This window comes from Bos grunniens, chromosome 18, assembly GCF_055505025.1.
Source record: "Bos grunniens cultivar Pamir isolate PY7600 chromosome 18, Bosgru_T2T1.0, whole genome shotgun sequence".
NCBI classification, from domain to species: domain Eukaryota; kingdom Metazoa; phylum Chordata; class Mammalia; order Artiodactyla; family Bovidae; genus Bos; species Bos grunniens.
Genome location: NC_141182.1, coordinates 58,853,125 through 58,917,286, shown reverse-complemented (window position 1 = coordinate 58,917,286; position 64,162 = coordinate 58,853,125). Strand labels below are relative to the sequence as shown.

The following is a 64,162-nucleotide window of genomic DNA, read 5'->3' as shown; positions in this document are numbered from 1 at the left end:
GCTCCTCCAAGGAATTTAGGAAGTGACGGCCTCGCCTAGCAAGCCCACAAGACACATTTCACGCCTATGCACGTTGCACCTAAACACGCGCGTGCGCCCAAGAACTTGAGATAGCCCCGCCCTTCGTGGGACGAGACACCGCCCTCAAGAGTCATTTCTCAAGGTGTCTGCTCTGCTTTCCTGCCCAGATGGTACACGTCTGCCCAGAAGTCTTCTATCTCAGTGCCCCTTTAGAGCCCCTTTATCCAGGATCCAAACTTGCAGCAACAACTTGGTGCTTATATCGGTCTGGGGCTCTGATCAATCAACCAGAATTCAATCTGACACAAGCCCATAGGAAGAAGCTGCGGGGTTCAGCCCCCTGGGACATATTAAATCAGCTGCACAAACCAGTCCCACCACCATCCCGTTTGGCACTTTATCTTCCCCACCCTTCCCCTTTCCTGCCTAAACCCTCCGACCTACACACACAAGGGAAAGCCCGCAGCCCTCAGGGCCTGAATCCAGCACTAGGACCGCAGGGGGCTTGCCGGCCAGATTTACCGCATGCTGTATAAATAGAGAAGGGGCCCACAGGCCCTAACTAGAGCTGCTCTTCCAAATTTGTTAGGTTTCTACCTCACACTTCTGGCCAACAACAGTTGTGCACACAAAGCTCAGTTGTCTCCAAAGCTGCACCCTAGAGGCGATCTCTGCCTAGCTGGGGTCTCTGGGGTTCCATAGAACTCTCAGGTACCCTCTAAAATAACTTAGATGCGAATTTACCTCTTGAATCTCTCCGATCCTCTACGTGTCCTCAGATCCTCCCTTCTCATAACTACTTAGTGGGGAACTCAGTTTAGGTCGACTTCTGCTGCTAACCTGGAACTGGACTCAGAATTCCCAGTTTCTGGAAACCTGGACACACACAGAAGGGAGCAAAGAACTTAAAGTTTGGTAAGTTTATTTGCTTTTTTGTTTATAACTTGTATTTAGAGAATTCCTCGAAGCATCATGTCTCCGACTCTTAGGGGCCCATTGGTTGTTTCACAAGTTAAAAACAAAATATGTGAACACAAATGGACAAAGCCTCTGAAGATCACTCAGAATGACTAATCCCACCATTCTTTTTTTTTTTTTTTTAATGTATTTATTTATCTATCATGGGGTAGTGCTGGGTATTTGTTGCTTTTGCTCAGGCTTTCTCTAGTTATGGTGAGTAGGGGCTGCTCTTTGTTGTGGTGTGAAGACTTACCATTGTGGTGGCTTCTCTTGTTGTGGAGCACAGGCTCATAGCTGTGGTGAACTGAAGTGAAGTGAAGTCGCTCAGTCGTGTCCGACTCTGCGACCCCATGGACTGTAGCCTACTAGGCTCCTCCGTCCATGGGATTTTCCAGGCAAGAGTACTGGAGTGGGTTGCCATTTCCTTCTCCAGAGGATCTTCCTGACCCAGGGATCGAACCCAGGTCTCCCGTACTGTAGGCAGATGCTTTACCGTCTGAGCCACCAGGGAAGTTGTGGTACACAGGCTTAATTGCTCCAAGGCATGTGGGATCTTCCAGACCAGAGACGGAACGCACATTTCCTGCACTGGCCACCAGGGAAGCCCCCGCTGCATTGGTAGGCAGATTCTTATCCACTTCGCCACCAGAAAAGTCCTAATCCCACCATTCTTTTCTGCCTTCCTCTCTTCCATGTATACTGAGTGAGCTGCCATCACATGTAAGATCATTTTAATGATCAGTGTCGGAAACTGAAGAGGCATAGGAATCTCTATCCCTAAGAAAGGCGCAGCCCAGCACCCAAATCCTCCTAGGGAAGATAGACATATAACACCCAACTCCCACAGTATTATAAGGATTGAATCACATAATTCATGTGAGGTTCCCAGCACAGTCATGAGATAGAGGGCATGCTACCATTCTTGTGAACCTATAGTAGATGTTCAAAAATAATGCCTTAATGTATGAATGCATGCTGTTTCTGTAAGGACAAATACAAACTAAAAATAATAACAAAAAAACCTGGCTTAATTTTCTTTGTTGAGAATAAGAGAAGAGACTATTCCCCGCCGCCTCTTTTCTTAGAGCATTTCCTTTAGAAACTTGTAAGGTCTTTTCCTGGCTTCCTTGAAATGTATGCACAACCTTAAAGCTAAACAAGGCTCTTGTCAATTTTGCAACCCAGGAATATTTCCTCAAGGATCTGGAAGCCATCTCTTTGAAAGGTAAACATCAAAGGAGATAGCAAACTTATCTCCCAGTTTCTGCATAAGGGTAAGAATCTAACTTGGGCTTCTCAGGTAGCTCAGTGGTAAAGAATCTGCCTGCCAATGCAGGAGACTCCAGTTCGATCCCTGGGTGGGGAAGATCCCCTGGAGAAGGAAATGGCAACCCACTCCAGTATTCTTGCCTGGGAAATCCCATGGACAGAGGAGTCTGGTGGGCTACAGTCCATGGGGTCACAAAGAATTGGACACAAGTTAGCAACTGAAAAACAAGAACCTAACTTAGCAGGTGCCTTGTTCCATGCTGCAGAACTCTCTCCTGTCATAAAGATAGGATAAGTTTGTTTTTCCTCTGGATAAAGACAATTAGCTAACACAGTTGGTTAGTCCAATTACCTGGTGAAGTTAGGATGAACTTTTTGTGACAAATGATGCTATCACATCTTCTTATCTGAGAACGAGTTATTGTTTATCTTGAGAACAAGTATGTAAACACTTGTATCTGCTTATCTAATATTACAGGTTAGGACTTTCAGTCTGCAGTCTCTTAGCAGATTGCCTGTGATGGACATCACTTTCTGGTTTAATACTTATTTAATAGTAAAACTGTTTCCTTCTTCTACTACCTTTGTGGAGAGGACTTCTGGGTTGTAAGATGATGTCATTTTAAATTATATTACTCAACACTACCCACTAGCAAAAGAGCATTGACTTAAGCCATTTTCAACTTGAGAGGAAAACATCTCAGCTTGAAATTTAAGTGGCTGAAAGTGAAGTCACTCAGTCGTGTCCGACTCTTTGCGACCCCATGGACTGTAGCCTACCAGGTTCCTCCGTCCATGGGATTTTCCAGGCAAGAAAACTGGAGTGGGTTGCCATTTCCTTCTCCATCATTGATGACACATTAACTTAAAATAGCAAAGAAGCGGTAGGGTCCATGGGACACCAAAGGGACTTTCCTGATCCAGCAAGATCTCACTTGCCGCGGAGCAGCTAAACCCATGTGCACCACAACTTCTGAGCCCGAGTGCTGCAAATACTGAAGCCAGGCGCCTAGAGCCAGTGCTCCGCAACAAGAGAAACCACTGTAAGGAGAAGCCCTAGCCCAGCAAGGAACACCCAGAGCAGCAGAAAATACATTTTTAAAATTAAAAAGAAAATAAAGAAAATTCTGAAGAAGAGGATCATGCCCTGTTGGGCAGAAAAACAGTGGGACAGAAGCCAGATCCTGATTCCTCTAGGCCCCGCCCTGTCGGCCCCGCCCTCTTGCTTTCAGTTCAGTCCCTGATACCGCCTACGCCCCGCCCCTCGCCGGCCCCGCCCTCGCTCCGCCTGCGCAGGCGCAATTTCCCGCAAACCCGGAAGCGGAGGGAGGGGCGCAGCCCTTGGTTTTTCTGTCACGACTGGGTATTTTAGACGCCCCTCACGCCCCCGATCCGCCACATCCAAGGTTCAGGGGTCGTCAATTACGTTAAGATCCCCTTCATCCACTCGTCCGCCCTCGGTAAGTCTCGGCATTATCGCGATACTTTCAAGGCCTAACAGCTCCGCGGCGGATCGGAGGTCCTCGTCTATTTCGAGTTAAAATCGCTCTATAAAGCGGGTCTCCTCACTGGCCTTTCAGCCTTGGGTCCAGGTGACGCCTCTTGCCTGCTTGAAGTGCCTGCAGTGACCTCCACAGGCTCCGATCCTCCCTCTCTCTCTGTCTCTCTCAGCCGCGCTGTGCAAAGCTCTCACTTCCGGGGTGGATTCTCTTCTGCCGCTTGGCCATGTATACCCGGAGGCCACATCTTCTCCTCTGCCTCGGGGTCGTGCAGACATCACCCCTCTCCTGACAGCTTCCATATCTACGTAGCCTCAGGAGTCGGCCCCTTCCCTCCGTAGTCATCCTTTGCACTTTGCACTCACCGCGTTGGAGTTCTCTGCCCCACGCGCTGAAAGAGGTGACACGCACCCATTTGATTACATTCTTTGTGTTTCTTCTGCACAAAACGCATCCCACTGTCTGTGCTTGTCGCGGTGTGTTTACATTCCCGAAGCCCCACTGGAAAATGCATTTCGTGGGTAGGGGACATCTCCCTATCTCTTCCGTACCTGTGAATGTACAGGGTAGGGGATGAGAAAGACCGACAGAGAAAGGAAGAGTGAAAAAGAGAGGCTGAAATAGACGATGGACCAGGTGGATGTGGAGATACAGTCAGAGCAAAAGAGTGAGTCAGAAGAAACCTAGGTAGAAAGGCGCCTTCAAAAAGACAAAGGGAAGCAAACTGGGTGAGAGAGACCTTGATCAGGGTAGATGTGGGAACCGCAAGGGGCAGGTACCTGGAACTGAGAGAATGAGGGGAAAATAAAAGTATCGGTGCCCTGGACAACAGAGAGAGTGGTCCTGGGACAGAAAGAGGGGGAAAGAGGCGACAAGGAAAGCAGAGGGGGAAACAGAGCAGGGACGAATTCTCTGGTCTTAATCCCTTCCATGTCTTCCCTTTGCCCTCAGGAGGAGAATCCAGACTCCACTGTAGGACTTTACAAAAGGGGGCTCCGGAGGTGGGGTGACCCTCCACAACTGGTCCAATCTGAGGGAAGATACAGGCCTTCCCATCCGAGGCTGACCAGACATTGTCCTGTCCAGCGAGGTGCTGTGATGTTGTGGAGGCCACTCCCTGTGGTTGAGTCCCATTTTCAAGCGGAGACTGAGTTGTGAGCTATCGGCAGCCAAACTCCTGGCTGTGGAGGAGTTTGTGTCTGAATCCTGAGAGGCAGACTGAGGAAGTTTGTTCTATGTAGTAACCTCTATGGGGTCTCTAATGAGTGCGAGGACCATTGACCCATAAGAGGTTAAAAGGAAGAATTTCGCAGACCATTTTGGGGGTAATCTGCTTTGTTTTAAGTGGGTGGATCTCATTATTACTGCCCAAGTTTTACTGTCATGTGGGTTCTGCCGGATACAGATGACATCTTAGAAATGTTTCCAAGATGGAAGATATTAGAGTCTCCGTGGAAAACGTGGATTGTTGGAGACATCACTCTTGCATTAGGATGTTATGGCTGTGCCTGACTTTAGGGTGGGGTCTCCAAGAAGGAGGGCTTTCCTGATGGCTCGGACAGTAAAGAGTCTGCCTGCAGTGCGGGAGACCCAGGTTTGATCCCTGGGTCAGGAAGATCCCCTGGAGGACAGCATGGCAACCCACTCCAGGATTCTTGCCTGGAGAATCTCCATGGGCAGAGGAGCCTGGCAGACTCCAGTCTTTGGGGTCACAAAGAGTCCAACATGACTGAGCGACTAACACACACAGTCCAAGAAGGAATATACTGGATCCTGGGTTGGTGAGTGTCCTCCTGCCAGAACAAAAGCTATTGACATTTGGGATGTGCTGTGGGATCCTATGGCAGAGTGTGCACTCAGTAAGGGTTTCTGTCCTGTAATATTGTGGAGGGCCCACTGGGAGCTTATAGGAGTGTCTAGGGGACTGGGGTCAGGTGCTAGGGGTTTTCATTGGCAGGAAGGTGCTGGGGGCAGGTCTCTGGGCAGGAACCTGAAGGGGCTGTAAGTCAGGACAGGATGGCACTCTTCTGCCACTCCTCACCAGGAGGGTAGCATGATCTGAGGGAAAGTGTGGGAAAGCTCCCGTGCTGGGACTGTGTGCGGGAGTTGACTGTCCTGAGTCGCTCCTGAGACAGTGAACACAGAGGACTGTCTGTTCCACGAGGTCCTACCTGTGTGTGTGTTTGGGGCACAGGAAGGGGGTGTGTTGATCCCAAGCACTAAACGGCATATTCTTGACACTCAGGACTGTCTTCTCAAGATCAGTCTTTGCCTGAAGAAGAAACCTTGAAGAGGAGGAAGAAGAAAGAACAGGAGTCAGGCATGGCTCTTTCTCAGGTAAGGTCATATTCTCAGTGGATTCTCAGTCTGTCCTTCCTGAAATGCCCTTCTCTGGACTCACAAATCGTGTCTGACTCTGAAGTGTCCTGTCTGAGTCCTCTACGTGCACACTCACCTGGGGCCTTCCCTCAGGGCCTGTTGTCTCCACTTAGATCCCATCTCCCCATGACCTGGTGACCTGGCCCTTGTGAGCAGGCTCCCCTGGGCGCCATCCTGGGCAGGGCTTCTCACCCACGGGTTGTAGACGGGGTGTCTCAGTGCTGTAGGGAAGCAAAAATTGCTTAGGGCCCATCTGGATGTGCTGTCTGCTCTCTTGTCAACCAGGATGGAAGTCACGTTCTAATGTGTAGGAATGGTTGGAAAATTCTGGAAAAGGAAAGTAATAAGAGGAAACCAGCTCTGCCTGATTTAATAATGCATTCAAAGCTAAGCAAGTGAATCATGGTGTTTTTGGTTTCAAAATATTAATGATTCAGAATGCAGAAGAAAGTTCAGAAACAGACATCAGGGATTCAGGATGCTTCGTTCGATAATTGGCTTTAAAATGTGGAGTCAGTCTAAGTATCTAACAGGAGGTTTTAAAAAATTATTCTCAGTACATTCATCCCACAGGGATAATGGTATTCCTGTAAGGACTGCCTCCTAGCAGGTCTTTTAGGTAAAAAACAAAGACAGCGGAGCACAGAACTTTATCTTTGTCATCAGAGAGGCTATAGCCAAATTCTGGCTCCACCATTATTAATAAATTATTAAATTTTCTTTTAAGATCATGTGAGATATTTATTTATTTATATTTTTGTGGTCAAAATTCCAACAAAGCAGCGGCTTAACATCTTCTTCTCTGTCACCATGCCTCACGTCTCATTGAGGAACCACTGTTGTCAATTTTGTGGCAAGACTCAGCTCAAATTTTGTAACACTGCATTTCACATCATTATGAGATTTTTAGGAAAAATTCTTCAAGACATGTTTGTGGTAATCCTTTATTATGCACATTTTAAAAATGATCACGCATGTGGCTGGAAGTGGTTTTCACATTAGTAAACACAGATACACTTTGATCTTTACCAGGACATTCTCTTAATGAAGACACAAGGGACCTTTGCAGTTTTTTGTTGACGTAGAGAATGTGTCAGTGGGTACCTCTGAGCCTACTGACTTTTCAGCAGATGTCTGAGGATTTCTTGGGCATCTTAACATGTGACTGCTGGGACAAGAATGGCACATTTGGGACTGCCATGGTGGCCCAGTGGTAAAGAATCTGCCTGCTAATTCAGGATACATGGGACCTATCCCTGATCCAGGAAGGTCCCACATGCCTTGGAGCAACTAAGCCCATGCAACACAACTATTGAGCCTGTTCTCTGGAGCCTGGGAGCTGCTATTACTGAACCCATGAGCCCTAGAGCCTGTGCTTCTAAACAAAAGAAGCCATCACAATAAGACGCCTGTGCACTGCAACTGGAGAGTAGCCCCTACTCACCACAACTAGAGAAAAGCCTGTGCAGCAGTGAAAACCCAGCACAGCAAAAAAAAAAGAATGGCGCATTTCATATTTTGATAGATTTTGTCAGATGTCCTCCCCTAAAGCTGCAAAGGTTCCATCCCCACTGCCAACCTCTGAGATTGCCTTCAATGTAAGCAAAGCTTGATACTGTATTCTTTTCATCTTCTGAAAATTTGGGGGGAAATCACAATCCTTTGTATCTCTGTTTTCCAACTACTTGTGAGTCAGTTTCATGCTTTTGTGGAAATAAAACATGATTTTCATACTTTGTTCAGTTCTCTTTTGATATCTTTTTTTTAACATATCTTTTAAAAAGCTATGTTTTGTAGTTGAATTCTTTATACATGTCCTGGTGTCTTTCCTAGTTTAGCATGTCTTTGCTGCTGCTGCTGCTAAGTTGCTTCAGTTGTGTCTGACTCGGTGCTACCCCATAGACAGCAGCCCACCAGGCTCCCCCATCCCTAGGATTCTCCAGGCAAGAATACTGGACTGGGTTGCCATTTCCTTCTCCAGTGCATGAAAGTGAAAAGTGAAAGTGAAGTCGCTCAGTCGTGTCCGACTCTTCGAGACCCAATGGACTGTAGCCCACCAGGCTCCTCCATCCATGGGATTTTCCAGGCAACAGTACTGGAGTGGGTTGCTTGATCTTGCTTGAGAAGGCCTCACCTGGCATAATTTAAAAACACTGTCTTCTATACAGTTCTAATCTTTCCTGTTTAAAATTATCTCTGTATTTCTTTTCATATTTTTCCATTATGGTTTATCACAGGATACTGAGTAGAGTTCCCTGTGCTCTATAGTAGGACTTTGTTGCTTATCCCTAAATCATCCAGTATTTCTTCAAAGGTCTATTGCTGTGATAAGTTCTTTTTTTTTTTTTCATTGAATCTGCTAGATTAATGTACAACATTAGTACATTTCCTTAATGTTGAATCATTTTTTAAAATTAGTGGAGTAAACTCCAGCTGACTTTTGTTAATGACTTCCCTGGTGGCTCAGGTGATAAAGAATCTGCCTGCAATGCAGGAGAACCGGGTTCAATCCCTGGATCAGGAAGATCCCCTGGAGGAGGGAATGGCTACTTACTCCAGTATTCTTGCCTGGAAAATCCCATGGAGAGAGGCGCCTGGGGGGCTCCAGTCCATGAGGTCACAAAGAATAGGACATGACTGAGTAACACTTTTCAAATACCTGAGTTAAATGGACAGATTTATGTTTCTGCATATATGTGGCCCCTGATTCTGCATATATGTGGATCCTGTCATGCTTGAAGACACTGTTCATGCTCTGGCTCCTCCAGGTACTGAATATCATGTAGTGTGTAAAACATAACCTGTATCTCCTCCATATGAACAATCCTGTGTTGGAAAATTTTCATCTGTGTATTTCTTTTATTGTCCTCACAAATGGGAAATCTATAGTGATTCAGTGGATTTGATATCCTTTGCTGGAAAAATATAATAAAACTGAAAAAGTGAAAGTGTTAGTCACTCAGTCATGTCCGACTCTACAACCCCATGGACTATAGTCTGCCAGGCTCTTCTGTCCATGGAATTCTCCAGGCAAGAATACTGGAGTAGGTAGCCTTTTCCTTCTCCAGGGTATCTTCCTGACCCAGGGATCAAACCCAGGTCTCCCACATTGCAGGCAGATTCTTTACTGTCTGAGCCACCAGGGAAGCCCCATAAAATTAGGAACAAATAGTTACTCAAAATTACCTTACTCAAAACGATCCATCACCTCAACTGAATCAATCCTTACTGCCTCTTTCCTATTCACATCTTGTGTGAAGGTAAGAACTCTTCAGCTGTTCCCTCAGTGAAAATGTGTTTTTCATTTCAGGCACAGTTGACTTTCAAGGATTTGGCTATCGAATTCTCTCAGGAGGAGTGGGAATGCCTGGACCTTGCTCAGAGGGCCTTGTACAGGAACGTGATGGTGGAGATCTGTGGGTGAGGATCACTTCCCTCAAGGAGTCGGGATCTGCCCCAGTGAATCTCTGGGGAACCCCTGCCTTGCTTGGCTGAGACTAAAGCTGGGCTGACTCTGAAGTGAAACAGAGTTGAACCTTCCCCTTTCTTTAGATGATCACACACTCCATACTAGATTTTTTAAAAAAATATTTATATAATTTTTGGCTGTGCTGAGTCTTTGTTGCTGCATGTGCTTTTCTCTATTTGTAGTGCAAGGGCTTCTCACTCTGGTGGCTTCTCTCTTGTGGAGCACAGGCCCTAGGTCACAGGCTTCAGTAGTTGTGGCACGTGGGCTTAGTTGTTGTGGTTCCCCGGGTTCTGGAGTGCAGGCTCAGTAATTGTGGTGCACGGGCTTAGTTACTCCATAGCATGTGGAATCTTCCCAGACCAGGGATTGAACCCGTGTCTCTCACGTTGGCACGTGGATTCTTTACCACTGAGCCACTAGGGAAGCCCTCCATACTAGATTAGTAATGGCTCCGGAAGATGAGTAAAAACAAAATCTTATGGCAAACTTCTAAAAATAACTGATTCTGTACCCACTCTTACCCTGTACTTTTGATTTGGTAGTTCTTGGAAGACAGCTAGGTATCTTTTTAAAAAATACTCCTTAAACATTCAGAAAGAGACAGTCGGGAACAGATTTGTACAATATTTTTTTTTCCCTTTTCCTCTTAATATTTATTTGGCTGAGCTGGGTCTTGGTTGTAGCATGCGGGATTTTAGTTGTAGCATGTGGGATCTAGTTGCCCGACCAGAGATCAAACCCGGGTCCCCTGCATTGGGAGTGCAGAATTTTAGCCACTGGACCACCAGGGAAGTCCCAAAATATTTTTCTAGGCACGCTGATGTCCTCTCTCCTTAGAAGAAAAAAGGGCTGGTGGTGTACTAGAAAATCTACAGCCCATTAATGTTCCTCTCTTCTAAGCAGAAAACTCTCGTTTTGACCTGAATACTATTTCCATTTTGGAGTAAGCGAGAGAGCCCCAGAACGTGGAGAACAAGGTGAAAAAAGTGAATGCGTGGGGATGTATCATAGGCATGAACACCAGGAAGACCTCAGAAGGGCAGAGAGGAAGCCACACCATTAATAATGTTGGGGAAACTTCCCAGAAGTGGGGAAGTTCTATGGGAAAACAAATGTTTATCTCCTGTGAGCTCTCAAAGGAAAAATTTTTTTCCTTCCACTAAGTTCACCCTTCCAGTATCCAGCGGTGGTCCTCTTGTGCAAAGACCAAGGCAAAATCTTGATCATGGCCTATGACAGTCTTGTGTACTTTGATCTTGTGGGGTTCTGGGAGGGCTTTCTTCTTTGGTTTCTTCCTTTATGATTGCACTTGGTCTTCATTGCCACACAAGGGCTTTTCTCTAGTTGTGGTGGGCAGGGGCTACTCTTCCTTGTGGCGTGCAGCCTTGTCATTGCAGTGGCTTTTCTAGTTATGGAGCATAGGTTCTAGGGCACACGGGCTCAGTATTTGCAGCTCCTGGGCTCTAGAGCGTGGGCTCAGTAGTTGTTGGGCTTATTTGCTCCATGGCACATGGAATCTTAGTTCCCGGACCAGGGACTGAACCCATGTCCCCTACATTGTAAGGTGGATTCTTAACTGCTGGACCACCAGGGAAATCCCAGAGCTAGTGTCTTTATCCTTGTTGTTTAGTTGCTCAGTCATGTCCAATTCTTTGTGACCCCAAGGACTGCAGCACGCCAGGCTACCCTTTCTTCATTAACTCCTAGAATTTTCTCAAACTCATGTCCATTGAGTCGATGATGCCATCCAACCATCTCCTCCTCTGTTGTCCCCTTCTGCTGCCTTCTATCTTTCCCAGCATCAGGATCTTTTCCAATGAGTTGGCTGTTCCCATCAGGTGGCCTTAGTATTGGAGCTTCAGCTTCAACATCAGTCCTTCCAGTGAATATTCAGGGTTGATTTCCTTTAGGATTGACTGATTTGATCTTCTTGCTATAAAAGGGACTCTCAAGAGTCTTCTCCAGCACCACAGTTTGAAAGTATGAAAAGGCAAAAAGTGTCTTTATAGTCTTCCTCAAACTCTTTGTATCCTTATTGAACTGCTGCCTGGATGTATTCTCTATAATTAAAAGGGGGGAAATGGAAGTCTCCAGATATTATTCTAGAATTGTTTTCTATTTCTTCCTTAAATTCTGTCAATGTTTGCTTCATAGATTTTGGGGTTCTCTTGTTTAGGTGCCTATTTTCATAAGTGTTGTAATTTTTTGATGAGTTATTATCCTTTTTTAAACATATAATGGCCTTCTTTGTCCAGTAAAAAAAACTTTGACTTAGAGTCTATTTTGTCTGATATTAGCCTAGCACTCCAGGTCTCTCAGGTTACTGTTTTTGTGTGGAACTTGTATTAGCTTGCTTGGACTGCCCTAACAAAGTACCAAAGCTTGGGTGGCTTAAACACCAGGAATGTGTTTATTTATGGCTGTTTCACCTCCATAGGAAATTTAGGTGTAGCTTACCTTCATGAATTATCTCAGCTAGATCTTCTGGGTAACTTGCTGCAGCTCCTACATCAGCATTTGCAGCTTCACCTTGCACTTCTATGTCCTAGAGATGGCTTCTTTCTTTAAACCTCACAAGGCAACCTCAGCTAGCTTCAGACTTTTCTTCTGCAGCATCCGCTCTTCTTTCAGCCTTCTGAGAAGAGAGTCAGGGCCTTTGCTCTGGATTCAACTTTGGCCTAAGGGAATGTTGTGGCTGGTTTGTTCTTCTCTCCAGACCATTAATACTTTCTCCACATCAGCAACGTGACTTTTTCGCTTCCTTATCATTTGTGTGTTCACTGCAATAGCACTTTTAATTTCCTTCAAGAACTATTCCTCTGAGTTCACACCTTGGCTGTCTGGTGTGAGAGGCCTAGCTTTTAAGCCTGTCTCAGCTTTCAACATGTCTTTGTCACTGACTGTAATCATTTCTAGCTTTTGTTTTAAAGTTAAAGATGTGTGACTCTTCCTTTGGCTTGAAAGCTTAAAGGCCATTGTAGGGTTATTAGTTGACCCAATTTCAATATTTCTGTGTGTCAGAGAATAGAAATGTCCCAAGAGAGGGAGAGAGATGGTAGAACAGCCAGTCAGTGGAGCAATCCGAGCACAACACATTTATTAAGTTAGTTGTCTAGCTGTTGTTCAAGGGTCAACTGTATATATTTAGAAAAACCACTTTTATTTATTTATTTGTTTTTGGCTGTGCTGGGTCTTCATTGCTGTGTGGGTTTTCTTCTCTAGTTGCGGTGTGTGAGCTTCTCATTGTGCTTGCTTCTCTTGTTGCAAAGCACAGGCTCTAGGGCCTACAGGCTTTAATGGTTGCAGCACGTGGGCTCAGTATCAACTGTACATTTTCAAATTGTTTTGTTAGTAGTTGTCTTGGGAATTACAGATAAAAATCTTACTTTAAACAATGTAGTTAAATTAATACCAACTTAATTTCAATAGTATACAAGAACCGTGTTCCTTTTATATTGTCTCTCCCTCCTTGCTTGTTATTATCCCAAACTAGATCTCCATACATTGTCTGTCCATCAGCGTAGATGCAAAATTACTGTTGTATGTTGTCTTTTAAGTCAATAGGGGAAAAAGAGAAGTTACACACCAAAAGTATTTATTAATATTGACCTTATATTTGGCTATGTAAGTATCACTTATCATTTTTTTATAGTATGAGTCTGCTGGCAACAGACTCTCTGTTTTTGTTTCCTTGGCAATGTCCTAATTTTTCCTTTACTTATTTTTAGGTGTATATTTAACTTTTTTAAAACTTTATTTATTTTTAATTGAAGGATAATTGCTTTACAATTGTATTGGTTTCTGCCATACATCAACATGAATCAGCCATAGGTAATTTTTCCTTTATTTTTAAAGAATAGTTTAGACGTACATAGAATTCTTGATAGACAGTTACTTTTCTTAGCAGTTTTAAAATCTCTTCCCATTACCTTCTGAGTTCAAATATGAGACACCTATTTGTCTGTTGTCAATCTGTGTGTGCACTGGTGTGGTAGTCAAAGGATACAGTTGCAGGGATTATATAAGTTTACACAGTGTGAACAATCTGGTTATAGTGTGAGAGTAGGCTTCACTTGAAATAATTTGAAGTGCATGTATCTTTTATTAAAGAATTCTATTAGCTTTCTATTCTTAAACATTTATAGAGTTTGATAGAGAAGTTTTTATCTCTTCAATATTACTTTTAGTGTAACATTCACCTTCCAACTCTAGTTAATATGAAGGCTGTGGTTATCTTTCATATACCTCCATTAGGTTCATGACCAAGGAATTATTACAGAAGAAGTATATTAATAACAGAGAATTATACCAACCAGTGGTCTTGGGAAGATTCGGAAACCATGGTATTGAAGAATCTGACTTCAGTGAAGTCTGGGGAAATACCTTTGAATTTGAGAATAAGTGTGGATATGCAGGAAGAAATTCCAAAGGAACACTTATGGCAAATAACATAAATCTCACTGGTAGAAAAGGTGAACAAGATAGCAAACCTAGGATTGATTTGCCTTTAAAACCAAGTGTTTCTTTATCACATGAAAAGATGCTCAGTTTCTTTAAGAAAAAGTACATGTCAGTTTTTAAAAAACAGGAAGTCATTTGTAAAGAATTTGTTAAAAATAAAAAATGGCACAGTTTATGCAGGAAGCAAGTATACAAAATGTTTTGAAAATAGAATTGGATTAAGCTTTCAGTCACATCTGACGGAATGGTAGAGATTTCAAACTGAAGAGAAAATTTATGAGTGTAATTAAGTAGAAAAGTCTATCAAAACTTGTTCCTCAATTTTATCACTTCAAAGATTTCCTCCTAGTGTCAAAACCAACATTTCTAATAAATATGGAAAGGTCTTATGTATCCTTCATTACATACACAGCAGCAGAAAACCAACATTAGAGGAAAACTGTACAAATGTAATGACTGTGGAAAGACTTTTAGCCATCATTCAGATCCTTGTTAGCCATCAGAGAATTCATTCTGAGCAGAGACCTTACAAATGTAATGAGTGCAGTAAAGCATTTAAACAATTCTCAAACCTCACAAGACATCAGAGAATCCATATTGGAGAGAAACCATATAAATGTAATATATGTGACAAGGTCTTTAATTGAAATTCCCACCTTACAAATCACTGGAGAATTCATACGGAAGAGAAACCACACAAATGCAATGAATGTGGCAAGGCATTTACCAAATGTTCAGAACTTTGGCTTCATGAGCGAATTCACACTGGAGAGAAACCTTACAAATATAATGAGTATGGCAAGAGTTTTACCAAACGTTCATATCTTTGGGATCATGAGAGAATTCATACTGGAGAGAAACCATACAAATGTGTTGAATATGGTAAGGTTTTTAGGCAGTGGTCTACCCTCAGGATTCACCAAAGAATTCATACCGGTGAGAAACCTTATAAATGTAAGGAGAGTGGCAAAGCTTTTAAGCAGTGCTCACACTTGACTAAGCATCAGAACGTACATCCTGGAAAGAAGCCACACAAATGTACTGTGTGTGGCAAGGCTTTCATCCACATTTCAAGTCTGGTGAAACATCAGAAAATTCATACTGAAGAAAAACCATATAAATGTAACGAATGTGGTAAGGCTTTCATCCAATGTTCAAGTCTTACAGAACAGCAGAGCATCCACACTGGTGAGAAACCTTACAAGTGTAATGAGTGTGGCAAAACCTTCACCGTGTGTTCAAGCCTAATGAAACATAAAAGGAACCATGCCAGAGAGAAACCTTACAAATGTCATGAGTGTGACAAGGCCTATACAAAATTTGTACAACTTACTAGACATCAGAAAATAATTACCAAAAAGAAACACGTTGAATCTAATATACTTGATAATGCTTTTAGTCAGAGCTCAAGCTTGGAGGCTCATCAGAGAATTCATGGTAGAGAGGAACCTTACAAATGTAATGAATGTGGTAAATCCTTTAACTGGGGTTCGCATCTCACCAGACATCAGAGGATCTATATGGGAGAGAAACCTTATAAATGTAACATATGCAGCAAGGCCTTTAGTCAAAACTCAAACTTTAGAATTCATCAGAGAATTCATACTGGAGAGAAACCTTACAAATGTAATGAGTGTGGCAAAGCCTTTAAACAGTACTCAAGCCTCACTCGACATCAGAATATACATCCTGAAGAGAAGCCACACAAATGTAATGTGTGTGATAAGGCCTTTATCAAATGCTCAAACCTTTGGGGTCATGAGAGAACGCATACCAGAGAGAAGTCATACAAGTGTACTGAATGTGGCAAGGGCTTTGGACAATGGTCTGACTTTCAGTTCAGTTCAGTCGCTCAGTCATGTCCGATGCTGAGCGACCCCATGAATTGCAGCACGCCAGGCCTCCCTGTCCGTCACCAACTCCCAGAGCACACTCAAACTCATGTCCATCGAGTCAACAATGCCATCCAGCCATCTCATCCTCTGTCATCCCCTTCTCCTCCTGCCCCCAATCCCTCCTAACATCAGACTCTTTTCCAATGAGTCAACTCTTCTCATGAGGTAGCCAAAGTATTGGAGTTTCAGCTTTAGCATCAGTCCTTCCAAAGAACACCCAGGACTGATCTCGTTCAGAATGGAGTGGTTGGATCTCCTTGCAGTCCAAGGGACTCTCAAGAGTCTTATCCAACACCACAGTTCAAAAGCATCAATTCTTTGGCATGCAGCTTTCTTCACAGTCCAACTCTCACATCCATACATGACCACTGGAAAAACCATAGCCTTGACTAGACGAACCTTTGTTGGCAAAGTAATGTCTCTGCTTTTGAATATGCTATCTAGGTTGGTCATAACTTTCCTTCCAAGGAGTAAGCGTCTTTTAATTTCATGGCTGCAGTCACCATCTGCAGTGATTTTGGAGCCCAGAAAAATAAAGTCTGACACTGTTTCCTCTGTTTCCCTATCTATTTCCCATGGAGTGATGTGATCAGATGCCATGATCTTCGTTTTCTGAATGTTGAGCTTTAAGCCAACTTTTTCACTCTCCACTTTCACTTTCATCAAGAGGCTTTTTAGTTCCTCTTCACTTTCTGCCATAAGGGTGGTGTCATCTGCATCTGAGGTTACTGATATTTCTCCAGGCAATCTTGATTCCAGCTTGTGCTTCTTCCAGCCCAGCGTTTCTCATGATGTACTCTGCATAGACGTTAAATAAGGAGGGTGACAATATACAGCCTTGACACACTCCTTTTCCTATTTGAAACCAGTGTGTTGTTCCATGTCCAGTTCTAACTGTTGCCTCCTGACCTGCATACAGGTTTCTCAAGAGGCAGGTCAGGTGGTCTGATATTCCCATCTCTTTCAGAATTTCCCACAGTTTATTGTGATCCACACAGTCAAAGCTTTGGCATAGTCAATAAAGCAGAAATAGATGTTTTTCTGGAACTCTCTTGCTTCTTTGATGATCCAGCGCATGTTGGCAATTTGATCTCTGGTTCCTCTGCCTTTTCTAAAACCAGCTTGATCATCTGGAAGTTCATGGTTCACATATTGCTGAAGCCTGGCTTGGAGAATTTTGAGCATTACTTTACTAGCGTGTGAGATGAGTGCAATTGTGTGGTAATTTGAGCATTCTTTGGCATTGCCTTTCTTTGGGATTGGAATGAAAACTGACTTTTCCAGTCCTGTGGCCACTGCTGAGTTTTCCAAATATACTGGCATATTGAGTGCAGCACTTTCACAGCATCATCTTTCAGGATTTGGAATAGCTCAACTGGAATTCCATCACCTCCACTAGCTTTGTTCATAGTGATTCTTTCTAAAGTCCACTTGACTTCACATTCCAGGATGTCTGGCTCTAGGTGAGTGATCACACCATCGTGATTATCTGGGTCATGAAGATCTTTTTTGTACAGTTCTTCTGTGTATTCTTGCCACCTCTTCTTGATATCTTCTGCTTCTGTTAGGTCCATACCATTTCTGTCCTTTATCGAGCCCATCTTTGCATGAAATGTTCCCTTGGTATCTCTAATTTTCTTGAAGAGGTATCTAGTCTTTCCCATTCTGTTGTTTTCCTCTATTTCTTTGCATTGATCGCTGAGGAAGGCTTTCTTATCTCTCCTTGCTATTCTTTGGAACTCTGCATTCAGATGCTTATATCTTTCCTTTTCTCCTTTGCTTTCGCTTGCTGAGCGCCAAAGAATTGATGCTTTTGAACTGTGGTGTTAGAGAAGACTCTTGAGAGTCCCTTGGACTGCAAGGAGATCCAACCACTCCATTCTGAAGGAGATCAGCCCTGGGATTTCTTTGGAAGGAATGATGCTAAAGCTGAAACTCCAGTACTTTGGCCACCTCAGGCGATGAGTTGACTCACTGGAAAAGACTCTGATGCTGGGAGGGATTGGGGGCGGGAAGAGAAGGGGACGACAGAGGATGAGATGGCTGGATGGCATCACTGACTCGATGGACGTGAGTCTCAGTGAACTCTGGGAGTTGGTGATGGACAGGGAGGCCTGGTGTGCTGTGATTCATGGGGTCAAAAAGAGTTGGACACGACTGAGTAACTGATCTGATCTGATCTCTTCTTTTCACAGCTATTTGTAAGGCTCCCCAGATAACCATTTTGCTTTTTTGCACTTCTTTTCCATGGGGATGGTCTTGATCCCTGTCTCCTGTACAATGTCACGAACCTCCGTCCATAATTCATCAGGCACTCTATCTATCAGATCTAGTCCCTTATATCTATTTCTCACTTCCACTGTATAATCATAAGGGATTTGATTTAGGTCATACCTGAATGGTCTAGTGGTTTTCCCTACTTTCTTCAATTTCAGTCCGAATTTGGCAATAAGGAGTTCATGATCTGAGCCACAGTCAGCTCCTGGTCTTGTTTTTGCTGACTATATAGAGCTTCTCCATCTTTGGCTGCAAAGGATATAATCAATCTGATTTCGGTGTTGACCATCTGGTGATGTCCATGTGTAGAGTCTTCTCTTGTGTTGTTGGAAGAGGGTGTTTGCTGTGACCAGTGCGTTCTTTTGGCAAAACTCTATTAGCCTTTGCCCTGCTTCATTCCATATTCCAAGGCCAAATTTGCCTGTTACCCCAGGTGTTTCCTGACTTCCTACTTTTGCATTCCAGTCCCCTATAATGAAAAGGACATCTTTTTGGGGGTGTTAGTCTAAAAGGTCTTGTAGGTCTTCATAGAACCATTCAAATTCAGCTTCTTCAGCGTTACTGGTTGGGGCATAGGCTTGGATTACCATGATATTGAATGCTTTGCCTTGGAAACGAACAGATCATTCTGTCGTTTTTGAGATTGCATCCAAGTACTGCATTTCGGACTCTTTTGTTGACCATGATGGCTACTCCATTTCTTCTAAGGGATGCCTGCCCACAGTAATAGATATAATGGTCATCTGAGTTAAATTCACCCATTCTGATCCATTTTAGTTCCCTGATTCTTAGAATGTCGACGTTCACTCTTGCCATCTCCTGTTTGACCACTTCCAATTTGCCTTGATTCATGGACCTGACATTCCAGGTTCCTATATGGCATTGGACCTTGCTTCTATCACCAGTCACATCCACAACTGGGTATTGTTTTTGCTTTGGCTCCATCCCTTCATTCTTTCTGGAGTTATTTCTCCACTGATCTCCAGTAGCATACTGGGCACCTACCGACCTGGGGAGTTCCTCTTTCAGTATCCTTTCATTTTGCCTTTTTATACTGTTCATGGGGTTCTCAAAGCAAGAACACTGAAGTGGTTTGCCGTTCCCTTTCCACGGGAGCACATTCTGTCAGACCTCTCCACCATGACCCTCCCGTCTTGGGTGGCCCCACAGGGCATGACTTAGTTTCATTGAGTTAGACAAGGCTGTGGTCCGTGTGATTAGATTGACTAGTTTTCTGTGATTATGGTTTCAATGTGTCTGCCCTCTGATGTGCTCTCACAACACCTACTGTCTTACTTGGATTTCTCTTACCTTGGACATGGGCTATCTCTTCATGGCTGCTCCAGCAAAGCGCAGCCGATGCTCCTTACCTTGGACAAGGGGCCTGACTTTAGGATTCACCAGAGAATTCATACTGGAGAGAAAGCCTTAGAAATGTGTTGAATTGCGTAAATCACTTGATCCTTTTAAACAACAGACTTACAATTTATACTTGGGAGAACTAAGTGTCTAGTCCTAGATGAGTCAGCCTAAGATGTTAAATTCTTCACAATTATTAAAAGTCAAAATCATTTGAAATTTATAAAATGATGGGTGTTGGTAGAGCAAGGAGATCTTTGGAAATGTACCATTCATTCTTTTTAAAAATACTTTTATTATATGAAGTTTCTGGAAAAGGCTGTGTTACTATTGATGTCTTTCAACCCAAAGTTTAAAACTGATTGATACCCTCCTCCAGGGGATCTTCCCAACCTGGGATAAACCCAGGTCACATGCTTTGATTCCCTGGTGGCTCAGATAGTAAAGAGTCTGCCTGCACTGTGGGAGACCTGAGTTCGATCCCTGGGTCAGGAAGATCCCCTGGAGAAGGCAATGGCTACCCACTCCAGTATTCTTGCCTGAAAAATCCCAAGGATGGAGGAGCCTGGTGGGTTGCAGAAGAAGTGTGACATTCTTCACATTTAGGGTCATGAAGAGTCGGACAAGACTGAGCTACTTCTTTTTCACTTTTTTTTCATATGTTACCATCATGGGCTCTAGGAAGGGATCAGAAAGATAAAAAGGCCCACTTTTATCAGATGGAAGTGAAGTGTTGGTCGCTCAGTCATGTCTGACTTATTTGTGACCCTATGGACTGTAGTCTGCCAGGCTTTTCTGTCCATGGAACTCTCCAGGCAAGAATACTGGAGTGGGTAGCTATTCCCTTCTCCAGGGGATCTTCCTGACCCAGGGATTGAACCCAGGTCTCCTGCATTACAGGCAGATTCTTTACTGTCTGAGCCATCATGGGGATTGTTCATATTCATGTTTCTAGAAAGGACAAAGACACTGAATTTTAACATACAATATAGTGTTTCTGCGGAGAAGGCAATGGTACCCCACTCCAGTAATCCTGCCTGGAAAATCCCATGGATGGAGGAGCCTGGTAGGCTGCAGTCCATGGGGTCGCTGAGGGTTGGACACAACTGAGCGACTTCATTTTCACTTTTCACTTTCATGCATTGGAGAAGGAAATGGCAACCCACTCCAGTGTTCTTACCTGGAGAATCCCAGGGACGGGGGAGCCTGGTGGGCTGCTGTCTATGTGGTCACACAGAGTCGGACATGACTGAAGTGACTTAGCAGCAGCAGCAGCAGCAGCAGCAGCAGCAGCATAGTGTTTCTGAATGAGAGCACAGGGATGGGAGGAGAATATATATAAGACAATGATGTAAGTCATAATAATTCCAGATCCTCTTGTACAGGTTGCTATGACTGAGGACCCACTGGATTCTGAGAAACCAATGCTCTACCTGTCGAGTGTGAAACAGAGCAGCCATTAAGAGACTGAGATTTTCATGACAATAGGATGATATGTTAGTAGGGATTGCTTTATGTGGTAGAACTAATGGAGAGGAAATCACGGTCATCCTCTCTTTTCAAAGAAAATAACTGTTGTATGTCAAAGATGAGGGAAAAATTAGTCTTACTCTTAGAAACTAAAGAGAGCAGTTATCTGGGACATCCCTGGTGGTCCAGGGCTTCCCTGATGGCTCAGACTGTAAAGAATCCGCCTGCATTGCAGGAGACCTGGGTTCAGTCCCTGGGTTGGGAAGATCCCCTGGAGAATGGCATGGCAACCCACTGCAGTATTTTTGCTTGGGAATTCCATGGACAAGGAGCCTGGTGAGCTATAGTCCATGGAGTCACAAAGTGTCAGACATAACTGAGCAACTAACACCTCAAACTTCCCTGGTGGTCCAGTGGCTAAGACTCCTTGCTTCCAATGCAGGGGGCCCGGGTTTGATCCTTGGTCAGGGAACTAGATCCCACTTGCTGCAAAAACATCCCATAAATAAATTCAAAAAAGAGAGATCAGTTATCAGAGAGGAAAACTTAATCAAAACACCCAGAATGCTCTATGCATGTGTAAGATTCATGTATAACCACTATATCACTATGATACTATTTTATTCAGAATGTGTCATAGTTGTCAGGTTTTATTAATAAAATTTAATCATTGTAAAACTCTAAATGAAGTTTTTTCTACCTTATCAAGCCTATCCACTTCACTGTGGTACTTCATAACAAATACTAACAATACATCTGTAGACAGTCAAGATTGAAAGGCATCTGTAGCAATTTCTTTGCATGATGGAATCAAACAACATACAATCTTATGAATATATATTCATAACTTCCTTGAGTTTTTTTTTTCTTCCCTACACTCTACCCCTTGCATATTTATGTGGATATGAATAAATACCACAGCAGTACAACTTTAGACTATGGCTTCCCAGGTGGCGCTAGTGGTAAAGAACCCATCTGCCAATGCAGGAGATGTAAGAGATGTGGGTTTGATCCCTGGGTCAGGAAGATCCCCTGAAGAAGAAAATGGCAAGTATTCCTGCTTGGAGAATCCCATGGACAGAGGAGCCCAGTGGGCTACAGTCCATGGGGTCACAAAGAGTCAGATACAACTGAAGCGACTTAGCACGCACGCATTGCCCTCTTTAACGTTTGAAGTACTGTTTGTAAGTGTGCACCATATGATTGTACTTCAACATGGCCTTTTGTGTGTGTGTGTGTTCCTGTGTAAGACCCGTGGCTTGCACTGGCTTTGATTTGTGCTTAGACACTGAGTCATGTCCGGCTCTTTGTGACGCCATGGACTGTAGCCCACCAGGCTCCTCTGTCCATGGGATTCTCCAGGCAAGAATACTGGAGTGGGTTGCCATTTCCTTCTCCAAGGCCTTGATTTACCTGAGCGACTTCACTTTCACTTTTCACTTTCATGCATTGGAGAAGGAAATGGCAACCCACTACAGTGTTCTTGCCTGGATAATCCCAGGGGCAGAGGAGCCTAGTGGGCTGCCATCTATGGGGTCGCACAGAGTCAAAAATGACTGAAGCGACTTAGCAGCAGCAGCAACATTAATAGTGTAGCATACAGCTGAGGAATTGGGATGGGAAAACCCAACCTAGGGAACTTTCCTGGTGGTCCAGTGGTTAAGAATCCATCTGCCAATGCAGGGGAGGTGGGTTTGATCCCTCATCTGGGAAGATCCCACATGCCTTGGAGCAACTAAGCCATTCACCACAACTATTGAGCCTGCCCGCTGCAGCTACTGAGCCCTGTCCCGCAACTGCTGAAGCCTACGTGCCCTCGAGCCCTTGCACTGCAACAAGAGAAAAGCCTGCACAGCAACCAAGACCCAGCACAGCCATAAATAAATAATTGGTTTTTTTAAGGGAACTGAAAGCGAGCCTGCCTTACTATTTGCCCCAAAGGGAAACATCTTTATTTACCCGTAGAGCAAACAAATCTATCCACTGTCCCAGAGGGTGACTCTGTACCTTTTTCCCCAAAGCTGTTTTTCAGGGAAACAGGAAAAAAAACTATAAGGCCCATACATGAGAAATCCATAATTGTCTTCCAACAATGTCTGTGCCTTGTTTCTTTGCCATATTCACTGCTGGCAAATATTCCCACATGTACACCAGATGGTCGACTGTTCTTTTCTTCTGACACATAAGACCAGATCTATTCATTTGCCTCATTTGATTAAGTTTAATATCTACAGTATACTATGTTTCATGATGAGGCTTAATTCACCCCTACTCCAGCAATGTAGGGGGCTTCTCTGGTGGTTCAGACAATAAAGAATCTGTCTGCAATGCAGGAGACCTGTGTTTGATCCCTGGGTCAGGAAAATCCCATGGAGAATGGAATGGCAACCCACTCCAGTATTCTTGGAGAATTCCACATACAGAGGAGACTAATGGGCTACAGTCCATAGGGTCACAAAGAGTTGGACATGACTGAGCGACTGACACTTTCACATTTCATAGCAATGTAGGTTCCACATTCAACCAGCTGAAAAGCCCAAAACCCATTAGCATGGATTTTATTTTTTATTAAAAATCTTTTAAAGGGTGGCTTTTTTAAAAAGTTAATTCTCTATGGATTTTATTAATCCCAAATGGCCATTCACAAGTATAATCAACACATTGTGACTTTTTTTGGTCATGCCCTGCAGCTTGCAGGATCTTAGTTCCCCGACCAGGGATCAAACCTGCTGCCCGGCAGTGGAAGCGTGGAGTCTGAACTACTGGATTGCCAGGAAAGTTCCACTAGCATGTCGTTAGAAAGAGTTTTGATTTTCCCCTAAGTTTCTGCATTAACATTCTCAAGTGATGAATGCATAGACAATGGATTATTGTGCAAAAACTAACAATTTACATAATTCTGACTAAAAGTGACAGCTTTTGTATTCATTATCCACACAAAGTAGAGCCTGGGTGTCGTGGAGTCAAGGCTCATGAGCAGAAAGGGGCTGACAGTTGGAAAACACACAGAAATTAGGGCAGAAGTTTTCAGGAACAACTAAGTGGGATTATGAAAAACAAAATAAGGAACGTGAAGTACAGAGGAAAGGGTGTAAAAAGATACAATGGTGCTCACAAGAACAAGGAGGTTCTGGGTAGCTCTGGACTCAGCAGAGGATCTGGGAGACAGTTTCTTCCTAGGAATGTTTTGGACTCGTTGTGTCTGTGTAGGATGACAATGATGAAGCCACTGGTCCAGATTGTGAGCACAAAAAATACAACTTCAGGGACCGCTATCAGTGCTGCACACACTGAGCCTGTTTCTTTCTCATGATAATTAATAAAACAGTACCCTATGTCTCTGTGATGTTTGTCATGCTCCATCCGCTTAACATATACAACATATACATGGGAAAAATTAAATTTACAAATGTGTATTGGGTCCAGAAGAGGAAAATGCAAAAGCCAACATTTTGGGGGGCTTTAAGATCCTTTCAACAGGAGTTCATTGGGCTGATCGTAATGGCTTGGAAGACACTCAAGAGACACGGTGCTGATAGACATACCCCTGCCCACTGTATGAACATACAAAAGAAGCTTTCTTGCAAAATCACTGAAAACGTGTTTCAACCCAAAAGCTACTATTGCCTGAGAAACTCCTTTAGAGAAAATGACCAAGAAGTTGGCTATCGTCGGGTGTTTGCAAATCAAATCCATGGCCCTCATCCTGCATCCAGTGTGGTAAATGAATAGGTACTGATAAAGAAGGGAGAAATTGCCCAGAATTCCAATCATAGTCTGTGACAGGAAGATGATTCCTATTGCCACATCCCTGGGGGGAGATTCTGTCATTTGACATGTTTTCTTTGAAGTTATGGCAACAAACATTCCTCTAAGCAAAAAGACTCATTGAAGACTTTTGCCACCAAGTACTGAGTAATGGTACTTGTTGGCTCCTGATCAGTTGCCAAGACTTCGCAAGATGGAAAGAGATGGAGAGATAGCCTGTATATTTCAGTGGGAAAGTCATCAGTAAGGATGAAGTGAAGTTAACCTAGGGGAAACAGTGACAAGTGACAGCAAATGGAACCAAAGTGTAATACAACATAAAAAAACAGAATAGGCTGACATTTGCTAGACATGTTGCAGAAAAGAAAAGCCTCAGAGACTTCCCTGTGGTCCACTGGTTAAGACTTTGCCTTCTAGTGCAGGGGGTGCAGGTTCAATCCTTGGATGGGGACCTAATCCCACATGCCTCTAGGCCAAAAAACCAAAACATAAAACAGAAGCTATGTTGTATCAAATTCCATAAAGACTTTAAAAATGGTCCACATCCAAAAAAATCTTTTTAAGAAGTCTCTATCATTACCCACATCACATAACAAATGAATTCTGCATGGATTTCTCATCTCAGTTTTAAAGAGAAACAGTGTTTGTTTGTTTTTAGAAAAACAATATTTCCATGGTCTTGCAATTAAGATATATCCTAAACAGCTCAAAAAAATATTACCCATAGAGGTGAAATGACTATAGCTAATGTGAATAAAAACGATTTTTATCAAAACACACACACTGAGATACAACTTGTAACCAGAACAGAGAAGTCTTGCAGATGACACAATGAAAAACACAATAGGCAAATCTTTCCTACAGAAGTTTTGAAAACCAGATTAGTCATTGCATAATACCTGTGTAAAATAATTCAATGTCTTTAGTCATCAAAAATTAAAATATAACCACCACCTATCGTCAAACACCAGCAAGAAATCAGAAATAGAAATGACAGAGATAACAAGTTTTGGCTAAGATGTGGTCTACCGAGAATCTCGTGCACTGGTGGTAGTTGTTAAAGCTGGTACCAAAATATTGGAAAGTTGTGGTACCTATTTCAGCAGACAAGATGTAATCCTATATGCCGATAATTCCACTCCCATGAATATACTCAGAAACTTGTACATGTATCACAGATTGGTTATAGGATTTGTATGCCAGAATTATGAATTACTCATTCCTCATAATAGTCCCAGACTCAAAACTACCCACTTGCCCATTAACAGTAGAATGAATCAGTTAATTTACTCTTATTCACAATGGTATCCTAAACAGCAGTGTGAATGAATGCTAGCAGTAGGATGAAATGATACAGATAAATTCACAAAATTATCCAGAATGGAAACAAAGTCAATATGAAAGAGTTCCTGGGCTATAATTCCAATTAAGTAAATTATCAAATGAGCAAAAGTGATCTAATCTCTTAACCATTCAGATCAGATCAGTCGCTCAGTCGTGTCTTTTCGACCCCATGAATCGCAGCACGCCAGGCCTCCCTGTCCATCACCAACTCCCAGAGTTCACTGAGACTCACGTCCATCGAGTCAGTGATGCCATCCAGCCATCTCATCCTCTGTTGTCCCCTTCTCCTCCTGCTCCCAATCCCTCCCAGTATCAGAGTCTTTTCCAATGAGTCAACTCTTCGCATCAGGTGGCCAAAGTACTGGAGTTTCAACTTTAACATCATTCCTTCTAAAGAAATCCCAGGGCTGATCTCCTTCAGAGTGGACTGGTTAGATCTCCTTGTAGTCCAAGGGACTCTCAAGAGTCTTCTCCAACACCACAGTTCAAAAGCATCAATTCTTCGGCACTCAGCCTTCTTCACAGTCCAACTCTCACATCCATACATGACCACAGGAAAAACCATAGCCTTGACTAGACGGACCTTTGTTGGCAAAGTAATGTCTCTGCTTTTGAATATGCTATCTAGGTTGGTCATAACTTTCCTTCCAAGGAGTAAGCATCTTTTAATTTCATGGCTGCAGTCACCATCTGCAGTGATTTTGGAACCCCCAAAAATAAAGTCTGACACTGTTTCCACTGTTTCCCCATCTATTTCCCATGAAGTGATGGGACCAGATGCCATGATCTTTGTTTTCTGAATGTTGAGCTTTAAGCCAACTTTTTCACTCTCCACTTTCACTTTCATCAAGAGGCTTTTGAGTTCCTCTTCACTTTCTGCCATAAGGGTGGTGTCATCTGCATATCTGAGGTTATTGATATTTCTCCCGGCAATCTTGATTCCAGTTTGTTTCTTCCAGTCCAGCGTTTCTCATGATGTACTCTGCATATAAGTTAAATAAGCAGGGTGACAATATACAACTTTGATGTACTCCCTTTCCTATTTGGAACCAGTCTGTTGTTCCATGTCCAGTTCTAACTGTTGCTTCCTGACCTGCATGCAGATTTCTCAAGAGGCAGATCAGGTGGTCTGGTATTCCCATCTCTTTCAGAATTTTCCACAGTTTCTTGTGATCCACACAGTCAAAGGCTTTGGCATAGTCAATAAAGCAGAAATAGATGCTTTTCTGGAACTCTCTTGCTTTTTCTATGATCCAGCGGATGTTAGCAATTTGATCTCTGGTTCCTCTGCCTTTTCTAAAACCAGCTTGAACATCAGGAAGTTCACGGTTCATGTATTGCTGAAGCCTGGCTTGGAGAATTTTGAGCATTACTTTACTAGCGTGTGAGATGAGTGCAATTGTGCGGTAGTTTGAGCATTCTTTGGCATTGCCTTTCTTTGGCATTGGAATGAAAACTGACCTTTTCCAGTCCTGTGGCCACTGCTGAGTTTTCCAAATGTGCTGGCATATTGAGTGCAGCACTTTCACAGCATCATCTTTCAGGATTTGGAATAGCTCAACTGGAATTCCATCACCTCCACTAGCTTTTGTTCGTAGTGATGCTTTCTAAGGCCCACTTGACTTCACATTCCAGGATGTCTGGCTCTAGGTGAGTGATCACATCATCGTGATTATCTGGGTTGTGAAGATCTTTTTTGTACAGTTCTTCTGTGTATTCTTTCCACCTCTTCTTGATATCTTCTGCTTCTGTTAGGTCCATACCATTTCTGTCCTTTATCGAGCTCATCTTTGCATGAAATGTTCCTTTGGTATCTCTGATTTAGAATAAATCAAATCTACATTCCAACAATTCCACTTCTACCAATATACATGATAGAATTACATCCTTGGAGATAGTTACTCAAGGAGGCCTGGGAAGGGTTTTGGAGAGCTGAACATTCTGTTTCTTGATCTGGGTGTTGCCTATGGAAGTTTGGGTGCTGAGGAATTCCACTGAACTGTGCAATTATAATCTCATGTGTATATCTTGAGTTTTAAAAAAATTCTTATCATACACACAAAAAACTTGGAAGTTGCCGGGAAGAACTTGTCCCGTGAATGTGTTTGATCTGCTGATTGTTCCTGTGCAGGATGAAGCTTGCTGCTGCTGCTGCTGCTGCTAAGTCGCTTCAGTTGTGTCTGACTCTATGCGACCCCATAGACGGTAGCCCACCAGGCTCCCCTGTCCCTGGGATTCTCCAGGCAAGAATTCTGGAGTGGGTTGCCATTTCCTCCTCCAATGCATGAAAGTGGAAAGTGAAACTGAAGTCGCTCAGTCGTGTCTGACTCTTAGCGACCCCTTGGACTGCAGCCCACCAGGCTCCTCTGTCCATGGGATTTTCCAGGCAAGAGTACTGGAGTGGGGTGCCATTGCCTTCTCCGAGGATGAAGCTTACAGATCTGCAACTCAGATGGTGAAGCATCAGACAATAATAACCCTGCTCCAAGTAGTGAGTCACTGACATTGTTAATGGAATTCAGCAGAGCAGTATCCCAATTTTTTGTTCTTTGTGATGGTTTTGTCACTGTATTTGGCAATCATATACACAGCAATAAAATGATATTTACCAGCATATACAGCGTCCAGCAGAGCAAAGTGGGAGCTTTACTTAAAGTTCCACCCACCTGGGTTTCCTAGGGCTGATCCATGATGACTGGAGACACTTAAGGGGCAGGTGGTGCCCATGGACATGATCTGCCAGCTCTGTAAGGAGAGAAAACAAAATCTGAATGGATAAGTCACAGAATGCATGCTTCAACTACAGGCTGCCCTCGTCTCTGGGGCACCTTCAAAGGTAATGGCCAAGAAGTGACTCTAGTCAGGTGTTTCAGAATCGAATCTGTGGGTCTCAACCTGCATTCACTGTAGTAAAGGAAGAGGTAAAGGTAAAGAAGAGAGAAAATGCCCAGGATTCCAGCAATAGTCTGAGATAAATAAACCTTTCTTAATTGCCCAAAATCTGGAGGCCATTCCGCTAGTTCCCAGTGGCTGACATTTGTCTTCAGAGCAGCGTATCCTCTGTGGGAATGTATGGTATGGGCTATATTTATCATATCAACTGATAGCCAATATACCCTCTGAGAAATATTTACTTCAAGTTTGGTTTTGTAAAGAGGCTTCCCAATGTGAATATATTTATACAGCTTACTTAGCACTTACATGAAATTATTGCTATTCTGCCATATATTTGGTTGTTGTTTTTTAGTTGCTAAGTCATGTCTGGCTCTTGGCTACCCCCATGGACTGTAGCCCACCAAGCTTTTTTGTCCATGGGACTCTCCAGGCAAGAATACTGGAGTAAGTTGCCATTTCCTTCTCTAGGGGATCTTCTAGACCTAAGGATCGAACCCCTGTCTCCTGTGTTGGCAGGCGGATTCTTTACCACCAGGGAAGCCCCGTATATAGAGTACCTTCTTTGATTTTCATAACTGTGTGAGATAGGCACTGGCATTATTCTCATTAAAAAGATGAGGAAACCTAAGTTACATAGAGGTTAAACAGTTTGTCTAAACTCACCCCAACACTGGTTTGGGTCTAATGGTTTAAATATGGCTAGGCTGGTTACTAAGACTATGCTGCAACCAGTGTGATACACTAACTGATCACGTCAGCTGGTTATCTAGTAATCTAGACCTATATTTTAGTTTTGTAGTTATACTTTTATTTCATATCACCTTCATTTTTTTATAATTTTGGTTGTAAAAAATTTCCTTTTTATTTAGGGATTTATTCTATAGGTCATTATCAATATGAATGACATTTTAGAGATAATAATATAGAGCTGGAATTAGAGACTAATTCTACAGAAACTTCCCCAAGTCCAAGTTGCAATGAATGAATATAAAATTTGTTCAATATTAATTTGGCAGCAGCAGGACTCATTTGCTGTCATGCCAGGGACAAAAACACAATGCATCTTCCACATTAATTGTCAGATAATACTACCTTGTTTCCTAAACTGTGATACATGAAATACTAATAGGTGATAAAACAAGGGAGGCTTGAAATGAAGTTATTAATAATTTTAGTCTCAGTGCTCAGTATTTATTAATATTTACATTAAGTGAAACTATTAACCATAAGGCAAGATTTGTGAAAGATATTAAAGTACAAGAGATGTACAAAGGAGCCTGGAGAATATGGAATCTTGTATATCATATAAATTGAAATAATAAAATGAGTTGTGAGCTTAGATAGATGTTAGAATACTGTTAAACTTTATGTTTTTTTCAGGTGAACATTTTTTTAAAATTTATTTATTTTAATTGGAGGCTAATTATTTTATGTCAAGGCTGTATATTGTCACCTTGCTTATTTAACTTATATGCAGAGTACATCATGAGCTGGAAGAAGCTGGGCTGGAAGAAGCACAAGCTGGAATCAAGATTGCTGGGAGAAATATCAATAACCTCAGATATGCAGATGACACCACCCTTATGGCAGAAAGTGAAGAGGAACTCAAAAGCCTCTTGATGAAAGTGAAAGAGGAGAGTGAAAAAGGTGGCTTAAAGCTCAACATTCAGAAAAAGAAGATCATGGCATCTGGTCCCACCACTTCATGGGAAATAGATGGGGAAACAGTGGAAACAGTGTCAGACTTTATTTTTGGGGGTTCCAAAATCACTGCAGATGGTGACTACAGCCATGAAATTAAAAGACGCTTACTCCTTGGAAAGAAAGTTATGACCAACTAGATAGCATATTCAAAAGCAGAGACATTACTTTGCCAACAAAGGTCCGTCTAGTCAAGGCTATGGATTTTCCTGTGGTCATGTATGGATGTGAGAGTTGGACTGTGAAGAAACCTGATCACTGAAGAACTGATGCTTTTGAACTGTGGTGTTGGAGAAGACTCTTGAGAGTCCCTTGGACTGCAAGGAGATCCAACCAGTCCATTCTAAAGGAGATCAGTCCTGGGTGTTCTTTGGAAGGACTAATGCTAAAGCTGAAACTCCAATACTTTGGCCACCTCATGCGAAGAGTTGACTCATTGGAAAAGACTGATTCTGGGAGGGATTGGGGGCAGGAAGAGAAGGGGATGACAGAGGATGAGATGGCTGGATGGCATCACTGACTCGATGGACGTGAGTCTGAGTGAGCTCTGGGAGTTGGTGATGGACAGGGAGGCCTGGCGTGCTGCAATTCTTGGGGTCACAAAGAGTCGGACTCAACTGAGCAACTGAACTGAACTGAATTACTTAACAATATTGTAGTGGTTTTGCCATACATTGACGTGAATCAGCCATGAATGTACACGTGTTCCCCATCCCGAATCCCCCTCTCACCTCCCTCCCCATCCCATCCCTCAGGGTCATCCCAGTGCACCAGCCCTGAGCACCCTGTCTCATGCCTTGAGCCTGGACTGGCAATCTGTTTCACATATGATAATGTACATGTTTCAATGCTATTCTCTCAAATTATCCCACCCTTGCCTTCTCCCACAGAGACCAAAAGACTGTTCTATACAGCTGTGTCTCTTTTGCTGTCTTGCATATAAGGTCATCATTACCATCTTTCTAAATTCCATATATATGCATTAGTATACTGTATTAGTGTTTCTGACTTAGAACTCATTCAAATGAGAGTATTGTTAAACTTTAGATAAAATATGTTAGACAAGATATGTTAGGTCATGACAACTGTTTTATGAAACCCATAATTATAAAGGGCTTTCCTAGTGGTTCAGTGGTAAAGAATCCACCTGCCAATGCAGGAGACAGGGGTTCCATCCCTGATCCGGGAAGATCCCACATGCCATGGAGTAACTAAGCCGTGCACCACAACTACTGAGTCTGTGTTCTAGTTCAGTTCAGTCCAGTCGCTCAGTCGTGTCTGACTCTTTGCGACCCCATGGACTGCAGCACGCCAGGCCTCCCTGTCCATCACCAACTCCTGAAGTTTACTCAAACTCATGTCCATTGAGTCGGTGATGCCATCCAACCATCTCATCCTCTGTCGTCCCCTTCTCCTCTCACCTTCAATCTTTCCTAGCAGCAAGGTCTTTTCTAATGAGTCAGTTCTTTGCATCAGGTGGACAAAATATTGGAGTTTCCACTGCAGCATCAGTCCTTCCAATGAATATTCAGGACTGATTTCCTTTAGAATGGACTGGTTGGATCTCCTTGCAGTCCAAGGGACTCTCAAGAGTCTTCTCCAGCACCATGGTCCAAAACATCAATTCTTTGGTGCTCAGCTTTCTTTATAGTCCAATTCTCACATCCATACGTGACTACTGGAAAAACCGTAGCGTTGACTAGACAGACCTTTGTTGGCAAAATAATGTGTTCTAGAGCCTGGGAGCTACAATTACTGAGCCTGTCCTCTGCATCAAGAGAAGACACAACAATGAGAAACACGTGCACTGCAACTAGAGAAAAGCCTGCATAGCAACGAAGACCCAGGACAGCCAAATAAGTAAATATAAAATAAATAAAAATTTAAAAACCCTACAGCCCTTAAATACCTAATAAATGATCCTTCTTTATCACTGGGATTATTTATGATTGATCATCCACAGTGAGGATTTAATTAGGTTATAATTAATTTAATTAGGTTATATTAGGAGCCATCAGGTTTGATGCAGGGGCTAATACCCTAGTTTCTTTTTGAAAGCTCAGTTCACAACTAAGAAATTATTCTGCCTCCCTGTCCTGCTTTGCCACTGGATCTGATCCTTCTCTAGCCACCAGAATTCCTTTTCCAGACATGAACACTTGCTCAGATTACCTCCCTTCCTGACTCTGCCTCTCAGACTGAAGCAGAAAATACCATACCTGACTCCTTCCTATTGCCAGCAGGGTGGGCTCAGTGTGAAGGTCATGGAAGCCAGGAGGTGTGTGAGAATGAAGCGGCCAGACCCTGAGATAATGGGTTTGTGATCTGTGACCTCATCCCCTTGAGAACTGCGATTCCATTTCTCTTGTAGTGGCAATGACAGGGCAGTCTTGGGGAGCTGAGAATGTTTATGATAAAATGTTTTCCCAGTTACTAATTATGAAAAACAATCCCAATTTTCTTATAAGTGTCTCCAAAGAGACTGTTGATGTGCTTGGAGAGGCCCTTAACTTTTTCATGATTCACAATGGAGACAGGATCTCAGATGGAAGGAGCAGTAGAAATCAGAGTGTTGACTTGGGAGCAACACGCAGCAAAATGTATGTGTCTCCCAGGATTCCCTGAGAAGTTCTTCCACTTAGTATCCATTGTATTCTTCTTAAGCTTCAGAGTATTTAGCTTCATCGTTAACTTAAGTACTCAGCAGATACATGGAATCAGAGAGAGTCCAAGATGAATTTTTAATGAGATAAGTGTAAAGGAAGAATATGTCGATAAGTTTACATTAGAAATCACTGTCCTGGGAGAATGGAGACAGATATATGTATGGCTGAGTTCCTTCCCTGTTCATCTGAAACTATCACAATACTGTTAATTGGTTATGTGTGTGCTAAGTTGCTTCGGTCGTGTCCGACTCTTTGCAATATGGACTATAGCCTGCCAGGCTCCTCTGTGCATGGGATTCTGCAGGCAACAATACTGAAGTGGGTAGCCATGCCCTCCTCCAGGGGATCTTCCTGATTCAGGGATTGAACTCTAGTCTCCTGCAGGTTCTTTACTACTAGTGCCACCTGGGAAGCCCCATTAATTGGCTATACTCCAAGGAGGAAGAGGAGTTCAGGATGGGGAACACGTGTATACCTGTGGTGGATTCGTGTTGATGTATGGCAAAACAAATACAATATTGTAAAGTAATTAACCTCCAACTAACATAAATAAATTTATATTTTAAAAAGTAAAATAAATAGTTAAAAAATAGAAAAGAAATTATTGACCTAATTTGTACAAATTTGTATAAATGAAAATTAATTTGGAAATGGTGATAATAGACATTTCTAGAATATTGTATTTTATCAATACAGATCTCAACACTGATATGAAGTGCAAAAAGAGAAATATCCACAGAAGACAGAGAGGTATTTATAAAAGTGCCTGTCACAGATGAAAACACCAGAATCAGATGGTTTAGCAGACAGTATCAACTATTTTTTTAAATGTATTTTTGGTTTGCTGGCTCTTCATTGATGCATATGGCCTTTCTCTAGTTGCAGTGAGCAGGGGCTACTCTCTAATTGTGGTGTGTGGGCTTCTCATTGTAGTGGCTTCTATTCTCCCAGAGCACAGGCTCTAGACCCATGGTCTTGAGTAGTTGTGGTGCACAGGCTTAGTTGTCCCGTGGCATGTGGAATCTTCCTGGACCAGGGATTGAGCCCATGTCCTCTGCATTGACAGGTGGATTCTAAACCACTGGACACCACTAGCACCAGGGATTCTAAACCACTTCCCTGGTGCTATTCTTTTAACTATAGCCAGGGCTGCTTTCTCCACTCAGCAGTACTGAATGGTTACCAGAGGTCTTTGTACATACTTTTGCTGAATTTCATTAAGGAGCACTCATTGGTTATATGATGAATAACAAGACATGAACTTTAAGGGGCAAAATCACTCCTTTTCATTTTCCAACAGGCAAGCACACAATCTGAACAAAGCCCACTATCCATTTCCCCTGTGAGAGTTTTCAGTCCAACTGAGAAGTTTAACAGTGAAACATCAGTCAGGCCACGCCTGTTTTTGACACTAACTGCAAGTGTGGGGGTTCCCAAAATCACACTCAGTTTCAGTAATTCTCTAGAAGAACTCAGCACTCACTGAGATCTGGTCCACTCAATGTAATGCTTGATTACAGGGTAAAGATACATTCCCTGGTGGATCAGATGGTAAGGAATTCACCTACACTGCAGGAGACCTGGGTTAGATCCCTGGGTTGGGAAAATCTCCTGGAGAAGGGAATGGCATTCCCACTCCAGTATTCTTTATGGAGAATTCCATTCACAGAGGAGCCTGGTGGGGTATAGTCCGTGGGGTCACAAAGAGTTGGACATGACAAAGCAACTTAAAAAATGACATATGTCAATGGAAGAGATGCATGGGTCAGAGTTCAGAAAAAATAGTCAAATTGGAGCTCCAGTCTTCCTCTCCCCATAAAGTGACGATATGTTATTTTCCTGGCATGGATACCTGATGACACAGGGAGTACTGCCACCAGGGAGGTTCACCTAAGCCCAGATGCCCAGAGTGTTTTACTTGAGCTCCATCAGGATCTGACTGTGTGGCTGAGCTTTAGTCTCCAGTTCTTCTGAGAGTCAGGCTAATCCTGTCATCTTCAATTCCTCCAGAAGCCAACCTAATACTACATAGCCTAAAGCCCCAACAAACTTACCCTGTGAGAGAGACTGGTGGCCATGCCATCAAAGCAAAAAATACTCCTGCTATCAGAAAGACAACCTACAGAATGGGAGAAAATATTTGTAAATGATGCAACTGACAAAGGCTTAATCTCCAAAATATACAAACAGCTCATACAACTCAATATCAGAAATTCAAGCAATTCAATCAAAAAGTGGGCAGAAGATCCAAATAGACATTTCTTCAAAGAAAGTACACAGGTGGCCAACAGGCTCATGAAAAAATTCCCAACATTGGTAATTATCAGAGAAATGCAAATCAGGACTAGTAAGATTACACCTTACACTGGTCAGAATGGCCATCATCAAAAAGTCCACAAATAATCAGTGGTAGAGAGGGTGTGGAGAAAAGTGAATCCTCCTTCATTGTTGATGGGAATGTAAACTGGTTCAGCCACTATTCAGAACAAGATGCAGTTTCTTTAAGAAAACTAAAAACAGAGCAATTAATATCATATGATCCTACCATCCCACTCCTGGGAATATACTGAGAGAAAATTATAATTCGGAAAGATACACACATCCCAATCTTGACAGCAGCACTATTTACAGTAGCTAAGATATGGAAACAACCTAAATGTGCATCACCTGAGGAGTGGATAAAGAAGATATGGTATATAAACACAATGGAATATCACTCAGCCATTAAAAAGAATGAAATAATGCCATTTGAAGCACCATGGATGGACATAGAGATTATCATACTAAATGAAGTAAGCCGAACAGAGAAAAGCAAATAGCATATAATATCCCTTATATGTGGAATCTTTTATTAAGAAAAGATACAAGTAAACATTTACAAAACCGAAAGAGACTCACAGACATAGAAAGCAAAATTCTGATTATCAAAAGGGAAAAGGGGGAGAGGGATAAATTAGAAAGTTGGAATTAATGCACACACTACCATATATAAAACAGGTAATCAACAGCACAGGGAATTGCACTCAGTATTTTGAAAAAACATATAAGGGAAAAGAATCTGAAAAAGAAAAAATATATATATAACTGAATCACTTTGGTGTCTACACCTGAAATTAAAATAACATATACTTCAATGTTTTTTAATATCTTAATTAAAAAACAAAACAAAAAACAGCAATGAAAAAGCCCTCATTTAAACTGGAGTAAGAACTTGCTCATGGATTGTTTCTACATTTGAGCCTATGGTGCAAATATCTTAGGCATATAAAATATGCCTGGAAAACCTTTACCCTTTATACACTAAAGGATCAGAAGTGGAATTTTATTTATTTATTTATTTAGGCTGTGCTGGGTCTTCTTTGTTGCGTGCAGACTTTCTCTAGTTGTGGTGAGCGTGGGCTCCTCACTGCAATAGCCTCCCTTGCAGAGCACAGGCTCTAGGCACACAGGCTCAGTACTTGTGGTGCATGGGCTTAGTTGCCCTGTGGCATGTGGGATCTTCCTGACCCAGGAATCGAACTGGAGTCTCCTGCATTGGCAGCCAGATTCTTCATCACCAAGTCACCAAGGAAGCCCTAAACATACACTACTAAATATAAAATAGGTAACTAATAAGGGCTTCCCAGGTGGCTCAGATCATAAACTGTCTGCCTGCAATGTGGGAGACCCAGGTTTGATCCCTGGGTCAGGAAGATCCCCTGGAGAAGGAAATGACAACCCACTCCAGTACTCTTGCCTGGAAAATTCCATGGACGGAGTAGCCTAGTCAACTTCAGTCCATGGGGTGGCAAAAAGTCGGACATGACTGAGCGATTTCACTTTAATAAGGACCTAGTGGGGACTTCTTAGATGGTCCAGTGGTTAAAATGAAGTCCTATCTAGGTAGGGAGAAGGGGTTCAATCCCTGGTCGGGGAACCAAGTTCCATATGCCCCGAGGCCTGGTTTACAACAAAAAAGAAGGGACCTACTTTATAGCACAGGGAACTCTACTCAATCCTCTAAATGGCCTATATGGGAAAAGAATCTAAAAAGAGTAGAAAAACATATCTGTGTATAACTGATTCACCTCGCTATACACCTGGAACTAACACATGAGAAATCAAGTATAACTTGATAAAATTTTAAAAACATACAATTTATGTTTTTCTGATAAGATTAGGTGATACTGAGTTCTTCATGTACAGAAAGCAGAGACTGGATACAATGGAGTCACGGCTCATGAGCAGAAAGGGACTGATAAAGGGAAAACACACAGAAATCAGGCCAGTTGTATACACCAACCACCAACTGGGATTATGAAAAAGAGCAAGAGTAATGTTAAAGATGCAGGACAGGGTGTGGAAACACATGAAGGTGCTCACCAAGAGTAGGATGCTTTGGGTGGCTCTGGACTCAGCGGAGGGTCTGGGAGACACACTAGCCTTGTGAATATACTGGACTCGCTGACTGTGTCTGTACAGGGTGAGAATCATGGAGCCACTGGCCCAGAAGATGAGCACAGAAAATGAAACTTCAGGGAACACTATCAAAGCTACATATATTGAGCCTGAGATGTTCTCAAGATCTGTGGCAACACAGTACCCTGAATCTCTTGTATTTGTCATGTTTGTGCTGCGCCATTTGTCAGAAACATATAATGCATACAGAGGAAAAACGAGATGTACAAACAGGCACTGGATCCAGCAGAAGGAAATGGAGAAGGCAATGTACTTTGGGGCTTTCACTTTAAGATTCTTCCAACAGCAGTACTTGGGGTTGATCGTGATGGTTTGAAACACACTCAAGAGGCAGGTGGTACTGATGGACATACTCCTGCCCACTCTCTCAACATACAGAATAAGTTTGCAGGCAAAATCACTGGCAAAATATTTCAGCCTCAAAGTTGTAATTGTCTGAGGGACTCCTTTCGAGAGAATGAGCAATATGTTGGCTATAATCAGGTGCTTGCCAATCAAGTCTGTGACCCTCAACCTACACTGAGTGTGGTAAAGAAAGAGGTAATGGTACAGAAGGGAGAAATTGCCCCAGATTCCAAGCACAGTCTGTAAGAAGAAGATTATTCCTATGGCCAGTTGGCTGGAGGCTGTTGTGTCATTCAAGAAAATCCACTTTAAATGATGACAACAGTGATTCCTCAGAATAGAATGGCTCATATAAATTTGTGACATCAACAGCCAAGTTTCCTTGTGTGCTTTTGTGAAATTACCAAGGATTCAGGATACAAGAAAAGATGATGAGAGAATCAGTATATTTTATGAAAAATTCATCAGGAAGGATGAAGTGGTGGTAACCTGGAGGAAGCAATGACAAATGAGAGTAAATTGAAAGAAAGCATAAAACAACTTTTTAATAAGAAGCTTACTGTAGGAAAAAAAAATCTCCATCACTTCCCTCATCTTAAAACAAGTCAATTCTAAATGCATTGCCTTCTAAATTTTAAAGAAGATGATGTATTATTGTAGGGACTTCCTTGATGGCTCAGTTGGTAAAAACATCTGCCTGCAATGCAGGAGACACCAGTTTGATTCCTGGGTAGGGAAGATCCGCTGGAGAAGGAAATGACAACCCACTCCAGAATTCTTGGGCTTCCCATGTAGCTCAGCTGGTATTTTTAAGAAGATAATGTATTATTTTAGAAAAAAAGACAGGAGTTATTCTAGGGTCTTACAATTTAAAATATATGCTAAAGGTACTTCCCAGGTTGTCTGGTAGTTAAGAATCTGTCTCACAATGCCTGGGACGCAGGTTTGATCCCTGGTTGGGAAACTAAGATCCTATATGCCACAGGGTAACTAAGCCAGGGATCTCCAACTAGAGAGTCTTTGCACCACAACAAAAGATCCTCTGTGATACAACAAAGCTTCCACTTAATGCAACTAAGACCCAGTGCAGCTAAATAAATAAATAAATATTTTAAAATATATATATACACTAAAGAGCACAGGCTATATAAACCATATGGTGAAACAACTTTTGCACACATAAAAATTATGGTTCTCATCACACACACACACACACACACACACACAGATACAACTTAGAATCACACAAGCCTGTCCTAAAAACCATAAAATAGAATAAACAGGGTACAGAGTCTTCAAACAGAAACTTCGAGAAGGAAGTTATTCAGTGGATAAGACATGTGGAAAAATATTCCACATCCTTGGTAATCAGGACAATTAAAATATAACCACTACTTATATGTCATCAAATACCATCAAGAACTGAAATAGAAATGACCAAAATATCAAGTTTTGGCATAGCTGTGGATCAACCAAGAATCTCATACACTGATGGTGGGTGTTCAAATTGGTACAAACATTTTGGAAAACTGTGATATCTACCTAGCAGATCAGACATAATCCTGTTCTAAGAAATCCTCTCCTATGAGTATACTTAACAGGATTTTGTACATGTATCACCCAAAGAGTAGTTATATTAATAGAATTTATATGCAGGCCCTAATCATTGCTTGTAGTAGCCTCTAACTCTTAATACCCAGCTACCCATTAACAATTGAATAATCAAGTAATCCTTTGATAGTCATACAGTGAAGTCCTATATAGCAATGATAATGGAAAAACAAAAATAATAGAAAACAATACAGAAAAAGTCACAAAGATGGAATGGAGGGGAAAAGTCCAAAAGAAAGATGCGGTATGATTCTTTTCATGTGAAGGCCAAGAGATGCAATGTGATCTAATATTAAATGTCATAATAGTTATATACCCAATAATCCAGGGCTACAAGTATACCCAACAAAGCTATAGCCTTGGAAACAGTGAGTTAGAAAGGGCACAAGAGAGTTTCATGGGAACTGAGAACATTCTGTTTCTTGATCTAGTTGTGGTCTCTAGAGGTGCAATCATTCCTGAAATTTCACTGAGCTACCCACTTATAAACTGCTAACATGTCTTTAATTTTTAAAAACATATGTGTTATCAAAAAGTGTGGAAGGAACTTTGGAACGGCTGTTTCTGTGAATGTGTCTCATTTGCTGCCAGTGTCTGTGAAGGAGGGGAGCTGTAAGCCCCGATCGTAACTCCAACAATGAAACATCAGAGAATAGTAACACTGCTGCATACAGTGAATCGCTGATTTTGTCATAAAATTCAGCAGAGCAGTATCCTAAGTCTTCATGCTTTATGTTGATGTGTTGCTCCATTTGGCATCATATCCATGGGGAAAATAATGTTTACACAGAGATTTGACTTCTGACCACACAATCTTCTCCTAAAGACCAGGAAATATAATGAACAGTAGACATAGTCTTCATATAGAAACTTCGAGAAAGTAGTTACATACTGTCCAGTAGTGTAAAGTGGAGACCCCGATTAGCTCAGGAGCTGTTTTTTAAAGAAGATTTTATTTATTTCATCTTATTTATTTATTTGGCTACACCATGTCTTAGTTAATGGCATGTAAACTCTTAGTTATGGTATGTAAATACTCAGTAATCGCACGCGGCTTCTAGTTCCCTGACCAGGGACCTAGATCCCATGGATTGGGAGCACAGTCTTAACCTCTGGACCACATGGAAGCTTTTGCTTTAAGTTCCACCCGCCTGGATTTCCTGGGGCTGATCCTGGTGGCTGGAGACACTTAAGGGGCCAGGAGGGCCAATGGACACACCCTGCCAGCTCTGGGGGCATAGAGAACACATTTGCATGGCTAAATCCCTGAAGACAAGCTTCAGTTAAAGGCTGCCATTGTCACGGAGATGCCTTTAAAGGGAATGATCAAAAAGCGACTACAGTCCTGTGCCTGAAGGTCAAATCTGTGAACCTCAACTCACATTCAATGTAGTATAGGAAGAAATTAAGGTAAAAAGAAGCACCCAGGATTCCAACTATAGACTGAGAGGAGCACACCATTCTTATTGCCAACTCCCTGGAGGCCCATTCTGCCAGTTGTTTGATGTACATAACTGCATGGGGTAGGCACTGGCACTGATTTATTGCAAAGATAAGGACATCCTAGGTACAGAGAGGTCAGGTGATCTGTGTAAATTCACACACTGATCACAAGTTGGGTGGTGGTAAGAACCTGATAGGCTGATGTCCAAGGAGCGGTGGCTGCGGGGGCACAGGAGGGCCTAGAAGAGCTATCCCACGTTGAAGGTCAGGAAGGGCGGCGGTGAGGAGATACCCCTCGTCCAAGGTAAGGAGCAGTGGCTGTGCTTTGCTGGAGCAGCCGTGAAGAGATACCCCAAGCCCAAGGTAAGAGAAACCCAAGTAAGAAGGTAGGTGTTGCAAGAGGGCATCAGAGGGCAGACACACTGAAAACATACTCACAGAAAACTAGTCAATCTAATCATACTAGGACCACAGCCTTTTCTAACTCAATGAAACTAAGCCATGCCTGTGGGGCAACCCAAGATGGGCGGGTCATGGTGGAGAGATGTGACAGAATGTGGCCCACTGGAGAAGGGAATGGCAAACCACTTCAGTATTCTTGCCTTGAGAACCCCATGAACAGTATGAAAAGGCAAAATGATAGGATACTGAAAGAGGAACTCCCCAGGTCAGTAGGTGGCCAGCATGCTACTGGAGATCAGTGGAGAAATAACTCCAGAAAGAAGGAAGGGATGGAGCCAAAGCAAAAACAATACCCAGCTGTGGATGTGACTGGTGATAGAAGCAAGGTCCGATGCTGTAAAGAGCAATAGTGCATAGGAACCTGGAATGTCAGGTCCATGAATCAAGGCAAATTGGAAGTGGTCAAATAACAGATGGCAAGAGTGAATGTCGATATTCTAGGAATCAGTGAACTCAAATGGACTGGAATGGGTGAATTTAACTCAGATGACCATTATATCTACTACTGCAGGCAGGAATCCCTCAGAAGAAATGGAGTAGCCATCATGGTCAACAGAAGAGTCCAAAATGCAGTACTTGGATGCAATCTCAAAAACGACAGAATGATCTCTGTTCGTTTCCAAGACAAACCATTCAATATCACAGTAATCCAAGTCTATGCCCCAACCAGTAATGCTGAAGAAGCTGAAGTTGAACGGTTCTATGAAGACCTACAAGATGTTTTAGAACTAACACCCAAAAAAGATGTCCTTTTCATTATAGGGGACTGGAATGCAAAAGTAGGAAGTCAAGAAACACCTGGAGTAACAGGCAAATTTGGCCTTGGAATATGGAATGAAGCAAGGCAAAGACTAGTAGAGTTTTGCCAAGAAAATGCACTGGTCATAGCAAACACCGTCTTCCAACAACACAAGAGAAGACTCTACACATGGACATTACCAGATGGTCAACACTGAAATCAGATTGGTTATATTCTTTGCAGCCAAAGATGGAGAAGCTCTATACAGTCAGCAAAAACAAGACCAGGAGCTGACTGTGGCTCAGATCATGAACTCCTTATTACCAAATTCAGACTTAAATTGAAGAAAGTAGGGAAAACCACTAGACCATTCAGGTATGATCTAATCAAATCCCTTATGATTATACAGTGAAAGTGAGAAATAGATATAAGGGACTACATCTGATAGAGTGCCTGATGAACTATGGACTGAGGTTTGTGACATTGTACAGGACACAGGGATCAAGACCATCCCCATGGAAAAGAAATGCAAAAAAGCAAAATGGCAGTCTGGGGAGGCCTTAAAAATAGCTGTGAAAAGAAGAGAAGCAAAAAGCACAGGAGAAAAGGAAAGATATAAGCATCTGAATGCAGAGTTCCAAAGAATAGCAAGAAGAGATAAGAAAGCCTTCCTCAGTGATCAATGCAAAGAAATAGAGGAAAACAACAAAATGGGAAAGACTAGAAATCTCTTCAAGAAAATTAGAGATACCAAGGGAACATTTCATGCAAAGATGGGCTCGATAAAGGACAGAAATTATATGGACCTAACAGAAGCAGAAGATATTAAGAAGAGGTGGCAAGAATACACAGAAGAACTGTACAAAAAAGATCTTCATGACCCAGATAATTATGATGGTGTGATCACTGACTTAGAGCCAGACATCCTGGAATGTGAAGTCAAGTGGACCTTAGAAAGCATCACTATGAACAAAGCTAGTGGAGGTGATGGAATTTCAGTTGAGCCATTTGAAATCCTGAAAGATGATGCTGTGAAAGTGCTGCGCTCAATATGCCAGCAAATTTGGAAAACTCAGCAGTGGCCACAGGACTGGAAAAGGTCAGTTTTCATTCCAATGCCAAAGAAAGGCAATGCCAAAGAATGCTCAAACTACCGCACAATTGCACTCATCTCACATGCTAGTAAAGTAATGCTCAAAATTCTCCAAGCCAGGCTTCAGCAATATGTGAACCGTGAACTTCCTGATGTTCAAGCTGGTTTTAGAAAAGGCAGAAGAACCAGAGATCAAATTGCCAACATCCGCTGGATCATGGAAAAAGCAAAAGAGTTCCAGAAAAGCATCTATTTCTGCTTTATTGACTATGCCAAAGCCTTTGACTGTGTGGATCACAATAAACTGTGGAAAATTCTGAAAGAGATGGGAATACCAGACCACCTGACCTGCCTCTTGAGAAATCTGTATGCAGGTCAGGAAGCAACAGTTAGAACTGGACATGGAACAACAGACTGGTTTCAAATAGGAAAAGGAGTATGTCAAGAGTGTATATTGTCACCCTGCTTATTTATCTTATATGCAGAGTACATCATGAGAAACGCTGGGCTGGAAGAAACACAAGCTAGACTCAAGACTGCCGGGAGAAATATCAGTAACCTCAGATATGCAGATGACACCACTCTTATGGCAGAAAGTGAAGAGGAACTAAAAAGCCTCTCGAAAGTGAAAGCGGAGAGTGAAAAAGTTGGCTTAAAACTCAACATTCAGAAAATGAAGATCATGGCATCCGGTCCCATCACTTCCTGGGAAATAGATGGGGAAACAGTGGAAACAGTGTCAGACTTTATTTTTGGGGGGTCCAAAATCACTGCAGATGGTGACTGCAGCTATGAAATTAAATGACGCTTACTCCTTGGAAGGAAAGTTATGACCAACCTAGATAGCATATTCAAAAGCAGAGACATTACTTTGCCAACAAAGGTCCGTCTAGTCAAGGCTATGGTTTTTCCAGTGGTCATGTATGGATGTGAGAGTTGGACTGTGAAGAAAGCTGCATGCCAAAGAATTGATGCTTTTGAACTGTGGTGTTGGAGAAGACTCTTGAGAGTCCGTTGGACTGCAAGGAGTTCCAACCAGTCCATTCTAAAGGAGATCAGTCCTGGATGTTCTTTGGAAGGACGGATGCTAAAGCTGAAACTCCAATACTTTGGCCACCTCAAGCGAAGAGTTGACTCATTGGAAAAGACTCTGATGCTGGGAGGGATTGGGGGCAGGAGGAAAAGGGGACGACAGAGGATGAGATGGCTGGATGGCATCACTGACTCGATGGATGTAAATCTGGGTGAACTCTGGGAGATGGTGATGGACAGGGAGGCCTGGCATGCTGCAATTCATGGGGTCCCAAGAGTCGGACACGACTGAGCGACTGAACTGAACTGAGGCTGATTCCAAGACAGTGCCCTAACCACTGTGATGCACCAGCCAAACACATCAGCTGTGTTTTTGAATAATCCAGTCTGAAATTTACTTTTGTTTTTATATCATATAGTTTATTCTATCAGTTCGGTCCAGTCACTCAGTTGTGTCTAACTCTTTGCAACCCCATGGATGGCAGCACACCAGGCTTCCCTGTCTATCACCAACTCCCGGAACTTGCTCAAACTCATGTCCATTGAGCTGGTGATGCCATCCAAACATCTCATCCTCTGTCATCCCCTTCTCCTCCTGCCTTCAGTATTTCCCAGCATCAGGGTCTTTTCCAGTGAGTCAGTTCTTCACATCAGATGGCCAAAGTATTGGAGTTTATTCCATACTGTTTCTATATTATAATTTTGGTTGTAAAATGTTTCCATATCTGCATTAGTATTTATTCTATAGGTCAATAACATATCAAAAAGATTCCCTGGATTCAGAAATGGCAACCCACTTTAGTATTCTTGCCTGGGAAATCCTATGAACAGAGGAGCCTGGCAAGCTACAGTCCATGGGTCACAAACTGAGCCATTAACATGTATACACACACACACACACATACACACACACAGAATCCTATAAGAAAGTACCTCCTGTCCATATGGATTTAACAAATGCAAGATTTCCTCAATATAAGTTTTGCAACAGAAATGCATTCCTATCATGCCAGGTACAAATTCACTATGGTATCTATCAAAAAAAGACTTGGACAATATTACTTTATTTTAAAAACTATGAACCATTAATTATTACTATACGATAAATTAGTATAGGATAGAAATGAAATAATTATTTTGATAAATCCTTAGGTATTTATAAAACCTAGGTTAAGTGAGACTACAATATAACAAGATTTGTGAAGAATATTAACATACTACTGCTGCTTCAGTCGTGTCTAACTTTGTGTGACCCCATAGACGGCAGCCAGGCAAGAACACTGGAGTGGGCTGCTATTTCCTTCTCCAATGCATGAAAGTGAAAAGTGAAAGTGAAGTCACTCAGTCGTGTCTGACTCTTAGCGACCCCATGGACTGCAGGCTCCTCCATCCATGGGATTTTCCAGGCAAGAGTACTGGAGTGGGATGCCATCACCTTCTCCATTAACATACTGCTGCTGCTACTGCTAAGTCGCTTCAGTCGTGTCTGACTCTGTGTGACCCCATAGACGGCCACCCACCAGGTTCCGCCATTCCTGGGATTCTCCAGGCAAGAACACTTGAGTGGGTTGCCATTTCCTTCTCCAATGCATGAAAGTGAAAAGTGAAAGTGAAGTCGCTCATTCGTGTCCAATACTCAGGGACCCCATGGACTGCAGCCTTCCAGGCTCCTCCATCCATGGGATTTTCCAGGCAAGAGTACTGGAGTAGGATGCCATCACCTTCTCCATTAACATACTAGAGACATGTAAAAGTATAATCTGGAGAATATTGACTCCTGTGTGTTGCAAAAGTGAAACCATAAAGAAATAAATGTGTTCTTGGAATTGATGTTAGAATATTATGAGATTAGACAACATATGAGAAGATATATTTGGTCCTAACAACTATATTCCAAACCTCACCACTATAAAGCTGCCTTTTCCTTAAATGCTGCTTCTCTATCTTGAAGAGGGATGGCAATCTCACTATCATCATCAGACCTCAAATGTTTCAGAAAAGACACCATTGCTATGTCTAGTAAGCACGTTATATGCCTAGAGTTTTATTCCTTTCTGTTCTTCAAACAAATTCATATTCATGCTTTCTGTAGAGGATTAGAAAATCATTATTTTTCTATCCTAGTCTTTATGGAAAGCATAAAGGTATTTTGATAACACTTCTAATACAAATTTAAAATTCATCTAGAATTTTTGAAACGTTACATTATAGCAGATTGATCTTAAAAATACAACACTTAAGCTCCTTGAAGATGATATTTTGGCATTTCCCTGGTGGTCCAGTGGCTAAGACTCTGCACTCCCAGTGCAGGGAGCCTGGGTTTGATTCCTGGTCAGGAAAATAGATCCCACATGCTGCAACTAACAGTTCACATGCTGCAACTAAGCTAAGTACTTTAAAAATGATTCCACATTGTTATCACTAGAATTATTCCTGTGAGTCCTCCCCAGTAAGAATGTCAAAAAATAGCTTTAGGAGCCATCAAGTTTGGAGTTGCCTGATGCTGGGAAAGATTGAAGGCAGGAGGAAAGAAGGATGACAGAAGATGAGATGGGTGGGTGTCATCACCAACTCCAATGGACATGAGTCTGAGAAACTCTGGGAGATAGTGAAGGACAGGGAAACTTGGCATGCTGCAATCCATGGGGTTGCAAAGAGTTGGACACAACTGAGTGACTGAACAACAAAGATCTTGATCTCGCTTTACCTAAGCTCTCTCCTAAGGAAAGTTCTGCTTTCCTGACTTGCTTTGCCACTGGACCTGTTCCCACTTTACCCACCACCCTGCAGAAAGATCCCTTTTCCAAACACGAACACTTACTCAGACCTCCTTCCTTACAGACTCTGTTTCCTCTTAGACTGAAATACAAAGTACTCGACTCCTCACTCCTTCTCATGAGAAGGATGGTGGGCTGAGGGTGAAGGTCATGGCAGCCAGGATGTGAGTGGGAGGGAGGCAGTCAGACCCTGAGATATAGGTTTAGGAGCTGTGATCTCATCCTCCTTCAGAACTGCAATTATCACTTCACTTGAAGTGGCAATGACAGGGCCAGCTTGAGGAGCTAATGATCTTTCTGAAAAACTTTTTTTGAGTTGGTAATTACCAAAGCCAACGGTGAGTCTCCTGTGAGTATCTCCAAAGAGACCACTGATGTGTTTGAGAGAAGCTCATAATTTTTCATGATGAAGGTTATTTTGAAATGATTAGAATTTCTACACAACTCTGAAATCTTTTGCCTTTGTAAACAGGTTGTTTGATCTTAGGGATTCAAACAGGTTGTTTGATCTTAGGGAAAGCAGAACTTTCCTTAGGCGAGAGCTTAGGTAAAGCAAGATCAAGTTAAGTGTTAACCCACTTAACAAAGTCAATTGTGAGTCTACCAGGCTTTGTTCTGGAAACAAACAAAAAAACACCGAATTAAACTTGAGCATGACATAAAAGTTTTTTGTGTGTCTGTTCATTTATTTATATACTTGGCTGTGCTGGGTCTTAGTTGTGGCATGGGAACTATTAGTTTCAGCATGTGGGTTCTAGTTCCCTGATCAGGGATCAAACTTGCACACCCCCTGCAATGTGAGCTTGGAGTTTTAGCCACCAGACCACCAGGGAAATCCCTGTATGAGACCTTCTTTCTTGTACTCAAAACAGCTCTACCTCTTCTTCTCTTTCCTGCATTTCTGATCCTACACCGGACTACACAGTTTTAGATCCTGGGTAAGGATTTAAATTGACCTTAGAGCTAGACTAACAGAAATGACAGTGAAGGAATATCTTTGGGTCTTGGAGGTGGCTTTTCAGTGTTGGCTGTAGCACTCATCTGTCTTTGCAGCAGTTTTATGGCCTTTGTTCATGGTACGCGAAAGACTTCTAGTCACTCACATATCCACCAAGCCTCCCTTTGAGCCTGGAGCCAAATCCTTGAGTCGACCTTTCTCCAGCATTTACGGTTCACAGCCAACTCCATTTTCTCCCCTGGAAATAGGCCAATGATTGCCTTCAGTTCAGTCACTCAGTCATGTCCTCCTCTTTGTGACCCTTGGACTGCAGCATGCCAGGCTTCCCTGTCCATCACCATCTCTTGAACCTTGCTCAAACTCATGTCCATCAAGTCAGTGATGCCATCCAACCATGTCATCCACTGTCATCCCCTTCTTCTCCTGCCTTCAATCTCTCCCAGCATCTGAGTCTTTTCCAGTGACTCAGTTCTTAACATCAGGTGGCCAAAGTATTGGAGCTTCAGCTTCAGCATCAGTCCTTCCAAAGAATATTCAGAAATGATTTCCTTTGGAATTGACTAGTTTGATCTTCTTGCAGTCCAAGGGACTCTCAAGAGTCTTCTCCAACACTATGGTTCAAAACATCAATTCTTCAGTGCTCAGCTTTCTTTATGGTCCAGTTTTCACTTGCATATATGACTACTGGAAAAATGATAACTTTGACTAGATGGACCTTTGTCAGGAAAGTAATGTCTCTGCTTTTTAATATGCTGTCCTGGTTGATTATAGCTTTACTTCCAAGGACCAAGTGTCTTAATTTCAGAGCTGCAGTCACCATCTGCAGTGATTTTGGAGCCCAAGAAAATAAAGTCTGTCAGTGTTTCCACTGTTTCCCCATCTGTTTGTCATGAAGTGATGGGACCGGATGCCGTGATCTTCTTTTTTTTGAATGTGGAGTTTTAAGCCAGATTTTTCACTCTCCTCTTTCACTTTCACCTAGAGACTCTTTAGTTTCTTGTTGCTTTCTGCCATAAGGGTGGTATCATCTGCATATCTGAAGTTATTGATATTTCTCTCATCAATCTTAATTCCCGCTTGTGCTTCATCCAACCCAGGATTTCACATAACATACTCTGCATAGAAGTTAAATTAGCAGGGTGACAATATACAGGCTTGACATATTCCTCTCCCAATTTGGAACCAGTCCGTTGTTCCATGTCTGGTTCTAACTGTTGCTTCTTGACCTGCATACAGATTTCTCAGGAGGCAGGTAAGGTGTTCTGGTATTCCCATGTCTTGAGGAGTTTTCCACAGTTTGTTGTGATCCACACAGTCAAATGTTTATGCTCCTGACTTCTGAGTTTCAGTGTCTCTACTGTGCATGAAGAAAGCTCTGGTTTTAAAGGATTTCAAATTAGTCAGAGACAAACTGTGTCATATCTTTTTACAAAGGAATTTCTACTCATTTCTTTATTGGGGTTAAAGCACTGAAATATATGCCTAACCCTGTTGAAGGAGCTTGCCATTTTGGTGGCAGAAATGGATGATTGTGTTCACATTTTTTATTGTCTGAATAGGGCAGGAAAGCTATCTTCTGGAATGGGAGATCCCAGTTCTGCATTCTGTCCTTAATGTTTTCCTGATGTCAGTCTTGTAGGGTCATCGCTTCTTTCAGGGATGAAGCTTTGGGCTTTGGGCTCTAGGGATCCAAGGGCACTTGGCTGTCCCTTCTGCCCTCCACATGGCTTTAAGAACCCCTGGGAAGCTACCATTTTCTCCCAAGGACAGTCTGTGGATGGGACATGAGTTAGTCATTAAAAGCAAAGTTTTCTGATACAAGGGTGCTGTGACGGCAACTGTGATGGCAAAGCTGGCTCTGGAGCTACCTCCAGTTTTATACTCTACTCACCAGCAAGATGGGTTTTTTTTTTTTTTTTTAATGGGAAATTCTATTTTTAAAAAAATTAATTAATTTACTTTAATTGGAAGCTAATTAGTTTGCAATATTGTAGTGGTTTTTGGAATACATTGACATGAATCAGCCACGGGTGTACATGTGTCATCCATCATGAATCCCCCTCCCACCTCACTCCCCATCCCATCCCTCAGGGTTGTCCCAGTGCACCAGCCCTGAGCGCCCTGTCTCATGCATTGAACCTGGACTGGCGATCTGTTTTACATATGGTAATAAACATGTTTCAGTGCTATTCTCTCAAATCATCCCACTCTCGCCTTCTCCCACACAGTCCAAACATCTGTTCTTTACCTCTGTGTCTCCCATGCTATCTTGCATATAGGGTCATCGTTACTATCTTTCTACATTCCACATATATGCATTAATATACTGTATTGGTGTTTTTCTTTCTGATTTACTTCTTTCTGTATAATAGGCTCCACTTTCATCCACTTCATTAGAACTGAATCAAATGCACTAATATTCCATTGTGTATATGTACCACAGCTTTCTTATCCATTCGTCTTCTGATGGACATTGGGTTGCTTCCATGTCCTAGATATTGTAAACAGTGCTGGGATGAACATTGGGGTACACGTGTCTCTTTCAATTCTGGTTTCCTCAGTGTATATGCCCAGCAGTGGGATTGCTGGGTCGTATGGCAGTTCTATTTCCAGTTTTTTAAGGAATCTCCTCACTGTTCTCCATAGTGGCTATACTAGTTTGCATTCTCATGAACAGTATAAGAGGGTTCCCTTTTCTCCTCACCCTCTCTAGCACTTATTGTGTGTAGACTTTTTGATAGCAGCCATTCTGACCAGCGTGAGATGGTACCTCATTGGGGTGTTGATTTGCATTTCTCTGATAATGAGAGATGTTGAGCATCTTTTCACGTGTTTGTTAGCCATCTGTATGTCTTCTTTGGAGAAATGTCTGTTTAGTTCGTTGGCCCATTTTTTGATTGGTTGTTTATTTTTCTGGAATTGAGCTGCATGAGCTGCTTGTATATTTTTGAGATGAATTATTTGTCCATTGCTTTGTTTGCTATTATTTTCTCCCATTCTGAAGGCTTTCTTTTCACTTTGCTTATAGTTTCCTTCATTGTGCAAAAGTTTTTACATTTAATTTGATCCCATTTGTTTATTTTTGCTTTTATTTCCATTACTCTGGGAGGTGGGTCATAGTGGATCCTTCTGTGATTTATGAGAGTGTTTTGCCTGTTTTCCTCTGGGAGTTTTATAGTTTCTGGTCTTACATTTAGATATTTTATCCATTTCCTGTTTATTTTTGTGTGTGGTGTTAGAATGTGTTCTAGTTTCATTCTTTTACAAGTGGTTGACCAGTTTTCCCAACATCACTTGTTAAAGAGATTGTCTTTTTTCAATTGTATATTCTTGCCTCCTTTGTCAAAGATAAGCTGTCCATAGGTGTGTGGATTTATCTCTGAGCTTTCTATTTTGTTCCATTGATCTCTATTTCTGTCTTTGTGCCAGGGCCATACTGTCTTAATGACTGTAGCCTTGTAGTATAGTCTGAAGTCTGGTAGTTTGATTCCTCCAGTTCCATTCTTCTTTCTCAAGATCACTTTGGCTATTCAAGGTTTTTGTATTTCCATACAAATTGTGAAATTATTTGTTCTTGTTGTCTGAAAAATACCGTTGGTAGCTTGGTAGGGATTGCATTGAATCTATAGATGGCTTTGGGTAGTATACTCATTTTCACTGTATTGATTCTCCCGATCCATGAACATGGTATATTTCTCCATCTATTTGTATCATCTTTGATTTCTTTCATCAGTGTTTTATAGTTTTTTATATGGAGAAGACTCTTGAGAGTCCCTTGGATTGCAAGGAAATCCAGCCAGTCCATCCTAAAGGAGATCAGTCCTGGGTGTTCATTGGAAGGACTGATGTTGAGGCTGAAACTCCAATACTTGGGTCATCTGATGCAAAGAAGTGACTCATTAGAAGAGACCCTGATGCTGGGAAAGGTTGAGGGCAGGAGGAGAAGGGGTGACAGAGGATGAGATGGTTGGATGGCATTATTGACTTGATGGACATGGGTTTGGGTGGACTTTGGGAGTTGGTGGTGGACAGGGAGGCCTGGCGTGCTGTGTTTCATAGGATCGCAAAGAGTTGGACATGACTGAATGACTGAACTGAACTGATACATAGGTCTTTGTTTCTTTAGGTTGATATATTCCTAAGTATTTTATTCTTTTCGTCGCAATGGTGAATGGAATTGTTTCCTTAATTTCTCTTTCTATATTCTCATGTTAGTGTATAGGAATGCAAGGGATTTCTCTGTGTTAATTTTATATCCTTCAACTACACTATATTCATTGATTGGATCTAGGAATTCTCTGGTGGTGTCTTTCGGGTTTTCTCTATAGAGGATCATATCATCTGCAAACAGTGAGAGTTTTACTTCTTCTTTTCCAATCTGGATTCCTTTTATTTCTTTTTTTTTTCTTCTGATTGCTGTGGCTAAAACTTTCAAAACTATGTTGAATAGTAGTGGTGAGAGTGGGTACCCTTGTCTTGTTCTGTAGAACAGTCTTTTGGACTCTGTGGGAGAGGGAGAGAGTGGGATGATTTGGGAGAATGGCATTGAAACATGTATAATATCATATATGAAACGAGTCGCCAGTCCAGGTTCAATGCACGATACTAGATGCTTGGGGCTGATGCACTAGGACAACCCAGAGGGATGGTACGGGGAGGGAGGAGGGAGGAGGGTTCAGGATGGGGAACACGTGTATACCTGTGGTGGATGCATGTTGATATATGGCAAAACCAATACAATATTGTAAAGTTAAAAAATAAAATAAAATTAAAAAGTTAAAAAAAGAAAAGACTTTAGGGGAAATGCTTTCAATTTTTCCCCATTAGGATAATGTTTGCTGTAGGTTTATCATACATAGCTTTTATTATGTTGATGTATGTTCCTTCTGTGCCTGCTTTATGGAGGGTTTTTTAATCATAAATGGATGTTGAATTTTGTCAAAGGCTTTCTCTGCATTTATTGAGATAATCCTATGGTTTTTATCTTTCAATTTGTTTATGTGGTAGGTCACATTGATTGATTTGTGAATATTGAAGAATCCTTGCATCCCTGGAATAAAGCCAACTTGGTCATGATGTATGATCTTTTTAACATGTTGTTGGATTCTGTTCGCTAGACTTTTGTTAAGGATTTTTGCATCTATGTTCATCAGTGATAATGGCCTGTAGTTTTCTTTTTTTGTGTGGCATCTTTGTCTGGTTTTGGTGTTAGGGCGATGGTGGCCTCATAGAATGAGTTTGCCAGTTTACCTTCCTCTACAATTTTCTGGAAAAGTTTGAGTAGGATAGGTGTTGCTGCTGCTGTGTCGCTTCAGTCGTGTCCGACTCTGTGCAACCCCATAGACGGCAGCCCACCGGGCTCCCCCGTCCCTGGGATTCTCCAAGAACACTGGAGTGGGTTGCCATTTCCTTCTCCAATGCATGAAAGTGAAAAGGGAAAGTGAAGTCACTCAGTCATGTCCGACTCTTAGCAACCCCGTGGACTGCAGCCTACCAGGCTCCTCCGTCCATGGGATTTTCCAGGCAAGAGTACTGGAGTGAGGTGCCATTGCCTTCTCCAAGGATAGGTGTTAGCTCTTTAAGTTTTTGGTAGAATTCACCTTTGAAGCCATCTGGCCCTGGCCTATTGTTTGTTGGAAGATTTTTTTAATCACAGTTTCAATTTCCATGCTTGTGATGGGTCTGTTAAGATTTTCTATTTCTTCCTGGTTCAGTTTTTAAAGGTTAAACTTTTCTAAGAATTCGCCCATTTCTTCCAAGTTGTCCATTTTATTGGCACACAGTTGCTGATAGTAGTCTTTTATGATCCTTTGTATTTCTGTATTGTATGTTGTGATTTCTCCACTTTCATGTCTAATTTTGTTGATTTGATTCTTCTCCCTTTTTTTCTTGATGAGTCTGGCTAATGGTTTGTCTATTTTATGTATCTGCTCAAAAAACCAGCTTTTAGTTTTGTTGATTTTTGCTATAGTCTCCTTTGTTGCTTTTTCATGTATTTCTCCCCTAATTTTTATTATTTCTTTCTTCTACGAACCCTGGGGTTCTTTATTTCTTATTTTTCTTGTTGCTTTAGGTGTAAAGTTAGGTTATTTATTTGATTTTTCTCTGGTTTCTTGAGGTAAGCTTGTATTGCAAGATAGGTTTTAAGGAATGGCATCAACATACAGGGTAGAGGAGAGCTTGGCATGCTTACTGGCGCCCTCAGTTGATTTTTCCTAATGTAAATTTTGGACTGTTTTCCACTATATCTCAGGACACTTCTCCTAATATTGGTTGAGGACCAGAGAATTTCTCAGGCTTAACTTTCATTCTGAATCTATGAAATTTCTCTCCCCAGCTAGTCTTCTCTGGAGCTGCTAATTTTCCTGTATACCAAAGAAACAGCTGTCTGTGGACTTCCCTGGTGGTCCAGTGGTTAAGACTCTGCACTCCCAATGCAGGGAGTCTAGGTTCGATCCCCTGGTTGGGGAACTAGACCCCAAGTCACAGGCTAAGAATTAGCCTGCAGAGTTGGACTATAAAGAAAGTTGAGCGCCAAAGAATTGACGCTTTTGAATTGTGATGTTGGAGAAGAGTCTTGAAAGTCCCTTGGACTGCAAGAAGATTCAACCAGTCCATCCTAAAGGAAATCAGTCCTGAATATTCATTGGAAGGACTGATGCTGAAGTTGAAACTCCAATACGTTGGCCACCTGATGTGAAGAACTGACTCATTTGAAAAGACCCTGATGCTAGGAAAGATTGAAGGTGGGAGGAAAGGGGATGACAACGGATGAGATGGTTAGATGGCATCACCAACTCAATGGACATGAGTTGGATAAACTCCGGGGGTTGGTGATGGACAGGGAGGCCTGACGTGCTGCAGTCAATGGGGTTGCAAAGTATTGGACATTACTGAGCACTGAACTAAACTGAAATGTAAAAGGAAGAACATGTCAATAGTTTACATTAGAAGTCACTCTTCTGTTAGATTGGACACATGCATATGTATGGCTGAGTCCCTTCACTGTTCATCTGAATCGAACACTGTTAATTGGTTATGTGTGTGCTAAGTCGCTTCAGTTGTGTCTGATTCTTTACAACCCTATGGACTTTACCCTGTCAGGCTCCTTGGTCCATGGGATTCTCCAGTCAAGAATACTGAAGTGGGTTGCCATGCCCTCCTCCATGGAATCTTCCTGACTTAGGGATTGAACCCAAATCTCCTGCATTGGCAGGTAGGTTCTTTACCACCAGTGCCACTTGGGAAGCCCCATTAATTGGCTATACTCCAATATAAAATAAAAAGTTAAAAAAAGAAATTATTGAACTAATTTGTACAAATTTGTGTAAATGAATATTAATTTGGAAATGGTGATAATAGACATTTTCTAGGATATTGTATTTATCCATACAGATTCCCAACACTGATATGAAGTGCAAACAGAGAATTATCCACAGAAGACAGAGTGATATTTATAAAAGTGCCCATCACAAATGAAATCAGCAGGATCAGATAGTTTAGCAGACAGTATCAACTATTCATTTTTTTAAAATGTATTTTTGGTTGCACTGGGTCTTCATTGATGCACATGGCCTTTCTCTAGTTGTGGTGAATGGAGGCTACTCTCTAGTTCTGGTGTGTGTGCTTCTCCTTGTGGTAGTTTCTATTCTTCCAGAGCATAGGCTCTAGGCCCATGGTCTTGAGTGGGGTGGCACACAGGCTTACTTGTTCCATGGCATGTGGAATCTTTCTGGACCAGGGATCAAACCCTGCATTGACAGATGGAGTCTAAACCACTGGACACCAGGAAAGTCCTCTGCTATTCTTTTAACTATAGCCAGGGCTGCTTTCTCCATTCAGCAGTAATGAATGGTTACCAGAGGTCTTTGTACATACTTTCGCTGAATTTCATTAAGGAGCACTCATTGGTTATACAGTGAATGATGAGACATGAACTTTAGGGGGCAAAATCACTGCTTTTCATTTTCCAACAGGCAAACACATAATCTTAACAAAGCCCACTATCCATTTCCCCTGTAAGAGTTTTCAGTGCAACTGAGAAGTTTAACAGTGAAACATCAGTCAGGCCACGCCTGTTTTTGACACTAACTGCAAGTGTGGGGGTTCCCAAAATCACACTCAGTTTCAGTAATTCTCTAGAAGGACTCAGCACTCACTGAGATCTGGTCCACTCAGTGTAATGCTTGATTACACCATTCCCTGGTGGATCAGGTGGTAAGGGATTTGCCTGCAATGCAGGAGACCTGGGTTTGATCCCTGTTTTTGGAAGATGTCCTGGAGAAGGGAATGGCAACCCACTCCAGTATTCTTGCTTAGAGAACAAGGACAGAGGAGCCTGCTGGGGTGTAGTCCTTGGGGTCACAAAGAGTTGGACATGACAAAGCGACTAAAAAAAATAACATCAGTCAATGGAAGTTGCATGGGTCAGAGTTCAGGAAAAAAATAGTCAAATTGGAGCTCCAGTTTTCCTTTCCCCATAAAATGATGGTATGTCATTTTCTTGACATTGATACCTGACAACTCTAGGAGTACTGCCATCAAGGAGGTTCACCCAAGCCCTAGTGCCCAGAGTGTTTTACTTGAGGTCCTTTAGGATCTGTCTGTGTGGCTGAGCTTTAGTCTCCAGTTCTTCTGAGAGTCAGGCTAATCCTGTCATCTCCATTTCCTCCAGAAGCCAGCCTGATACTACATAGCCTAAAGCCCCAACAAACTTACACTGTGAGAGGGGCTTGTGGCCATGCCATTAAACAAAAATATTTCTTCTATACGAAGGACAACCTACAGAATGGGAGAAAATATTTGGCAAGTGATGCAACTAACAAAGAATTAATCTCCAAAATATACAAACAGCTCATACAACTCAATACCAGAAGTTCAAGCAACCCAATCAAAAATTATGCAGAAGATTCAAATAGACATTTCTTCAAAGAAAGTATACAGGTGGCCAACAGGCTCAGGAAAAACTGCTCAACATCACTAATTATCAGAGAAATGCAAATCAAGACTAGTGAGATATCACCTTACCCTGGTCAGAGTGGCCATTATCAAAAATTCTACAAATAATCAATGGTAGAGAGGGTGTGGAGAAAAGGGAATCCTCCTTCATTGTTTATGGGAATGTAAACTGGTTCAGCCGCTATTCAGAACAGGATGCAGTTCCCTTAAGAAAACTAAAAACAGAGCAATTAATACCATATGATCCTACAATGCCACTCCGGGGCACATATCCAGAGAAAACTACAATTTGGAAAGATACATGCATCCCAGTGTTCACAGCAGCACTATTTACAGTAGCTAAGATATGGAAACAACCTAAATGTGCATTACCTGATGAGTGGATAAAGAAAATAGGGTGTATAAACACAAAGGAATATCACTCAGCCATTAAAAAGAATGAAATAACGCCATTTGAAACACCATGGATGGACATAGGGATTATCATACTAAATGAAGTAAGCCAGACAGAGAAAAACAAATAGCATATAATATCGCTTATATGTGGAATTTTTTTTTAAGATGCAAATAAACTTATTTACAAAGAGAAAGAGACTCAAAGACATAGAAAACAAATTTATGATTATCAAAAAGGAAAAGAGGGAGGAGGGATAAATTAGGAAGTTGGAATCAACTTATACATATTACCAAATATAAAATAGATAAACAACAAGGACCTAGTGTATAGCACAGGGAATTGCACTCAGTATTTTATAATAATCTATAAGGGAAAAGAATCTGAAAAAGAAAAATACATATATCACTGAATCACTTTGCTCTCTACACCTGAAACTAACATAACAATTGAAAAAAAGATTCAATTTTTTAAAATATCTTAAAAAACAAACAAAAAACAAACAAACAAAAGCCCTCATTTACACAGCAATCCCACTGCTGGGCATACACACCAAGGAAACCAGAAGTGAAAGAGACACACGTGTCTCAATGTTCATCACAGCACTGTTTACAATAGCCAGAACATGGAAGCAACGTAGATGTCCATTGGCAGATGAATGGATAAGAAAGCTGTGGTACATATACACAATGGAATATTACTCAACTATTAAAAAGAATGTGTTTGAATTAGTTCTATTTTTTTTTAATTTTATTTTTAAACTTTACAATATTGTATTGGTTCTGCCATATATTGAAATGAATCCACCACAGGCATACATGTGTTCCCCATCCTGAACCCTCCTCCCTCCTCCCTCCCCATATGATCCCTCTGGGTCGTCCCTGTGCACCAGCCCCAAGCATCCAGTATCGTGCCTCGAACCTGAACTGGCAATTCGTTTCATATATGATATTATACATATTTCAATGCCATTCTCCCAAATCATCCCACCCTCTCCCTCTCCCACAGAGTCCAAAAGACTGTTCTATACATCAGTGTCTCTTTGGCTGTCTCGTATACAGGGTTATTGTTACCATCTTTCTAAATTCCATATATATGCATTAGTATACTGTATTGATGTTTTTCTTTCTGGCTTACTTCACTCTGTATAATAGGCTCCAGTTTCATCCACCTCATTAGAACTGATTCCAATGTATTCTTTTTAATGGCTGAGTAATACTCCATTGTGTATATGTACCAAAGCTTTCTTATCCATTCATCTGCTGATGCACATCTAGGTTGCTTCCATGTCCTGGCTATTATAAACAGTGCTGCGATGAACATTGGGGTACACATGTCTCTTTCAATTCTGGTTTCCTCAGTGTATATGCCCAGCAGTGGGATTGCTGGATCATAAGGCAGTTCTATTTCCAGTTTTTTAAGGAATCTCCACACTGTTCTCCATAGTGGCTGTACTAGTTTGCATTCCCACCAACAGTGTAAGAGGGTTCCCTTTTCTCCACACCCTCTCCAGCATTTATTACTTGTAGACTTTTGGATCACAGCCATTCTGACTGGCATAAAATGGTACCTCATAGTGGTTTTGATTTGCATTTCTCTGATAATGAGTGATGTTGAGCATCTTTTCATGTGTTTGTTAGCCATCTGTATGTCTTCTTTGGAGAAATGTCTGTTTAGTTCTTTGGCCCATTTTTTGATTGGGTCATTTATTTTTCTGGAATTGAGCTGTAGGAGTTGCTTGTATATTTTTGAGATTAGTTGTTTGTCAGTTGCTTCATTTGCTATTATTTTCTCCCATTCTGAAGGCTGTCTTTTCACCTTGCTTATCGTTTCCTTTGTTGTGCAGAAGCTTTTAAGTTTAATTAGGTCCCATTTGTTTATTTTTGCTTTTATTTCCAGTATTCTGGGAGGTGGGTCATAGAGGATCCTGCTGTGATGTATGTCGGAGAGTCTTTTGCCTATGTTCTCCTCTAGGAGTTTTATAGTTTCTGGTCTTAAGTTTAGATCTTTAATCCATTTTGAGTTTATTTTTGTGTATGGTGTGAGAAAGTGGTTGCCATTTACTTTATTGTTTTGGGTTTGAATTTATACACCGTTTTTGTGTTTCCTGTCTAGGGAATATCCTTTAGTATTTGTTGGAGAGTTGGTTTGGTGGTGCTGAATTCTCTCAGCTTTTGCTTGTCTGTAAAGCTTTTGATTTCTCCTTCATATTTGAATGAGATCCTTGCTGGGTACAATAATCTGGGCTGTAGGTTATTTTCTTTCATCACTTTAAGTATGTCTTGCCATTCCCTCCTGGCTTGAAGAGTTTCTATTGAAAGGTCAGCTGTTATCCTTATGGGAATTCCCTTGTGTGTTATTTGTTGTTTTTCCCTTGCTGCTTTTAATTTGTTCTTTGTGTTTGATCTTTGTTAATTTGATTAATATGTGTCTTGGGGTGTTTTTCCTTGGGTTTATCCTGTTTGGGACTCTCTGCGTTTCTTGGACTTGAGTGATTATTTCATTCCCCATTTTAGGGAAGTTTTCAACTATTATCTCCTCAAGTATTTTCTCATGGTCTTTATTTTTGTCTTCTTCTTCTGGGACCCCTATGATTCGAATGTTGTAGCATCTAATATTGTCCTGGAGGTCTCTGAGATTGTCCTCATTTCTTTTAATTTGTTTTTCTTTTTTACTCTCTGATTCATTCATTTCTACCATTCTATCTTCTAATTCACTAATCCTATCTTCTGCCTCTGTTATTCTACTATTTGTTGCCTCCAGAGTGTTTTTTATTTCATTTATTGCATTATTCATTATATATTGACTCTTTTTTATTTCTTCTAGGTCTTTGTTAAACCTTTCTTGCATCTTCTCAATCCTTGTCTCCAGGCTATTGATTTGTGATTCCATTTTGATTTCAAGATTTTGGATCAATTTCACTATCATTATTCGGAATTCTTTATCAGGTAGATTCCCTATCTCTTCCTCTTTTGTTTGGTTTGGTGGGCATTTATCCTGTTCCTTTACTGCTGGGTATTCCTTTGTCTCTTCAGCTTGTTTAAATTGCTGAGTTTGGGGTGTCTTTTCTGTATTCTGGCGATTTGTGGAGTTCTCTTTATTGTGGCGTTTCCTCACTGTGTGTGGGTTTGTACAGGTGGCTTGTCAAGGTTTCTTGGTTAGGGAAGCTTGTGTCGGTGTTCTGGTGGGTGGAGCTGGATTTCTTCTCTCTGGAGTGCAATGAAGTGTCCAGTAATGAGTTATGAGATGTCTATGGTTTTGGGGTGACTTTGGGCAGCCTGTATCTTGGAGCTCAGGGCTGTGTTCCTGTGTTGCTGGAGAATTTGCTTGGTATGTCTTGCCCTGGAACTTGTTGGCCCTTGTGTGGTGCTTGGTTTCAGTGTAGGTATGGAGGCGTTTGATGAGCTTCTGTCAATTAATGTTCCCTGGAGTCAGGAGTTTCCTGGAGTTAGGGTTTGGACTTGAGCCTCCTGCTTCCAGTTATCAGTCTTATTTTTACAGTAGTTTCAAAACTTCTCCTTCTATACAGCACCATTGATAAAACATCTACATTAAAGATGAAAAGTTTCTCCACCATGAGGGTCACCCAGAGAGGTGCACAGCGTTACATGGAGAAGAGAAGAGGGAGGAGGGAGTTAGAGGTTACCCGAATGAGAAGAGGTGGAATCAATAGAGGAGAGAGCGGGCTAGCCAGTAATCACTTCCTTATGTGCACTCCACAACTGGACCACTCAGTTGTGGTCCAGTTCACAGAGTTATACAGAGAAGAGAAGAAGGAGGAAGGAGACAGAGGTGGCCAGGAGGATAAAAGGGGGAATGAAAATGAGGGAGACAGATCCAGCCAGTAATTAGTTCCCTAAGTGTTCTCCGCTGTCTGGAACACACAGAAATTCCCAAAGTTGGGTAGAGTAGAGAGGGGTTAAGGAGGAGACACAGGTGACCTGGTGGAGAAAAAGGAGAGTCCAAAGGGAGAGAGAGCAGTCAAGCCAGTAATCTTGCTCCCTAGTGAAAAATGGGTACTAAAGATTGGGTTCTTAAAGGTACAAAATTGGTAACAAATACATAAAAGCAAAAATTAAAAATCTAGAGTAGAGTTTGGAATTTCACAAATACAATGTTAAAGAAAAGAAGAAGGAAAAGAAAGGAAAAAAAAAAAAAAGTCGCAAAAATTATAAAGAAAATACGAGTACAAAATTGATAACAAATACCAAAATGCAAAAGTTAAAAATCTAGAGTAGAGTCTGGAATTTCAAAAATACAATGTTAAAAAAAAAGAAGAAGAAAAAGAAAGAGAGAAAGAAAAAAACAAACAAACAAACAAACAAAAACAAACCAAGTCACAAAAATTATAAAGAAAATATAGGTACAAAACTGATAACAAATACTAAAAAGCATAAATTAAAAACCTAGAGTAGAGTTTGGAATTTCAGATATACAATGTTATATAAAAGAAGAAGAGAAAGAAAGAGAGAGAAAAAAAAGTCACAAAAATTATAAAAAAAAAATATATATAGGTACAAAATTGATAACAAATACCAAAAAGCTAAAATTAAAAATCTAGAGTAGAGATTGGAATTTCAAAAATACAATGTTAAAGAAAAAAATAAAAAAAAACAAGGTCACAAAAATTTTAGAAAATATATATATAAAGTTTGCTTTAAAAAAAAATAGGGTCTTTTTTTTTGCAAATTAATAGTAGGTTATAAAAGTGAAAATTAAAGGAATAATAGAGGACTTAAAATTTTTTTTTTAATTAAAAAAAAAAAGAAAGAAAGAATGATTGTAAAAATAGTAAAAATACATCTAGGACTTTCTCTGGTTTTGTTGTGGGTATTGTGGGGTCAGTTCATTTTCGGCTAGTTCCTTGGTCCAACTTATATTTCTCAAGATCTATAGGCCCCTTCCTATGTATTCAGTACTAACCACAGGGTTTTAATCTATTGCCTGTAGCTTCCAAGGCGGTTCCCTCTGTTATAGCTTCTTCTGTTTGCTGGTCTCTTCAGTGTCTGGTTTCTGCCCTGACACAAAGGGGACAGTGGTGGACACTTTTTTTTTTTTTTTTTTAGGCTCACTTGTTCAGTCACGCTGAGGGGAGGGAGGGACGCTGCAAACAAATAACACTGGCGTGTGCTCGCAGTGCCTCAGCCACACTGGGCCTACCCACACTCATGCCCGTGTAGCCTCCCTGCCCACACGGCTCAAGCTCTAGGTTGCTCCACCGGGAACCATCCACAGCTGGCTCTGGGCTGCTTGCACCTCCCAGGTCTAAGCCGCTCAGGTTCGGGCACTCGGGTAGTCCTCAGAGGCGCAGACTTGGTTAGGCCTGCGTTTTGTGCCCTTCCCAGGTCCAAGCAGCTCAGGTGATAAGGTGTTTGGCGAGCATGATTGCTGCGACTTATCGCCTCCCCGCCGCTCGGTTATCTAGGTGTACAACCAGCGCACCTTCTCAGGCGGATGTTGACCGTCCAGAACCCCAAGAAGTCTTAGTTAGCAAAGAAACCTGCTTTCAGTTTTGTAGATAATGTCTCTCTGGGGCTGTGATTGCCCCCTTCTGGCTCTGGCTGCCTGTCACCAGAGGGGGACGGTCTGCAGCTGGCTATCTCTGTACAGTCCTTTGTTCCGTGCGCGGGCCTGGCGGTGTCTTAGGTTAGGGCTGGCTTTTCGCGTGGTAGATATCCCACAGTCTGGTTTGCTAGCCCAAAGTATTTCGCTCAGATAGCGCTCAGGGTATTCAGGCCAGATCCTTACTCTAAGCGATGCAGCCGGCGCTGCGCCTCCCTGCCCAGCCCCCGCTTGCTAGTGGCGTGTGCAGGCGTCTGCGCTGCTTCTCCTCTGGGGGAGTTACCGTAGGGCTCGTAATCTGTGGGTTTTAATTGTTTATTTATTTTTCCTCCCTGTTATGTTGGCCTCTGTGCTTCCAAGGCTCGGCATAGATTCGGCAGTGAGAAGGTTTCCTGGTGTTTGGAAACTTCTCTCTTTTTAAGACTCCCTTCCCAGGAAGGAGCTCAGTCCCTCCCTCTTTTGTCTCTTTTTTTGTCTTGTATATTTTTTCCTACCTCCTTTCAAAGACAATGGGTTGCTTTTCTGGGTGCCTGATGTCCTCTGCCGGCATTCAGAAGTTGTTTTGTGGAATTTACTCGGTGTTTAAATGTTCTTTTGATGAATTTGTGGGCGAGAAAGTGTTCTCCCTGTCCTACTCCTCCGCCATCTTAGCTCCTCCCTCCTGAATCACTTCTAATGAGGTGGATGAAACTGGAGCCTATTATACAGACTGAAGTAAGTCAGAAACAAAAACACCAATACAGTATATTAATGCACATATATAGAATTTAGAAAGATGGTAATGATGACCCTATATGCAAGACAGCAAAAGAGACACAGATGTAAAGAACAGACTTTTGGACTCTGTGGGAGAAGGCGAGGGTGGGATGATTTGAGAGAATAGTATTGAAACATGAA

General features: G+C 41.9%; 1 protein-coding gene, 1 long non-coding RNA gene and 1 pseudogene across 3 annotated transcripts; 2 read left to right on the top strand and 1 right to left on the bottom strand.

Annotated features, from left to right (window-relative positions):
• Window positions 1-3,519: 3,519 nt before the first annotated feature.
• Window positions 3,520-16,995, top strand: LOC147354430 (uncharacterized; annotated as a pseudogene). The gene is made up of 6 exons (XR_015146359.1): window positions 3,520-3,710; window positions 4,701-5,530; window positions 5,995-6,086; window positions 9,439-9,591; window positions 13,843-14,114; window positions 14,146-16,995. The product of XR_015146359.1 is annotated as an uncharacterized LOC147354430 (transcript).
• Window positions 16,996-28,684: 11,689 nt separating this feature from the next.
• Window positions 28,685-32,697, top strand: LOC147354429 (uncharacterized). The gene is made up of 2 exons (XR_015146402.1): window positions 28,685-29,007; window positions 30,544-32,697. It is a non-coding gene; the product is annotated as an uncharacterized LOC147354429 (long non-coding RNA).
• A 4,873-nt stretch (window positions 32,698-37,570) lies between these two features.
• On the bottom strand, window positions 37,571-38,602 carry LOC147354428 (vomeronasal type-1 receptor 4-like). Its single transcript, XM_086353948.1, has one exon. It carries the CDS (start codon window positions 38,600-38,602, stop codon window positions 37,571-37,573), a length of 1,032 nt encoding a protein of 343 aa, XP_086210074.1.
• Between the last annotated feature and the right edge of the window lie 25,560 nt (window positions 38,603-64,162).

Coding starts and splice junctions, on each gene's coding strand:
- LOC147354428 (XM_086353948.1), bottom strand. CDS start 38,602: ATGTCACAAATTTATATGAGCCATTCTATTCTGAGGAATCACTGTTGT.